The 68,560-nt window shown below is 36.0% G+C and overlaps 11 protein-coding genes across 18 annotated transcripts; 6 read left to right on the top strand and 5 right to left on the bottom strand.

The window, feature by feature from the left end:
- Positions 1-17,224: 17,224 nt before the first annotated feature.
- On the bottom strand, positions 17,225-24,330 carry LOC125191827 (8-hydroxyquercetin 8-O-methyltransferase-like). 2 transcript variants are annotated; one of them, XM_089069915.1, is made up of 4 exons: positions 24,318-24,330; positions 22,487-22,501; positions 17,608-18,389; positions 17,225-17,512 (listed from the first exon to the last, which is right to left on the bottom strand). In XM_089069915.1, the coding sequence occupies exons 1-4, from the start codon at positions 24,328-24,330 to the stop codon at positions 17,225-17,227; spliced, it is 1,098 nt and encodes a 365-aa protein (XP_088926041.1). The 2 variants fall into 2 exon arrangements, with proteins under 2 accessions (XP_088926041.1, XP_047945203.1); XM_048089246.2 differs by lacking the exons at positions 22,487-22,501; positions 24,318-24,330 and having other exon boundaries at positions 17,608-18,390.
- LOC125196598 (uncharacterized) lies at positions 22,535-26,036 on the top strand. The gene is made up of 7 exons (XM_048095184.2): positions 22,535-23,116; positions 23,199-23,324; positions 23,651-23,770; positions 24,339-24,446; positions 24,517-24,573; positions 25,222-25,404; positions 25,763-26,036. The coding sequence occupies exons 1-7, from the start codon at positions 22,604-22,606 to the stop codon at positions 25,862-25,864; spliced, it is 1,209 nt and encodes a 402-aa protein (XP_047951141.1). The 5' UTR covers positions 22,535-22,603; the 3' UTR covers positions 25,865-26,036.
- Positions 26,037-26,573: 537 nt separating this feature from the next.
- Positions 26,574-28,698, top strand: LOC125196978 (uncharacterized). Its single transcript, XM_048095657.2, has 3 exons — positions 26,574-27,091; positions 27,819-28,292; positions 28,447-28,698. The coding sequence occupies exons 1-3, from the start codon at positions 26,633-26,635 to the stop codon at positions 28,507-28,509; spliced, it is 996 nt and encodes a 331-aa protein (XP_047951614.1). The 5' UTR covers positions 26,574-26,632; the 3' UTR covers positions 28,510-28,698.
- Positions 28,699-30,576: 1,878 nt separating this feature from the next.
- Positions 30,577-33,690, top strand: LOC125196964 (3-isopropylmalate dehydratase large subunit, chloroplastic-like). 2 transcript variants are annotated; one of them, XM_089056139.1, is made up of 15 exons: positions 30,577-30,721; positions 30,894-30,995; positions 31,069-31,239; positions 31,319-31,471; positions 31,547-31,615; positions 31,697-31,813; positions 31,929-32,003; positions 32,071-32,148; positions 32,218-32,312; positions 32,410-32,459; positions 32,551-32,594; positions 32,745-32,876; positions 32,942-32,989; positions 33,064-33,222; positions 33,354-33,690. In XM_089056139.1, exons 1-15 carry the CDS (start codon positions 30,674-30,676, stop codon positions 33,492-33,494), a joined length of 1,482 nt encoding a protein of 493 aa, XP_088912265.1. In that variant the 5' UTR covers positions 30,577-30,673; the 3' UTR covers positions 33,495-33,690. The 2 variants fall into 2 exon arrangements, with proteins under 2 accessions (XP_088912265.1, XP_088912264.1); XM_089056138.1 differs by having other exon boundaries at positions 30,578-30,721; positions 32,410-32,484; positions 32,558-32,594.
- A 644-nt stretch (positions 33,691-34,334) lies between these two features.
- LOC125194117 (DNA damage-repair/toleration protein DRT102-like) lies at positions 34,335-35,483 on the top strand. Its single transcript, XM_048092160.2, has one exon. The coding sequence runs from the start codon at positions 34,398-34,400 to the stop codon at positions 35,334-35,336; it is 939 nt and encodes a 312-aa protein (XP_047948117.1). The 5' UTR covers positions 34,335-34,397; the 3' UTR covers positions 35,337-35,483.
- Positions 35,484-35,552: 69 nt separating this feature from the next.
- LOC125194116 (nuclear transport factor 2-like) lies at positions 35,553-39,770 on the bottom strand. Its single transcript, XM_048092159.2, has 9 exons — positions 39,459-39,770; positions 38,633-38,767; positions 37,692-37,998; positions 36,858-37,120; positions 36,583-36,763; positions 36,358-36,479; positions 36,219-36,284; positions 36,040-36,121; positions 35,553-35,926 (listed from the first exon to the last, which is right to left on the bottom strand). The coding sequence occupies exons 1-9, from the start codon at positions 39,495-39,497 to the stop codon at positions 35,745-35,747; spliced, it is 1,377 nt and encodes a 458-aa protein (XP_047948116.1). The 5' UTR covers positions 39,498-39,770; the 3' UTR covers positions 35,553-35,744.
- Positions 39,771-41,456: 1,686 nt separating this feature from the next.
- LOC125197340 (plasmodesmata-located protein 2) lies at positions 41,457-43,440 on the bottom strand. The gene is made up of 3 exons (XM_048096074.2): positions 42,307-43,440; positions 41,895-42,008; positions 41,457-41,784 (listed from the first exon to the last, which is right to left on the bottom strand). The coding sequence occupies exons 1-3, from the start codon at positions 43,070-43,072 to the stop codon at positions 41,777-41,779; spliced, it is 888 nt and encodes a 295-aa protein (XP_047952031.1). The 5' UTR covers positions 43,073-43,440; the 3' UTR covers positions 41,457-41,776.
- Positions 43,441-50,809: 7,369 nt separating this feature from the next.
- Positions 50,810-53,396, top strand: LOC125191822 (uncharacterized). Of its 2 annotated transcripts, none has more exons than XM_048089243.2 (5): positions 50,810-51,011; positions 51,721-52,176; positions 52,336-52,521; positions 52,788-52,964; positions 53,133-53,396. In XM_048089243.2, exons 1-5 carry the CDS (start codon positions 50,964-50,966, stop codon positions 53,232-53,234), a joined length of 969 nt encoding a protein of 322 aa, XP_047945200.1. In that variant the 5' UTR covers positions 50,810-50,963; the 3' UTR covers positions 53,235-53,396. The 2 variants fall into 2 exon arrangements, with proteins under 2 accessions (XP_047945200.1, XP_047945201.1); XM_048089244.2 differs by lacking the exon at positions 50,810-51,011 and adding an exon at positions 51,551-51,633.
- Positions 53,397-57,666: 4,270 nt separating this feature from the next.
- On the top strand, positions 57,667-62,542 carry LOC125194018 (cadherin EGF LAG seven-pass G-type receptor, putative (DUF3527)). 4 transcript variants are annotated; one of them, XR_016128961.1, is made up of 5 exons: positions 57,667-58,146; positions 59,225-60,989; positions 61,073-61,310; positions 61,747-62,204; positions 62,300-62,542. XR_016128961.1 is itself a non-coding variant. In XM_048092010.2 (3 exons), exons 2-3 carry the CDS (start codon positions 59,355-59,357, stop codon positions 61,226-61,228), a joined length of 1,791 nt encoding a protein of 596 aa, XP_047947967.1. In that variant the 5' UTR covers positions 57,668-58,146; positions 59,225-59,354; the 3' UTR covers positions 61,229-61,475. The 4 variants fall into 4 exon arrangements, 1 of the variants encoding a protein (XP_047947967.1); XR_016128960.1 differs by having other exon boundaries at positions 61,809-62,542; XR_016128959.1 differs by having other exon boundaries at positions 61,747-62,542.
- LOC125195366 (uncharacterized) lies at positions 61,567-62,325 on the bottom strand. The gene has a single exon (XM_048093524.2). It carries the CDS (start codon positions 62,323-62,325, stop codon positions 61,663-61,665), a length of 663 nt encoding a protein of 220 aa, XP_047949481.1. The 3' UTR covers positions 61,567-61,662.
- A 1,818-nt stretch (positions 62,543-64,360) lies between the features above and the next one.
- On the bottom strand, positions 64,361-65,736 carry LOC125194020 (transcription factor MYB10-like). 2 transcript variants are annotated; one of them, XM_089056079.1, is made up of 3 exons: positions 65,574-65,736; positions 65,314-65,473; positions 64,361-64,899 (listed from the first exon to the last, which is right to left on the bottom strand). In XM_089056079.1, the coding sequence occupies exons 1-3, from the start codon at positions 65,701-65,703 to the stop codon at positions 64,446-64,448; spliced, it is 744 nt and encodes a 247-aa protein (XP_088912205.1). In that variant the 5' UTR covers positions 65,704-65,736; the 3' UTR covers positions 64,361-64,445. The 2 variants fall into 2 exon arrangements, with proteins under 2 accessions (XP_088912205.1, XP_047947968.1); XM_048092011.2 differs by having other exon boundaries at positions 65,344-65,473; positions 65,574-65,734.
- Positions 65,737-68,560: the final 2,824 nt, after the last annotated feature.

Raw genomic sequence — 68,560 nt, 5'->3', positions numbered from 1 at the left:
TCAATAATAGTCTTGAAGAGATCTAGGGAAACCCAATCACAAACTCAATATTGTCTTGATCTAATCCTATGAATTAGGATAGAACAAGAACAAAACAAAACCCTAATTCTCCCACGTGCCAAGGCATGAAAACCGAGGCAAGGAGAGAGAGAGAGAGCCGGCGATGGCTACTAGGGTTTAGAGGAGGAGTGTTGTGAATAATAGTGTGCTAGGATTTCAACATCTCATCACTATTTATAATGGACTTGTTGGGCTAGGTTGGGGATCCATGGAATGACTTAAGTATTGGGCTCACCCATTAGATAAATTGCTAATTAAATCAAATGACCCATGATTTAATATATTATCAATGGAATATTATTTTGTTCCACTAAAGAATAATATTGCACTCCCACTTAAATCACCAAATTACAAATAACTTGGGTCCATTTTATTTTATAATATTTCCCGCGTTTAAGATTATCTTGATCCGTCAATTTAATTCTTTTGTCTGCTATGTGACTAGAATTAAATTAATTCTCCAAAGAGTTTTTCTAGTTTGAAACTTTATTTATTATTCGTGGAATAAATTCCAACTGCGCAGTTTTCTGAATAATAAATTGCTTTTTCAAACACCTCTTGGGGATCACCCCTTAGGGATTTAATCATACCACACTGGGCACGCGAATTCTATGAAATAATATTCCAATACATTCATGTTATTCAATTACTACCACCCAAGATATCATGAACTTGAGTTACGTACAAACTCTCACATATTGATAAGTCAAAGTGGCGTTTGATTGAATAAAAAATATTGATATTAATATCATAGACTAGAAAATACTAAACTTTCTGAAATATATTCTTTCAGTAGATAGCAATAAAGAATACATTTCGGATTAGATCCTTTCAGTGCTTTACCACACCGGTGTTACTAATCTCTTCTTAGGTAAGAGAGAATTATCACAAACACCGCAACCGTACCAATAGGTAGCCAAAGCCTATCTAGGTTGTGAATACAATTTTCTTCTTACTAGATCTGGCCAAGTCCCCTACTGGAAAACTCATGAGGAGATTCATCGAATTTCCCTACTTGACCTTCTTAGTAAAAAGCCTTAGACTTGTTTATTATATTTCAATAATAAACCATTATATTATATTATTTATTCTCATAATTAGGTAAACAAGTGGACGTGGCGTTTCTCGTATACATGCACAAGCTGACTGTACAAAGGCATGTACGCTCGAAGCATCTTTTAGTATACAAACCCCAACAATCTCCCACTTATACTCAAAGAATATTTTCGAGTATACCAGCCGCTTTATTGGCCTTGTGCTACACATTCACACACATTTTCTCCCACTTATACTCAAAGCAGGCTTTGGCCACTATGTACTCAAAACTATAATTCTTTAAAAGAATCTACCAACATAGTTTGCTAGAGTACATAAAACGAAAATATACTTGTAATTTATAACCTTAATTCTTGCTAAGGAGCACGATTATTTGATCAAAATATTTCTAGGCCCTTTGATCCAGTGGAATAATTTTATGTGCCTTTCTCAAGTGCACTTATACATATTCCTCTATCAAAATCCATTATTTTGATCCTTCTGAATTTCTACTAATTAAAGTAGAATACCTATAGCAATATATAAAGTTTTAATCATGTCGAATATGATTCCCAAAACTTTAAATATATAATACCAATCTTACTTGGTATTATCCTTGCTATATAACTTGTGATGTAAATTTATGTATGAACATAATTACCTCATCACAATGACTAATTGGAAATTAGTCCTTATGACAAAATAAAACCGAATGATTGCATTCTTTGTTTTATAGTCATAAATTCCAAGAGTTCATTTATTTAACCATTTGTTGTGATCTTTAGAAATACTTTCTTTGGAAATCCAAAAGCAATTCTAATTTTAATAGCTAACTTAGAAATGGCTTTTAATGTTATTAGAGTCTTAGAAAGTGTGCAATTCATCACTTCTTTCATTCTAGGGTGTGAACCCTTTTAACTCTATCAAACATTACCTTAATTCCATTATGAATATTCTATGAGACTAAATTTAGCTCCCACTTTTAAAAGTAGAAAAATACTAGTCTCAATATTCTTTAAGGCTATTAAAACAATTTCAACAGTGTCTGGAGTTAAATTCATCCTAGTTTAATAAAACAAGCTATGAAGCTATTATTAAACACTTAGAATTTAATCATTCATTAGGAAAAGCTCCCACTATCTTAATTATCACTTTCACAACAAAATAAATAAAACAATAACTAATCAAATAGTCAACTCTGGCTTGGAACATTAAAACAAATTTAATGTGCACACTATATTTACTACACAAGAATTTCTAGTATTTATAATAAATACTTATCTTGTCTCTAGTTGAATTTAATTTACTTATCTTGTAATCAATTATTGTGATTATTTTTCTTACACCTTTATTTGAACAAACGCGATCATTAGATCATTTTATTTTGTATTGAATCCATGTTGAACATTAATGTTCTACTGACTCATCAACAAAATAATGGTTCAAAAGACTTAAGGATTAAAGAAACTTAATAATCAATATTTCTAGAAGAAAACTTAATAATAATTGAATCAACAAATTTAATTACAAGTAAACATTTTGATATTAACCATGTTACATTTGATGTCATAAATAATTGGATAATCAAAACTTCATTTATCTAATAATGCAAGCATTATAAAATGACATCGATAATCCAAAAACACAATTGGTAGTCTAGGAATAAAATTCCACATCAATAATCCATATGATATCAAAACCAAACAATATCAAAAACTCTTAAAATTCAACAATGTAAACATAAAAGCAAAAATAAACTCTTCTGACTTGAACATGATCATCTCAAAAGTCCACCCCTTCTTTTCATCTTTGTTTGAGCAATCACAAGCTTGTTATAAAGCTCCAAAAACGAAAACTTTTTGTCGCTAAACAAAATTTTATTTCTGACTTCATTAAAGCTATCTGGAAGCCCATCAAGGATCATTATCTGTTGGGTTTCTGGGTCAACTTTCCCCCCCGACAAGTGAAGTTTATTGAAGTAGCCAAGCATGACTAGGGCATATACCCCCACGTCTTGGCCCTCTTCAAATACATCATGCCTTAAATGCTTCACAGCGATACCAGCTCTTACCTTAGAGGACTTTTCTTCAAACCACGTGGGCTTGTTGACCAACGGCCTATTGGGTTTGTCAAACCTCTCAAGGGCATTGCCAACACTGGCCAAAACGAAGCCCTTGAGATGACATTCCGCGGTATGCCACTGATCACGAAACTCCTTGTCCTCTCCTTGTAGATGGCATGTGGGCGGACGATCCTTGCTGAGGATCAATCTCAAGTCATTAATCAAACGATCAACATCAAGTTTACTTTTCCATTCCTTAAACAATTCAGAGTCATGCTTCCTCGAACTAAGTATGGCATAGTAAATATCCCAAGTATCAATCATCTTTCGTTCAAGCTGAGAATAAATACCAATAATATAAACATGTAAAATTTCAAAGAATTGCAAATAACCACAAAACAATTCATCAATTTTACATCCACAAAAATCAAGCACAAACGATCTTCTACTAGGAAGTCGTGTCATATTCATGCAAGAAATTCATTATTTTTACTGACCACAATGTCGACAGATAGTCCAGAGACCATAAGAATGGCATGGCTGACTAACAATGCTAAAGCGTATAACCATAAAATTAAGCACTAAGGATTCTTTACTTGTGCGTGAACTCCTCTAAAGAAAGGTCGAACCGGACAAGCACCTCCTCCTATAGCTCCCTCTAAGCATTATTAAAATACAATCCTTATAATTTCGCAGCAATATTGCTTCGGTAAAGACCAGTCGCGATATTACTGAAAAACTAATTTTACGATTTTAATAACCTTTATGTAGAGAAGTCAAAACTTACGAACTGGTAATGTTCCTCCCGTAAAGACAGGCCGGTCACTACTTCGCACTAAGACCAATTTTATGGAGGCCATATACAAACGTGTTGTAATTATCGCTTCATATTTTCTTGTTGGTGGTTTTAATAGTTTAATTATCACTTAAGCAGATAAGGCAGGTATCCACATTCAAAGAATAATTAAACATGTACTAGCTATGCATGTAAAGCAATAAGTACATAGGCGATGCATGAGTTAAACTAGATTTTAACAAATAAAATCATAACTCAAATTAAGTATCCATCTTTCATCAATAAAACATGTAAACACATTTACATAAGGTTCACATACACATAATGACGAAACTTGATCATTTAATTAAGCATCTAAAATAAATAGATAGACTATCTTCACTTAAACAAGATTATCTAGACATTAAGTCCAATCTTAAACAATCATACATTATTAGTTAAAATAACGTATCTTGATTATTAGAATTACCTTTTAATACTATTAGGATTTACTTAGATAGAATTAATCCATCCTTATCCTAAAATTAATGTCTAGGTGTATATTATAAAAGATTAGCTATGTCTCAATTTAAAATGCCCACTTGGATACATAAATCCGCATTTATCCAATTAAGACTAAATCCATTTAAAGCACACCAATTAAATTCGAGAATTAAAATTCTCATAGCTTTCATAAAATCACATGACAAGAAGAATCTTATTACATCTTTAATTCAAAATGATGTTTTCTAGATGAAATAAAATTCACCTTCATCAACATTAAAGACAAAATTCAACTTAAATAAATAATTAAGGATTTTAATAGCAAAATTAATGCTCTATGAATTTTCATACCTTTAAATCACATTTGATGTTATCTAGATGAAACAAATTCACCTTCATCAAAATTAAAGGTAAAATTCAAATTAGACTAGGAATTGAATTCCAATTAAAATCCAATTAATCATTTAACACTTTAATAATTTAGGATTTTAGTAGCATGTTAATGCCAAATGAATTTTTCACTTCTTTAATTAATCCGATGTTATCTAGATGAAATAAAATTCACCTACATCATATTAAAGACAAAATTCAAACCAGGAAATAAATTCCAATTAAAATCCATCCAATTACTATACATGTAATTTTCGAAAATTTTGAAGGTTTAAAACAATTGAAAAACTCATGTCTTTTCCTTAGGTATATATCTAGGAAATAATTCCATAACACACCAAATAAAATATAGACAATTTTCAATTAAACCTTAAAATAAAACATGAAAGCATATAGTGAGAATGTTCTTTAAAATTCCATTCTATTATGGAAAAGCCAAAATTTAGATCAATCAAAAATTGAATTCCCTTATGTTAATTATCATGATATTATCTAGATGGAAAGAATCCATCAAAATCAACTAATTAACAAATTAAATCAATTTATTTGACCTAATTATTCCAATTGTCAAATTTTTAAAGAAGGCAATTATTCTCTTTTAAATTAGAATCTTGAATTAATTGCAAAATCATTCTAATTTCCACAAGATATTTTAATTATTCTAGGTTTAGGATTTTAAACCAAAATTATAAATAACTTGTGCCTTAAGAAACAAAAACACGAAAACGAAAAAAGAGACGACGCGACGATGCAACCCAAAACCCTAATTAGGGTTTGGGCCATGACGGGCCTCGCAGCAGCCGCCGCTGCCGCACTCGGCCTCCGCCGCCTCCCGCGGCTGCTCCCACTGCAGTAACTGCCGCCGCCACTGCCCGCCGCCGCCCGTCTCTGCCGCTCCCACTGGAGCAGCCACCGACGTCCAGCGACGAAGAATCCGGCGTTGCAGACGCCGCTACCATTGCAGCGTCACTGCTGCCCGGAGAAGAAGCTGCTGTCCGACGACGACAACTCCTCCGCCGACGCCCGAAGGCGACGCAGCTGCTGCTGCTGCTGCCTGGAGTCACTGCCGCTGCCGGAGCTGCTGCGACTGCAGAGTTGCTGCCGTCCAGACTCTGGAACTGCTCGCTGCTGCTCCCATGCGGCTGTGCAGCCGCTGCCCGTCGACAACACAGCGGTTGTCCGGCGCTGCTGTCCGAAGACGAAGCAGTCGCTGCCGGAGCCGCTGCCCGCTGCCTACCGCTCGCGCTGCTGCCCGGATCCGCAACCGTGAGGGCTGCCCGTGCCACTTCTCCGACTAGCCGAGGGCGCCGCTGCCTCTCCTCACCGGATCTGGATTTCGGATCCCCGATGAAGACAGCCCGGAAAGCAAACACACTTAGGTTTAAAACCTTGTGTTCTTTTATTCGTTTTCAATTTTAATCAACTTGATTCATCGCGGTCGCTTCGCTTGACCGCGATCTTAAATCTTATTAAAACGTTTCTCAATTGTAACAATCTTTTATGTTCATATCAAATATGCATATTTAAACATCTAGCTTTTTAGCAATTTAAATTATTCTTGCATATTAAGAACATAAAACTATAGTCTATGAATACTTGCTTAGATCTAGAATATTCTTGTGAAAAACTCAAATAAAATTCGAGATTCATAATATTCTTTCATCGATCCAAGTATTCAATCATGGACCACTTTATTTCTTGATTCAAACACATATATTCACTTAAACACATACATATATGTAATCAACAAACATATAATCTAGTACATATTACTTAGAATATATAGATCTAATGATGTTCATCATAGATCTAGAATATTTTTGTGAAAAACTTGAATAAAATTCAAGATTCATAATATTCTTTAATCGACCCAAAACATCATATCATAGATCCAAAAATAAAATCAAGAAAAACATAGATCCAACACACATAGCATTATTTTCGAAAATCCTAAGTTTTAACACTACAATTTTTGAAAAATTTAATTAATCAAATACATAATCAGAGCCTAAAAACCTGGCTCTAATACCAGTTGTTGGGACTACCGCAGCGGAAGACACAGAAACCAAACAGGTCCTTGACCGGATCTATTTAGGTGATTATGCATTCGACACCAATTTCATGCAATAAACATAGATCTATAGGTATAACATCAAATAAGCACATAATCATGCATATTCGATGTAGATTCGATTGTTACCTCTTCTTGATCCATCATAGGATCGAAGTTGCTAGCTGCACCACCCGGAGATCCTTGGTTTATCGACCGTGAATCTTCCAACCTATTCCATAGTCCTTGATCATCCATCCATGTGGGCGGATCTTGAATAATCAATAATAGTCTTGAAGAGATCTAGGGAAACCCAATCACAAACTCAATATTGTCTTGATCTAATCCTATGAATTAGGATAGAACAAGAACAAAACAAAACCCTAATTCTCCCACGTGCCAAGGCACGAAAACCGAGGCAAGGAGAGAGAGAGAGAGCCGGCGACGGCTACTAGGGTTTAGAGGAGGAGTGTTGTGAATAATGGTGTGCTAGGGTTTCCACATCTCATCACTATTTATAATGGACTAGTTGGGCTAGGTTGGGGATCCATGGAATGACTTAAGTGTTGGGCTCACCCATTAGATAAATTGCTAATTAAATCAAATGACCCATGATTTAATATATTATCAATGGAATATTATTTTGTTCCACTAAAGAATAATATTGCACTCCCACTTAAATCACCAAATTACAAATAACTTGGGTCCATTTTATTTTATAATATTTCCGCGTTTAAGATTATCTTGATCCGTCAATTTAATTCTTTTGTCTACTATGTTACTAGAATTAAATTAATTCTCCAAAGAGTTTTTCTAGTTTGAAACTTTATTTATTATTCGTGGAATAAATTCCAACTGCGCAGTTTTCTGAATAATAAATTGCTTTTTCAAACACCTCTTGGGGATCACCCCTTAGGGATTTAATCATACCACACTGGGCACGCGAATTCTATGAAATAATATTCCAATACCTTCATGTTATTCAATTACTACCACCTAAGATATCATGAACTTGAGTTATGTACAAACTCTCACATATTGATAAGTCAAAGTGGCGTTTGATTGAATAAACAATATTGATATTAATATCATAGACTAGAAAATACTAAACTTTCTGAAATATATTCTTTCAGTAGATAGCAATAAATAATACATTTCGGATTAGATCCTTTCAGTGCTTTACCACACTGGTGTTACTAATCTCTTCTTAGGTAAGAGAGAATTATCACAAACACCGCAACCGTACCAATAGGTAGCCAAAGCCTATCTAGGTTGTGAATACATTTTTCTTCTTACTAGATCTGGCCAAGTCCTCTACTGGAAAACTCATGAGGAGATTCATCGAATTTCCCTACTTTACCTTCTTAGTAAAAAGCCTTAGACTTGTTTATTATATTTCAATAATAAACCATTATATTATATTATTTATTCTCATAATTAGGTAAACAAGTGGACGTGGCGTTTCTCGTATACATGCACAAGCTGACTGTACAAAGGCATGTACGCTCGAAGCATCTTTTAGTATACAAACCCCAACAAAGGGTAGTTTGGATATGACATCCACTTTAGCTTGATCCACCTGGATCCCCTTTTCTGACACCACGTGTCCTAAAACAATTCCTTCTGTAACCATAAAGTGGCATTTCTCAAAATTTAAAACCAGACTCTTTGCTTGGCACCTTTCTAGTACCACATCCAAATGTTGCAAGCACGAGTCGAAAGAGTCTCCATAGACAGTGAAGTCATCCATGAAGATCTCTATACAATCTTCAATCAAATCCGAGAATATGCTCATCATGCACCGTTGGAAAGTACCGGGGGCGTTGCATAGACCAAATGGCATACGCCTATACGCATAGGTTCCAAACGGGCATGTGAAGGTGGTCTTATCCTGGTCCTCCGGGTCCACGTAAATTTGAAAGTAACCACTGTACCCATCAAAAAAGCAGAAGTACTTCCTCTCAGCCAGTCGCTCCAGCATTTGATCGATGAATGGCAGGGGAAAATGGACCTTCCTGGTTGCAGTGTTCAGCTTTCGGTAATCTATACACATTCGCCACCCAGTAACTAGTCTGGTGGGCACTAGCTCATTCCTCTCATTCTTGACCACCTGGATCCCTGATTTCTTGGGGACCATATGGATTGGGCTGACCCATTCACTATCTGGTACCGAGTATATAATGCCCAGTGAGAGTAACTTCAAGATTTCCTTCAGTATCTCTTCCCGCATGTTTGGGTTCACCTTTCTTTGAGAGTCTCTATGTGCCTTGGCTCCATCCTCCAGCCTAATGTGGTGCATGCAGACGTCCGGGCTTATACCTACCAGGTCCGTAAGGCTCCATCCAATAGCCTTCTTGTTTTTGCCCAGCACAGTTAGTAGTCTTGTCTCTTGTTCTTCAGTCAACCCGTTGTTGATGATTACAGCGAATGAGTCTTCCTCCCCTGGGTAGGCATACTTAAGGTTTGCTGGCAACTTTTTCAACTCCACTTGCGGGGGTAGTGTGTCTGTAGGTAGAGGGTTCTTCTTTAAATCCTCCTCTTGTTCTTGTTCAGCATCTGATTTTTCCTCCATACTGGCCGGTACCACGGCCCCTACGGATCCTGCTAGTTCTGACTTCTGACAAAATTCCGTAATTGCTTCTTCGATCTCTTCGTCAGTCAACCCTCGGCTACTGATTAGATCACACCATGCTGCTGCTTCCACATCAGCCTGGGCATACACATCCAAGGCTTGGAGCTTTTCCTGCAATAATTCGGTCTCAAGAAATTCTTGGACTAAGGGGTCAATTACATCAACATAACATAGATTTTCAGAATCTATCGGTTTTTTCATGGCTTCATTGATGTCAAAGACAAATTTCTCACCATTAAAATCAATGCATATTGTCCCCTCGGCCATATCCACAATTGTCTTAGCCGTTCTTAAAAATGGTCTTCCTAACAATATCCCGCTAGACTCCCTAGCTTCTGGTTCACTCATTTTAATGACATAAAAATTAGCGGGATAAGTAAATTTTTGGATCCTGACCAACACATTTTCTAACACACCCTCAGGATTGATACATGACCTATCAGCCAGTTGGATCAACACCCTAGTATTTGATAATTTCACCCCCTTTAACCGATTATAAATGGATAACGGCATAACATTGATAGATGCTCCTAAATCACACATTGCATGCTCGATTTTCACATCTTCAATTGTTATGGGTAGGGTAAACATACCTGGGTTGGCTCTCTTGGGTGGTAGTTTCTCCTGTACAATGGCTGACGCTATTCCTTCCACCATGATTTTTCCATCCTCCTGGGCTTTTCCGGCTATAAACTCCTTTATAAACTTCTCCAGAGGGGGCAGTCTCACGGCCTGGAGGAATGGTATGGTGACATCCAGCTTCCCAAAGATCGACATGAAATCCACAGGGTTTTCCTTCTTCCTCTTCGTCACAAACCGATATGGAAACGGTTTTTCTCCCTTAGCCTCTCCAGTCAGTCCTTGTGGATTTTCCTTTGGTGCCTCCTGGGTTTGAGATTCCGATGTGGGCATTGTTCCTTCCGGTTGCTCATTTCCAGGTTTTGTTTCTCCCTCCTTTCCTTCCACGGTAGGCTCCTTGTTTAGAAAAAACGGATCCTCCATCTGAGGCAGAGGCCTTTTGAGTTCTTCCGCTGAGATGGTGTCGCCTAGCACCCTTTCTCTATTAGACTCCCCAACAGGGTTCTTGAGCTGAGGTCCATTGTAAGCTGTTCCGGACCGCAGTGTAATCTTGCTCACATTTGCCTTTTCAGGTACATGGACTGTAGATGGGAGTTTCCCTGAGTTCCCTTTCATTTCTCCCACCGAGTTAGCGAGCTGGGCCAACTGCCTGTTCATCATATCCATATTTGCCCTATGCTCCTTCTGGGCACTTTGCATTCCTTGCATAGTTTCATTACTGGACTGCAAGTCATTTTTAATACTTTGCTGCGAGGCAAGCATCTCTCCCATCATGTCCTCCATGGACCTCCTCGACCTGTTTGGGTAATGGAATTGGTTCGAGCTCTGGTGCTGGTTATACTGAGGTGGTGGGTTTGACTGAGAAATTTTGTTGGTTTTGGTTCTGTGGGTACTGGTTATACTGGGCAGGAGGGTTATACTGGTCGTGGTTGTGCTGGTACTGACTTTGGTTTTGGTGGTGGGTGTTATGTTGAGGCCCTGGGTTAAACTGGTTTTGGTTTTGGTTCTGGCTCTGGTTTTGGTTGTTTCGCTGATGGGGTGGCACATAGGTAGGGTTCGGGTTCTGGTTTTGAGAGTTTTGGTTCTGAGGATGCTGGTTTCTTCCTACCCAGTTAGACTGGTAGTCAGGGTTTGTTGGGCCACGGTTGGGATTTTGGTTTGGGTGGGGGTTGGGTTGATTTGGAGCCTGATTTTGGTTCTGATTCTGATTTCCATCTCCCCATCGGAAATTTTGGTGGTCCCTCCACGGTGCATCTCTTTGCTTCCCCGGAATCCAATTGCCGTTGGAATTGTAGTATCCTGCGGCATTTGCTTGCTCCACATCCAACGAGTTATCCGGCTGATCATATGGTAATGCTGGGGCCTCTTGGCCACCAGCCGGAGAAGGTGGTGGAGTGTTCTGCTTGATTGCAATCAGCAATTCCTTCTTTAATTCCTCCATCTTCAAATCCATCCGCTCCTCCTGGTCAGTAGCCGAAGCACTTGCTACCCTTTCTCTGTTGTACCCATCTCCCGCGTTGTCGTACGTCTTCTTCGCATTCAACAGCTTGCGTAACACCTTCTTGGCTTCACTTACTCTCAACTGGGTGAAATCGCCTCCAGATGATGAATTCGCCAGATCCTTGGTTTCCTTGTTCATCCCCTCATAGAAGGTGTGGTGCACCTCTATCTCCTTCATGCGATGGTTGGGGCATGACTCCAGAAGGCTCATGTACTTCTCTCAGTACTCGCTCAGGGTTTCATCATATTCTTGCCTTATGCACGATATTTTCCTCTTCAATGCGCTTGTCTTTGAAGACGGGAAGAACTCGGCTAGGAAAAATGACTTGAAATCGGCCCATGTATTGATAGAGTCGGCTGGCAGGCGCATGAACCAAGTGTTGGCCTCTCCCTTTAGGATAAAGGGTAGGGCCTTCAGTCTGTAATCATCCTCGCTCGCTCCTGCTGGCCGCCTCTGTGCCTTAAGAGACTTTGCAACGGCTTCCATCCACGACAAATCATGCTTTCGGAGTTTCCGTTCAATACGATTTTTTCCTTTAGGAAGGTCAAGCGTCATATGCACATCAACTTCGTCGATGTGCCTGCATTCTGTCCCTGGCCCTCCTATAGGTAACCCACAAGCAATGGGATTGAAGTAAGATTCAACCCAGAATCCCAGTTTTGGAGGTATGAAATTTAACTTAAAATTCAGAAGTGCCCCAAACCCCAGGTCAATTATATCCCTTTTTTGCTTTCCATTTAGATACTCCATGGTATTTCCAAATATTTCTGGCTTTAGTCTGAATAGCAGGGCATTCACACCCTTGTTTAATCTTATCAAAACTACAAAATATATATATATATATATATTTCAATACTACATTATCATAAATGATGGACTGCAATATAGAACAACAAATACTGCAAGATGATGATGCATTATTCTAAATGATGTACTGCAATGTATAACAAGCAATACAGCAATATATAAGATTAAATAAAGCAATTTAGCATGCAAAACAGCAAGATGATGCATTATCCTAAATGGTGCACTGTAATCTATATCAAACAAGACTGCATTATTTTAAATGTTGCACTGCAATGTATAAGAAGTAACACAACAATATGACATAAATTATCTTATTTGTTGGTCCCTCATTTTAACTAGTAGAATGATAAGTATCTAATCATGTCATGATTTAGGTATGAATTATCAATAATTGCTATAACTAATATCACTTGAAACAGAATTCAAAATTCGCAAAAGTTCATTTAATCAGTAATGCTTAGATTTTGAACACTGTTATCTATTTTGTTACTTGCACTAACTCATATATAGACTAATTTTGTCAGACAAAGATCTGTCATATAATCCAAATCAATAGTGTAAATATGCAAAACTGCAAGATCATGATGCATTATTCTAAATGGACCACTTCAATATATAACAAATAAGACTGCATTGTTATAAATGACCCACTGCAATATATAACAAGTAATACTGCAAGATTTTTCACAATACCTTCACCTCCCGGTCCTCCTATTTCTTCATTCGTGTTTATTCTTGTGCTTGTTTCAGCTTCCACTTCTTCCTCATTCATATTTTCATGATTACTTCTAGTTTCAGCTTCACTTGTATCCCCTCTAGATTCTTCCTCTTCTACCTGTGATCTTGTTCTTTTTCTTGCCATTTAAATTTGTCTTTACACTGCATTAAACCAATAACATCCAAATCATCCACAAAATGAATCATGCAGTAACATATCCCCTTTTATACATTAATACAAGCAAATCTCACTAACTAAGCAAATCACCAAATCAGCAATTCACTTCGAGTACAACAATACTTAATCCAATAGACAAAAAATCGCAATAGTTTGTCACAACGTGTCAAAAAACCTTCATACATTGAGCAAATAGCTATAGAATTTTGAAAATCACCAAAAACAGACTAAAACCTCAGATCGAAACATTAAACAAGACATCAATTGAATGAATAATACACATACATAAATCTGCATTCACAACAAAGTAACATCCTGGAAACCTATTTCGTTCAACCCTAAACGGAATCTAATTAACATACCTTGTGAACTGTTTTCACCGATTACTTGTTGTAGGCGTTCGGAATTCCAGAAATCAGCCCTAAATCACGCGATTCACGGTGTAGTTGTGGCTGGAAATTGAAGTTACACGGTGTAGAGGCGGAGGCGGCGGGATTTATAGGTGGGGGCGACGGGATTTAGAGTTGGAGGCGGCGGGATCTAGAGGTGGAGGATCGGCGAGATTTTGGAGAATCGAAGATTTTGGAGAGTCAGGGAGAGAGAGACAAGAGTCGGGGAGAGAGAGAGGCGAATTTGGAGAATGACGGTATTTTTGGGGGTAACCCTAATTTGAATCGGTTTGAAATGACTAAGATGCCCCCGACAGCAATTCGGTATACACTAGACAGCAATCTCAATTCTGTTCATGAAATTAAATCTTGAGCGTTGGATTTCCGGATCTAAGGGTGGATATTGGTGGTATGATGTTATTTTAACGAAGTCCAGGAAAAGAGGAGGTATAAGCTGGACGAAGTCCAGGGAAAATGAGAGAAAATTTAGGAAAGGAGGATAGAAAGATAAATTCTCATAACCCAAAGCATCAGTAGCAAGAACTAACTATGAGCGATCGGTCCTAACATCCCTGGTGAGGAATGAGTGATCGAGCGAATCTAACAATTAGCAAGCTAGGCCATCTGGAAAAGCTGACAAACCGACTAGGTAGATAAAGGGAAGGGGAGGAATTGGAGTGTGTAGACTATTTGATCGACCTTAAGCTTGTGGGGATGACTGCTTAAAAATTTGAACTAGTTCATGCCTATGTGTTTTATTTTCCTTAAGTGTTATTGTCTTTTCTTTTCTTTCGCATGTTAGTGTCTAGGTCTAGGAGTTCTCTTTGGTCAGGGAATAACCATGCATTGAAATTTGCCTTATTTCTCTTTTCTTGTCTTTATACTTGAGGACAAGTATGTTTTAAGTGTGAGTAGTTTGATAAGGCTAATTCCATGCATTGTTTATGGGGTAAAATTCTGTGATTTCATGGGTCTAACAAGGTTTTATAAGCCAGGTGTGTAGAGAAACCGCTAGCCCCAGGAAGAAAATAAAGATGACCGGGGAGATGAAGCTAGCGGGAAAATTAAGCAGAAAAGAAGGAAGAGACAATAGACTGAGGAGCATCACGTCAGAGGGCAAAATGGAGATTGCAAGAATAGTCTAGAAGCTATGTCCGCTATAAATAAGGGCATGCGCTTGACATGAGGATCATCACTTTTTCAGCTCTTATCTTAGTTTTCACTTCTCTACACACACTCACGGCGAAATTGGTGCGGGGGTTCACATTTCAGTTCGATAGTGTTCCAACACCGTCTCCACGGAGGCGAAGAAACAATCATCTTTTGCTTTTCTGTTTACTTCTCGTACTCATCGAGCCCTCGCTGTTCGAGGCTAGGTTCTGTTTTGTTATTATCGTTGGATACTTCGTACTTTGCAATGGATATCACTACTTTTGTTTCGTTTATCTTATCGTGGTGTTTTTGGTTTGATTTGCTGATTATTGTTGGTTGATCTGAGTTTGGAGTTGGTTTGTAAGAAATTTGTTGTTGATCGGTTGAATCTACGTAGACTTGTGAGGATCGGAGATGGAAATGATGTTTGGTTGTTGTGGATGGCTTGGATCCAGAGTGGATTAAGCGTCCCGTGGATGGATCTGCTTGTTTTCGCTTGATTTAGTTGTTTAAGTTCTGCATTCTTGCTTTGCTTCGTCTAGTAGTAGTAGATCTGTTTTAATTTTGTCTGTTCTTCATTTCTATCGGTTTTATTTCGTTCGCTTTGCTTCGATCTTCGTTTGCTCTGTTTTTAACTGGTTGTTTCGTGATAAATATTGGAGAAAATGATGTCGCTGTTAGTTAGTTCTTTAGTTAGTTATTTTGCAGCTTTTCAACCGTACTCTGCCTTTTCAGAAAATGGTCCCCACGTTTAGCTTTTCCCAAGTCTAAGTTAGTTTAGGAAGCTGTTCGCTCGGTCTAGTAATTGTCTCGCTCTATTTCGGTTAATATGCATGCTTTTATGTCTCTACCTAGATCTAGCTGTTAGAGTAGAATATTTCATTTACCAAGTCTAGGAATTAAAGCTCAACCCAAAAATTGCGTGGCAGCAGCCAAAAATAGTTCTCAAGTCTTTGAACATGTTTACTTGCGCATTCATCTCTGTGGATTCGATCCCTACTTCCCTGTACTAGTATTTTCTTAGCTAAAGCGGTTGAGGGTTTTTGAGGGGGGAGTTAAGGTAGTGATCGTGTGCCCAACGACAGGTAGCTCAAGGTTCTCTGAGTTCCTGGACCCGGTGTCTAGCGGATTTCCTGAACCGAGGGTTTTCTTTATTAATTTTTGAACACTCTTTCGCTGACCATTAAACTCTAAACACATAGCACCCACTCTTCAAGGACTAGTCTTCCACGTGTGTAATTTTTATTTTCTAGGATTTTAATTATGTATTTTTATTTTTTAGTATTTTAATTATGTAGTTTTTATTTTTTAGGATTTTAATGTAATTATTATTTTTTAATGTATTTTTTAAAATTGAATAATAGAATGGTGGGACCCTTGAGCTTGTCCTTAGCAAAGAGCACGGATGTGGGTGTTGTGCTCTTAGCTAAGGACAAGGAGTAAAAGTGGGTCTGGGCCCACTTCCGTGCTCTTAGCTAAGAGCACGGATGGGGATGCTCTAAGTGCTCGGAATATTACGAGCACCTGCGTATGTGCTTGGCATTTTTCGAGCACAATCGGGTGCTCGGATGTTCGAGCACTCTAAGGTGCTCGTATAAAAACTCCGACGAAGCGAAAACCGAGCACTCTCGGTGCTAGGAAAGTGCTCGGTATATCTAGATTTTCCGAGCATTTTGCCTTATATTTCCGAGCACTTGGTGCTCGGGAATGCCTGTTTTTCTTGTAGTGAATCCATTTTATTCCATTCGATTACAATTTACGATTTGTTTTGCTTCTTCAGCATTTTTTACGTAGCTACATCATGTTACTTCATTTCTTCACACTTTAAGTGACATATTTTGATAAGGGAAGAACCTTTATCAAGTGAAGAAGCTAAAGAAAGTCGCAGAGAAACTTTGCTCTGTCGACAATCGATAGGATTCTAAACGGAAAACTAAATAAAGATAAACGATAGATAATTATGACTTCATTGATTGAATAATGAGAATAACAATAGCCATATTTATAATAGGGATACTAACTTAATGAGCAAGACAAAAGATATGAAAAAGATATGCAATCCCTAAATATCTAACTAAATAATGCAACTAAATAATAATGCAATATGTGGAATAATAAACGTATCATATTTTCATTTTATACTTGTCCCACGTTAATTGACACATGATCTAAATCGAAAATAATATAATTTTCTATTTTATTATCTTTTCATGTCAATTAGAGAAAAAAGTCAAATCCCTTCAAAGTTTCCTTTGAATGGTTTGAGAGAAGGTATTGTCAACATAAATAGAATACTAAAATAATTATCTCAAATCGGTATAAGGAGAGAATTGAGACCACATTGATACTTTCCTTAACACCATTGGTTTTATTAATCCTATAGATTCCTATCATCACGGAAACACCTCAATTATAGATCTCACTCCTAAAGCAGGAGTTATTTTATAATTTTTGAAGCCAGCTGCAGCAAAGAGCTTTCCCAGTTCCTTCTCCGATCTTTCTTTTCCTGGACACATAGCCATCATAAGCAAATCCATGAACAGATGAGCTTGCTTCTCCTCATCCACAACCATGTCCACAATAATCACCTTTTTACCATTGAATTTACTCTCAGCTATTGCTTCTTTGCATTTTCTCAGTATTTTTACGCAATCTTCGTAGCCCCAGTCGTGCAATATCCACTGTGTCAATGATAGAGTTGCATTCTCATTAATGGAATTTGAACAGAACTTATCCCAAAAGACTAGTCTATTTTTTAAGGTCGAAAAGTTGATACCTTGAGGAAAACTGCATCCGCGGGAGGAATGAACTCAAACATGTCTCCACCAACAAACCTCACATTCTCAGATCCTTCCAAGCCAGAAACAACATGTGGCTGGTCAAGCACGACACATTTTAGCCCGGGAAACGCACCAGCCACGGCCTTGGCCACCTCCCCTGTGCCTCCTGCGACATCCACCATCGTCTTCAAACCCTCAAAAACATGCTTGCATTCTCTAACAAGTATGCTTCCCACAAAACGTGCATCAGAAGCCATGGCCTCATTAAACCCTTGATTCAATTTCTCATCTTCGACTGCAAACGTCCAAAGATCCATCCCGTTTTTGGTGAAAAATGGAGAGGGACATTCGTCTCGAAACCATTCACTCATATGATGGAACGGGACAATGTGGAGCGGGTCGGTGTGGATAAGTGCAAAAGGCACAAGGCTCAGTGGTTCATCTCTTATCAAGAGACGTGAAGCCCTAGTGAGAGAATAAGTTTCTTCTCTCTCCTCTTGCTCGGAGATGATGACCTTGTCGAAGAAGTTGGAGTGGACTAGAATTCGCATGAGGCGATAGAGGCCATTAGTTTTTGCGGTGTTGATGCAGAGGGCTTCGGCTAGTTGAGAAATTGTGATAGGTTTGCCATGTTTGTGGATGGCGTCGGGTATCTGTAGCTCAACTGCAGCTCTTAGAGCCATGGAGTTTATGTAGCTCAAAATGTGGTTCCAAACATGAGCTTGAGCATCAAGAAGATCTTGTGAAGAATCAACTGCATCGAGTGATGCCATTCTTGCTTGATTTCATACATTTTTTTTTCATTGGTGTTGTCCCTTTTTATACGCAAGTCCAAGATGATATTTGGTGAGTTTAAAGAGATTCTATATTGCTATAGCCTATAAATATTCATATCTTGTTTTAGTGAGTAAACAATTGTAATACTAGTACTAGCTAACAGTTAAACACTTAGGCTGGTTATTCCAGCTACCGAGCGATCTATCTATCTATATATATTGTTATACAAAACTTACCATATGTGAGTGAGTAAAGAGTTGGGTGGAAATGAATGCCAATCTAACATCTAAGTAGTAATATATATGAAACGACGGCGGTGCGCCGGCGCCGGCGGCTGGAAATTAATGCTGAGCTCATCATCTACTTTTTGTTTAAGTTGACAGCGGCGTGAAGAGGATCGACAAAGAGGAAAGTTACGATTTTTTTGCAATTTTGATCTAAAAATTTTGCTGTTTCATTTCAATCTCATTGTATAAATTTGATCTGTTATATTTTTGCATGAAGTCGAAGCTTAAATTTGTACATTCATCACAATCGAAATTATAAATTGGTGTAATACTTTTGAAGCACATTATATTTTTATAAATTGTTCCGACATATATATTTTCATCCACAAGTATTCATATTCCACAATAACTATCTTATCAATTTTAATAATTCAAATTTTAAGTTCAGTAATCTATAATGAAAATTTTGTCAATATTAGTCAAATCAATTAATTTAAAAGATGATATTTGCCCGTTTACAATTAATGGGCCTAACTTTTAGTAAGTTAATTGGGCCGACTAGTTAGAGACGTAATTCCTTGTTCTTACATCAATTTCAATTAGTAGCATTAAATACAAAAGAAATTAGGACTAAAAAATGCTCACATGATTCGAGACAGGAACAAAATTTCAGTAGAAATATCGTGCGGCAATAAAAATTACTGTACTACTTTAATGTAACTTGACTTCCAATCTGACACGTAGGTTATTTTAAAGAAAATAATTTATCAGTTAATAGACAAATAAAAAAGTTGTTCTCTGCATGCTTTGATTTGGTATGAGATAACACCGCCAACTACCAAAGGATTGAAAATATTTGCTGAACATTCTTTATTCCTTTATTTAAATTCGTTTTTAAGTAATTTGTTTCAACAAATTAAATAATGACTTTCCTTTTCCAAAAAAGAAAGTAATGATGACTTTCATTTTCAAGTCAACCATAAGTCATCTATCAATGGATCAATAGATAAGGTTGAATTAAATAGACATATGGCAACTAGTGGTCCATCTGGTATAATAGAATATATTAAAATAAAAATGTTTTGGAGACATAATGTCTAAGACATAATAGTCCCTATTATGTCAATTTCTATTATTTCTATATACTTTAAATATACATTTTGTACTTAGACGTTCTTACCCTTTATTCATTATGATTATATTTTTGGAAAATAAATTCAATCCATTATTACCATACTAATCTCTAGAGATTTGAATGCTGCATATTAAACATTTTAATTTCTTTCAAGATTTAATATCTTTATACGTTAAGATTATTAAATTCAATTGTTTTCTATATTGGATTTGTTTGTTAAGTATATCTCTTATTATAATTTTATGTTCTTTATTAGTATTTTATATCATTGTTTTTTATGATTAAGGTTCAACATATTTGTTTTATCATTAATTATCTCCTTTTATTAACAAGTCATTTGACAATTAAATTTATGATTTTTAACATTAACAAAATAATTGAACCTCGATCAAAAATAAAATTAGTTACGAGCCATTTTGATAGTTAAATTTATAATCATAAATTTTATATTTAATATTTTTATGAATTGCATATTTTTTATTTTAACTTTTTTACTTTCAATTTAAATTTATAATTATAAATTTTATATTTATTATTTAGTCAAAATATCACTAATTGGGCGTTGATCGTCAGTTTTTTTACGGAACCGTAAAAAAGGACCAATCCGACGACAATTTCGTTTGTTTAGGACATGATTTTCAAAAAGTGATTATTTTTTACTAAATTCATATTTCGGTCATATGTTTATGACCACTTTTTACCTTTACTCTAAAAGCAATATATAATAGATTTCTTTTTAAGTAACAATTTGGATTGCAAAAAATTAATAATTTTTATTTAAATTCGTTACTTGCATAATTCAATTTCTTTAAGTTCTTATTGTTTCGAATGTTATAGTTGAACCTTGATAACAAAATCATACTTTATGTTTCTAACTAATCTATTTAATACCTATATTATTTTCTTCTTTTTTTCTTATATAAAATATTAGAGTTTTAAGCTCCATTCAGTATATCATTAAATAAATTAAAAATGAATAACAATAACAACAACAACAACAACAATAATAATAATAGTAATAATAATAATTGATTTTATAGTTTTTATTTTAAGAATTTTGTAATTTTTATTATACTACTTCTTTCCTTTCCAAAATATTAATTTATTTAAATTTTTTATTTTTAGAACATTGCAATCGAAATTCGATCAAATAAATAATTACAAGGTATTTTCTCTTTTGCTTTATAAATAATTGAGTTATTAGCTCAATTCACTATATCATGAAATAAAATTAAGAAAATATGTATAATATATTAATACTAATTGGGTGTAGGTTTTTTTATATCATACTTACTATTCAATTTTGAAATTTTAATTTATTCAAATTTTAAATTTTTGGAAAATTATTGTCGAACCTTAGTCAAAATAAATATAATACTAATTAAATTTATTGTTTTAATTTTAAGTATTTTATAATATTAGTACTCTAGTTTGATTTTTGAGTATTTATTCTTATGTTATTTCTATGTAAAATATATAATATACTCTATTGAATCAATTTCACCGTTAGCTTTATCAGTCTTTATTATAGAAATTAGATCACCCCCTAATGATCATGCATTCATGCTAATTGATTAATGATCATGCATTCATGCTAATTGATTTTATCCAAAAATAGCGTTCGGTTATATTTGTCCACATATAAAATATAATTATGGCATAGAGACATAAGGGTATTATGTCATGGAGACATTATGTCTCTAAATCACTACTCATATTAAAAATGCAAAAACAAAATATAGCTGGCGAAGTTTCTCCTCAGTTTGTCTTTGTTTGTTATCGAAATCTCCCGATGGAATTTTATTTACTTATATATTCAATTTTTGAATGTAATTATATACAAACTCTAAATATTATATAAACTTCAAACTCTAAATATTGTACAAACTCCAAACTATGAGCTGAACCGTAAATGTCAACAGATTATAAAATACTAGCAACAGAAAATATCAACACAGTGTCAACGGTTGATAATGTGTTGATATTGTGTTGACATTGTGTTGATATCAAAATCCTGAAATTTTACACTGTGTTGACATTGTGTTGAAAAGTTTGAAGTTTGTAGAATATATGAGTTTGCATTTTATCACTGCCCTTTAATTTTTTATGCATACTATATGATAAACTTTTATCAATATATATAATTAAATAAAGCTAAAAGTTAGTCTTAAACAAAAAGCAAGGAAAAGCTAGCGATAGTAACTATAAGTCAATAATCCAAATTAGTGTTTAACTAAGTACAAACTAAGCCACAATACTTATAATTAATACTACTATGTTTTCAATAAAGCAACAAAACAATATTGTAATAAAAATTTTTACTACTTATTTGGTTAAAAGTGTCATGACAAAAAATAAAAAAACTAGAATCAACAATTGGATTATACACATTTGTTAAACAAACAAACAAACAAATGTTGTGTATGATGTCCATCAGTATTACAAACGGCTCATTAGTGTAACGGTGAACATGTCCGTACGAGAGTTCACTGATGGGAGACTATGCTTTCGACGCGTGTTATTCATCACTAATGAGTATTCAAATCCAAAACAAACTATGACAACATAATTGACATGCAACGCAAGAGGGAGGTGTAGGTGCAAATGGGAGAAGTCAAAGATGTCTGCCTAGGTTGGCCGTAGAGAGCGACAGATCGGAGGAACAAACCAATAACATGGGACCGTTGCTGTTCTATTCAATGAGAAAAAAGGGAGGTAGAGCCCATATAATAATACAGTTTGGTACATTTACTCCAATCTCATCAGTTAACTACTCTTTAACATACTCCTATATAACAACAATTAAGGAAGTAAGTGCGTAGCATTATAAGTGGGAGAGAAGAGATTGAAAAAATGAAAACAGTGAGTGCAGATCCAGCAGTGGAGGAAATGCGTGGGATCGCAAAATCCTACTACGACTCAGCAACACCGCAAGTGAAGGAGCAAGCAGAGCGCTTCTTCAACTCGATGGATCTCGACGGGGATGGGGAGATCAATCTGGTGGAGTTCTTGGCATTCATGAGACAACAAGGATACTACAAGCAGATGCAGAACAACTCATTCTTCAAGATGCTCGACACCTCCGGCCGCGGCACACTGGCCTTCATGGACGTCATCACGCTTTATTACATCATCAAAAGCGGCCGCCCTTTCTGCGACTCCTGCCATCGCTTCATTCACGGAACGTTCTTCTCCTGCCTCGAGTGTTTCAACCAACTCGGAGATTCCTTCAGTGTGTGCCCCCCTTGTCATAAGTCTAAGAGCTATGACCACAACCACCACGCACTATTCCTGGACAATTTTACCCTTCTGCAGGCCACCAAACCTCATTTACCAAATACTACTTCTAGTACTACTATTAATCAGGTGTTTTATTTATTTTTGAATGCAGATTTCTAGGATTAGATATTTTTAAATATGACCTCAATTCTAATTTGTGTGGGTGTAGGAGGCTGCTCATACTAAACCAACTCAACTGTTGTCATCAACTGCTGAAACTCAACAACCGTTATTATTGGGAAAAGATGATTCTGTTTCGACTTCCACTTCGGAGAAGAAGCACGTGAATAGTGAGGTATGTAGTCTAACAAAGCACGAGATTATACTACTGCGAATCTAGTCAACGGTCAACCTAAATTTTGTTTTTCTTCTACTTTCTTCAATATGAAATATTTTTCTTTTTGAGTTATTCCATTGAAATTAAAACGTTTCCTGAAATAGAAATATCAGCATCTTATTTTTTTTCTTCTTATTTACTTTATTCTCTTCATCAATTCATAAAACAATACTTCATAAAATTTGGTGTCAAAGAGCAAAAAGTTCATATTCAATGAGATGGAGGGAGTATATTTTTAGATATTGTAAAGAATGACATGATTTATATATTTTAAATTTTTGTAGGCTGCTAATACTGAACCAACTGGAATCTCAGCAACTGCTAAAACTCAACAACCACTATTACTGGGAAAAGGTGATTCTGCTTCGACTTCGACTTCTAAGAATGGCGACACGAAGAGCGAGGTATATATAGATGTAGTAAAATATTTTGAAATGGAGACAACTTGTCTGTCAAAATTATTACAACATTCGTCCCATAGAAATAAGCTATATTTTCTTGTTCGTCATTTCCATATAAATAGTCTACATCAATTTGTAGTAACCTTTTTCTCTTTCTCTTTAATTTACTTTATCATTTATGGTTATAGACCCACCACTACTATATAATTTCAACTAATTTTTCTCATTCTCTTACTTTACCAATTACACGTATCAACTCTAAAAAACCTATTTCTATGAGATGAAGGGAGTATATGAAATTTATTTTTGTTCAGCAGATGAAAAACGTAGATGATAGAAATTAAAAATTAATTAAAGGCTAGTATAGAATATAAAGAATCATAAAAGACTCTATTATATTATGCTCTTGTTAATCAACTTTAATATATATCCAGCTCTTTATATAGAGTTAATTCAGTTCTATTTTAACAAGGAAAAGAAAGTAAATAGTCCATTTTTAACTCAATTATTTGTTATTGATCTAATTGTATCCTTCAAATTTCAATGACACATATTCTCTTCATTCCAACAGAAATCGCTTAGTGTAACCCCGGTCAAAAGTGTAGCTAAGACTTCGACTCCTAGTGCACCAATCAAGAGCAGCCTTGATCAAAATGCAATAGTTCCAGCAACTAAGACGGTTAGCTTATCGTAAGCCAGTCTTTCCTTTGCCCTCAATAATAAATTTACAATTTGTGGGTGTTTGGCAGGTTGCTTCAACTTCAACTTCGAAGAATGATGCCATCACTATGTACATGACGAGTGAGGTATATGTAGTTCAATGAAGCACAAGATCTGGAAATGAAGAAAATTTATCTGTTGAAATTATTAACTTACTCATGTTAAACTCTTTAAAATTCTGTCTCGCATTGACTTTGACTTGGTGAAGATTCAATCTAATTTATACAAGTTCTAACTTATACAAGTGTGCATAACCCTCCTTCCATTATAAAACCTTTTCAATGGGGTGAGTAGCTCAATTCTAATATCTAATATGGTATTAGAGCGGCCCAAGTCAATAATGCATTTTATCTCTTTGTCAGGGACGGACGCAGAAATAAATATTAGTAGGTGCTATATTTTTAAAATATTATTTGAAAATATTTTTAGGCAATTTTTATATGATTAATAAGGACTTTAATATAATTATATGTATAGAATAGGAATAAATTATAAAAAATTTAAAAAAAATGAGTTCATTAAGGGCTGAAGCCCCACCCTCTCTCTATGTGGGTGTCCTTGCTCTTTGTCTCTTGTCTTGCCTACCCATGTGGTGAAAATCCAATGTGTCATTCCGGTACATGCGCAATGACATGTTAAATCTCTTAAAATTTTGTACCATATTGACTTGGTGAAGATCTCATCTAATCTATGCTCATTTCTTTACGAATGGTTTATGTTTCTTAATTTGACAGATCTATAGAGTAGCTCGTGAGCAGACGCGGTCGCCTCCGCCTTCACGGTCGCTGTCGCCTAGTCGTCCTCTAAATCAGTCTGCTAGTGTAAACGTAGCCAGAAGTGAATCTATGACTTCAACGCCCAATACCATTCGTGAGAGTCGCCCAAATCAGCTTGCAATCGTTCCAGCAACTCAACAGGTTAATTACCCTCCTTAATTTTCATTCTATTAGTAGTAGTATAAAGTAATTTTTGTTGTTAGTTTTTAAACTTATACTCCCTCCTTCCCCCAAAATTCGTCACCATTTGATCCGGCACGGGTTTTAAGAAATGTAATAGAAAGTGAGTTGAAAAAGTTAGTGGAATGTGGGTCCTACTTTAATATATTAGTTTTATAATAGAATGTGATAGGAATGAGTTAGTGGAATATGGGATTCACTATCAAAAATAGTAAAAGTGAAAGGTGACAAATTTTTAGGGATAGATGGAAATGAAAATAGATAATAAATTTTCAGGGACGGATGGAATAACTAAAATGAATGTTGGTTGTTGAAACAGGTACCGTGGATGAAGGTAGCGAGTGCCGCATTCAAAGTGTTGGATGCGATGGTCGTCGTTAGCAACGTCATCGGCGTCGTCTCTGCCTGTACAATCATGTGATCAAATCAAAGGCTTGATTATATTGTCATTTTACTATTTTCACGAGTTACAAATAAATTACTACAAAGAATTGGTTAGTATCAAAATAATTGTAACTTTGCGATTCCTAAAGAATTTAAGTATGTAATTAAGAGTATGTTTATGTTATTCATACTGAAATAGCTTTAATTAACTCGGTTGGCTTTCGAAACAAGGAATTTAATTTTCTTATCTTCGTTATTAATTTAAGAATTTTGACTCCTAAGATATGATCAAACATGGTTCAATGAAATGGAAGCGTGTGGAAAATGTATGGAGAGTGTCAACTTTGACTGCAGGCCATTTAAATTATTAACTCTCATTTTATTCTGTGTTGATTATATAAAATAATAGTAGTACTGTCTCTTAGACCTTGTCAACTTTGTTGCAGTCCGATTTTCTAGCAAAATGATATACATCTTTCTATTTTAATACGTTTGGTAGTCAAATGCCTAGGACTTGATCTAGTAAAATTCCATTGTACTAATAACTTATTTTCAAATTTATTGAGCTTATACGTACTTAGGATATAATTGAGAAAAATGTAAAATTAAGATATTATTGAATACGTACTTAGAAGTTGTCTTTTTTATAGCTATCTACAAGTAAGACGAGGACCACACTAAAGTCCTCGGTCTGATTACCTATTATACACGTCTCATTCTATTAATTCAATTACTTCATCCACTAATTACAAGTTAAAATTACAACCCTCTTTCAAACAAAGATACAAGTGTGTGCGAGACAGAGATGGCGGATGGGCTAAGAAGAGTTGCGAGAGCTTACTACGAGAGATCAAGCGAGGAGCAACGAGACGAGGCCAAAGATTTCTTCACACGATTAGATCTCAACGACGACGAAAGGATAAGTCTGGAAGAATTCAAAGCCTGCTTCCCTTCAGGCGAAGAATTCTTCAACAAACTCGATTCCAGTAATACCGGATTCCTAGATTTCTCCGATGTTCTTGTCGTCTTCTACCATCAAAAGAAAGCATTAATCAGTATCTCCCGCTGCGATGGCTGCCACCAGAAAATAATAGGTCCCTACTTTTCTTGTGTTCTTTGTTTGGATCACTTTCCTAGTACTTACGATCTCTGCTGCGACTGCCATCGTGGAGGCAAATTCGAGCACCGCCATCCATTGAGCTTCATGTTGCATGATCAAGCAGCTCTTGTCAGTTTCATTCAGACAAAAACTCAGCCGGCTAAGGTTAGATATATTATATAACTATAATATTTCGCCTTTTCACTTTTTTTCTTTTTGTAAATGGTTTTTGCAATTTCTCATGATGTGATTGGCATGTTTTTTTACATTAGGGTCAGCAAAATAACCAAAACCCCCGTATATTCGATCTGAATCAAATCGTAATTTAAAATTCGGTTTGATTTTTGTTAGTTTTCAATATGATTCGGTTTAAAATTTTGGCTAATTTTGGTTTTTCAGTTCGGTTCATATTTAGAAAAAAAAAATCAAATAGCTTTTTTGTATGTTAATAATAAATTATCTAAAAACAAACTCTATTTGTGTTGATTTGTATTAATTAATGTATAGTATAATATTTAATTATATAAATATTGTAATTGTTTGGATATACTAATTGGTTTATTAGTGTTAATTATAAAAAAGTAATGTCTGGATTTTTAGTTTATTTGGATATATTGTGCAATTTTGGTTTTTCGGGGTTGGTTTTTGTAGTTTGTATTTCGGTTTTTCGGATTTTTTAGATATATTTATGAAATTTTGATTTTTCGGATCAGTTTTTTAGTTCAGATTCCTTCTTTTGGGGTTCAGTTTTTTCAGATAATTTGGTTCAATTCGAATTTCATTTTCAAAAAAATTGAATTGTTCGGTTCAGTTCAGTTTGACCAAAAGAAAATGGACTGAAAAACTCAAGTTTTTGCTAAGCAAATTATTTGTAACTCATATACCAAAACAGAGTGTGATGGAGGAACTGCGCGCAATAGCAGTAGCACATTTCAAAGCAAGCTCGGAGAAAACCCAGTCGAAGGCAAAACAGTTCTTCACGGCAATGGACAGCGACGGAGATGGGAAAGTCGAGATGTCGGAGTTTTCATCGTTCATGTCCAAGAAAGGCTACAAGCTAACAGGCAATCCGGATTTCTTTAAGAAACTGGACATGGACGGCAATGGAAGCCTGGATTTCTGGGAGGTGATGACCCTCAATTACATCATCCAAAGCGGCCGTCCCTTCTGCGACTGCTGCGGCGACTTCATCCCCGCAACTTTCTTCTCGTGCGTCCACTGCTTCAAGGCTGGAAAAAAGACCTTCGATTTATGCTTACGTTGCTATCAGTCCAACGCCTTCCAACACGATGCCCACCCCGGCGGTCCCAAGTTCTTGGACAACTACACCTTGCTCCATAGTCAACACACTTCCTGTGATGGGCTGGTATGTATACAAGAGAACTGAAATCACTGTATACGTATAATGTCTACTGGCATATAATTAATTAATTTTAAAAAGAAAATCCATAAAATTTTATCTAGACTTCAAATTTGGTCCAACCTGATATGTTGCTAACTAGTATGAGTGTGTTTTTCAGGCACGAATGGATGTCGCGTTAAATACGTTAGATTTGGCGGTCAACATTTTCACCAACTTGTGACAAATCCTAGTCTAGAAATTTTTAGGCATGTGTATTCATGCATAATATTGTATGTACGTAATGTGGTGTATTTGATTTTCTACACGTACTATTACCTAGTGTTATGTATATCAGTATATGTGTCATGTGGTTTACAATTACACATACTAATGCAATGCAATTTATTTGAAATAAATTTGCAGTTGTAAATGTTTGATAGTAGTTTTTATAGTGATTTGTCTTCCATAAAGTTTGAATAATGATTAACAACTTTTTACTTTGAACAGACTAATAGATACATGTGGTTTTACTATCTTTTTACTTCACTTATATTAGGGCATCCGCAATAGGGCAGACGATGAGTTACCCATCGTCCGCGGACGATGCGCGGAGGATACCCATCGTCCGCCACTGTGGACGACGCGGACGATGGGTAACGGACGATGCGACGCGTTTCCGTTTTATTTTTTAATTTTATTAAATTTTCAAAACCTATATATTCCTTTTCACTTCATTTTTCACTCACTTCACTCTCATATTCACACTTCACGCTACATTTTCTACATTTCAAGCAAAATGGATTCCGGAGATTATCCGAATAGTCCGATGTTCGGTGGTGCACGATGGCGGGGTACAGAACCCGACGAATACCAGTCATTCGACACCAACGCCGAGTACGATTTCGAATTCAGCACCGACTCGTATGGGTTGTCCGACATGGAGCCTTCTCCCCACCGCTCCTCCTCCGCCACCGCCCCTCCGCCGCCGCCGCCGCTCCCTCCACCGCCGCTGCGTCTGGGTCCGCCATCAAGAAGAAGCGGACCAAGGCACGAGCCCAGAAGTTGCCTACAACGGAGGTGTGTGAAGAGTTCGCCCCGGGAAGGACGAACTACTCCGACCCCGAATCCATCGTCTTGACGAGATGTTGGATTGATGTTTCAGAGGATCCGGCGTACGCCAACAACCAGAAGGTGACTGCGTATTGGGAGCGCTTCGCCGAGAAATACAACGCGGCCAAGCCGGCGTACGCGTACAAGCGCCACAGGGAGCAGCTCCGCAAGCACTGGGATCAAATAAAGAAGCAGGTAAATTTGTTCGCGGGGGAGTACGAGAAGTGCGAGAGGGAGCAGGGCAGTAGCGAGAATCTCGCAGATGTGCGGGATAAAGCGATGCAGTCGTACATTTCATTGTACGGCGATTTCAAGCACTACCAGTCCTGGGCGCTGCTGAGGGACAAGCAGAAGTTCGTTGGCGATGTGATTCCCCAATCGACGGCTGCGAGGAGGAGGGCGTCGAAGCGCACCCTCGCTGATTATACAAGTAGCGATAGCGGCGCGTCTCCAATGGACCTCAACAGTCCGGTGTTCGAGGATGAGAGTTCCGGCACACCGATGTCCTCCCGGCGCCCCCCTGGCGTCAAGGCTGCCAAGGGCAAGGGCAAGGCCACATCCTCCTCCGCCGCGCCGCCTGACCAGGCCCCGTCCCCGACCCCGAGTTCGACGCCGTCCGCAACTTCGACTGCGGCCCATGCCTACGCGGATTTGGCGGCCTCCTCCGACTACATGACGTTGTTGGAGGCGCACACCGCCCTCATGCAGGCGACCAACCCGGCTCAAATCAAAGGCATCCAGCGGATGATATATGCCCTCAGCCGCAAGTTGGGACTACTCTAGACTAGCCTCCTTTTTTTTATTTAGTGCTTTTTTTTTATTTCTTAATTTGTAACTTTTTTTAATTAAGTAAATTTAGTATTTCCCTTTAATGTTGTTGTTTTTATATGTTTGTTTTTATTTACATTTGCAAACCTAAAAATATAAATACAAAATAGAAGTAAAATGCTTAGGGCATCGCTTAGGACGGGCTATAGTCCGCCCCACTACAGGTGGAATAGGAGGAGAATAAAAATGCTGACGTGGCGGTGCATAGGGCGTCCCACTGTGGATGCCGTTGTACATAAAACTGCTCCTGTTGTATGTGAATTAGTACAGGAACTATAACTCTCATTTTTTCCAAAATTAAGCTTGGTCAACTAATGGTGGCTTGTAGGACATCCACACTTTTTGAGGTGGATTCACCTATACAGAGACGTAGACAAATCAAATTTGTCTCAAGAGAAGTTATCAAAATGAATTAGGTTGTTTCCTGTTTTAATCATCAAAACACAGATCACCTTAAACTCTTAAGCATGGCTTGTTTTTCTGTCGACCCAACTTCATCTTTACTCCTCCAAAAGGTATTCATCTCAATCAACTCAAATTTTTTATATGTATTTTAGTATTTGTATGTGTGTTTTAGTATTCATCTATGATTACGAAATTATGTTTAATTCTCCAACTGGGCTCTAGGACCAACCATCACATGTCTTTAGACTCTAGTTTGTTTGTTTCTTAACTTTTTTTTGGTAGAAATATGTTGGCTTTTCAGTTCCCAAGACACATGCCTCCACAAGTATAGTTTCTGCGATCACACCTCAAAAATTCACGCGCGAGCCTTCCACAACTGGCACGGTAAGTAGTCAATCTGAAGGTTTTTGATACTATAAGCATTGGAGAATATTTTGGAATTTTTTCAATTTTTTAGGTGAAGAGTGGAATGACAATGACAGCAAAGATAGTGGCAAGAGCTTCAGAGAAAAGTCAGTTGAGGCCTGGTGACAATGTATGGGCCAATGTGGATGTTCTGATGACTCATGACGTATGTGGCCCGGGCGCCTTTGGAATTTTCAAGAGAGAGTTTGGAGAAAATGCAAAGGTCATTTTTGTAAAGCATGGATATGTGGATGATTGTTGGTAACATGCTGAGTTGTTTTGCTCCTTTTCTACATGTGCAGGTGTGGGATCGCGAAAAAGTTATAGTCATTCCGGATCATTACATATTCACAACGGATGAGCTAGCCAACCGTAATGTCAACACCTTGAGGGAATTTTGTACCGAACAAGATATCAAGTACTTCTATGATATTAAGGATGTTGCAGATTTCAAGGTTGGTAACTGGATGCTAAAATTCCAGTTTTTGTATAAAAAAGGACTGAATCTTGTTTTGCTTCTTAACATACAGGCGAATCCAGATTACAAAGGCGTGTGCCACGTCGCTCTTGCCCAAGAAGGCCACTGCAGACCTGGAGAGGTTAAATAGTGTTTTTCATACTATTTCAGTTTCCTTTTGTTGTTGAGAATTGTTATGATGTGTTGTTTGTTGTTCTTACAGATCTTGTTGGGCACAGACTCCCACACATGTACCGCTGGAGCATTTGGTCAATTCGCTACGGGAATTGGAATTACTGATGCAGGTTTTGTGCTCGGTACTGGAAAGCTTTTGCTTAAGGTAGTGAGTTTTTACTAAAGAATTAGTTATTGCTTGAATATAAGCCAACTAATATCATAAGCCTAACTTACAAATCATATGTGTATTTCTTTTTCGCTCATCGATTCGTTTGCAGGTGCCCCCGACTCTGAGATTCGTATCGGATGGTGAAATGCCTGATTGTGTGCTTGCGAAAGACTTGATTCTGCAAGTAAGTACGTTTATTATCATGTAGAGTTACAACCCACAATGCCTTGAGTTTGTCAACTTTTGTGTAGATTATTGGCGAAATATTTGTGGCTGGTTCAAGATATAAATCCATGGAATTTGTTGGGTCTACTGTTGAAAGCTTTACTGTAAGTTTATATCTCACGATTCGTAATTTAGTCACCAATGTGTGTTTGATTGACTGTGTTTCTCTATAGATGGAAGATAGAATGACATTGTGCAACTGGTCATTGAAGCTGGGGGAAAGAACGGCATCGTCCCTGCTGATGCTACAACCTTCAAGTATCTTCAGGTAGTGTGGCGTGCGTGACTTTGATATACACCATACTCTCAAAACACATTTCTTCAGTCATCACCACAAATACTAATATTTTGCACTTTATTCTTAGGACAAGACATCGGTGCCTTATGAACCAGTTTATAGTGATGGACAAGCAAGGTAGCACTTGCACATTTATATGCAGGTTTGTTTGAGATAAATGTATGCTAATAGCTCTCTCTCTTTTGAGTTTTGAATTGATTTCTCTCAGAATACAGCTTTGACATCTCAAAGTTGGAGCCCTTGGTGGCCAAGGTGAGCAATTAAATCTTTGACAAGTGTTAATGCATAGATACTTTATGACAGAGTTTACTCATTGTAAGAAAATATGATATAGTTTTAGAGCTATAGATGTGTAGAGAAAGTATGATATGTCTCTCTTATTTTGTGTATTTCCTTACTCAGCCTCACTCACCCGACAACCGGGCATCAGCAAGAGAGTGCAAAGACGTGAAAATCGACAGAGTATATATAGGATCTTGTACCGGTGGGAAGACAGAGGATTTCATGGCAGCTGCCAAAGTTTTTCTTGCTTCTGTAAGAATACTTTTCTTTTTCTATTTAGTTGGATATAGTATTATTTACAAACATGTTTGATATAGGAAAAAAAGGTCAAAGTCCCAACATTTCTTGTTCCTGCAACACAGAAGGTAATGTTTCAAGCAATTTTGAATAAACTAAATCTAAGCTTTCATCTATGCATCTTAAAACTGTAGTTTTTCAGGTGTGGATGAATATATATAGCCTTCCACTCCCAGAATCCGGTGGAAAAACTTGCTCACAGATATTCGAAGAAGCTGGTTGTGATACTCCGGCAAGCCCCACCTGTGGTGCTTGCATGGGAGGACCTAGAGACACCTATGCACGCATCAACGAGCCTCTGGCAAGTTGCACTATTTTCCTTTCTAATGAATAGACATTGTTATGAATGTCGTGTGATCCGTAGTTGTGACAGTTTATCAGAGAATACAACATTGTCTGAGTTACCTATTGATGATGGTACTTTGTATTCAGGTATGTGTTTCAACGACGAATAGGAATTTCCCGGGCCGAATGGGGCATAAAGAAGGCCAGGTTTACCTAGCTTCCCCTTATACAGCTGCTGCATCTGCACTAACTGGATTTGTCACTGATCCTAGAGAATTTTTGCAGTAAATTGTTTTGTTAATATCTAGAGTTGAAGCGTGTCACTTTATGATATTGCTAGTTGAGGCAAATTAAATAGCTTTAATATGTTTGGTATTTGTAATAAATTATTATAAACCAACCCCATATGCTTGTTGCATGTGTGTGAATGATATTGTGATAGTCATCTTTTGATTCCATATAAATAGCATAACATATTTACAGATATCCATGTTTGTGAATAGATATAATTTCTAAAGAGCTTATATGCGTGCTATTACAAATTTTCTAAAATTACAACAGTATATCTGTGCAATTAAGAGTATATAAATATACGTAATTGCAAATTATTTACATTGTTTTATTGTTTACATGAGATGTGATCGATTGCTGACTATTCCCATATTTTAAACTATAACTAACTAGAGATCATGTGGTCTATAATTTATCACGTGTAATTTTATTTTATTTTTTTAATTAAGAAAATAAGAAAAACTACCAAATTTAGAATTTTGAATTAAAATGTCAATATAGTGTTTTAAACATATCAATATGATGTCTTGAATATGTAAATACAATTTGGAATTGACATTTCATATATATTATATTGAGATATTATAAGCTAAATTGACATTAAACTGTTTCTAAAAAATACGAAAGTTGAAGAATTATTTTCAAATTTGGATATCGGAGCATATGTAACGATTATAATCTTTATAAAATTATTTTTAATTCGATACTTTATGAGCAACAATAATTTAACATAACCTGCTTGGCAATCATATGATCATATCTAGTATAAATGTTCTTGGTCCACACATTTTTTTAAATAAAAATATTACTCTTTCTAGTTTTTCTATAAAAAAAATCGTAGATATATTACACTCACAAGAGCAAAGAGCTCAGTTACTGTTACTGCTCCATCCTTCAGCCATGGCAGAGATCAATTCAACGGCCAACAACCGCCCCTTGAAAATCATAGCCGGAGCAGATGATTTCGGCAGCAGCCTCAAGGACGCGCTGGTCGCTCAGCTCCGCTCCCTCAACATCGAAGTCGAAGACCTCGGCACCACCAAATACTACTCCATCGGCGAGGAAATCGGCCGACGCGTCAGTGAAGCCGCCAAATCCAACTCCGCCACCGAAACCCGCGGCCTGCTCGCCTGCGGCACCGGCGTCGGCGTCGCCATATTCGCCAATAAATTCCCCGGAGTCTACGCCGCCACCTGCCTCACCGTCGCCGAAGCCCTGAACGCCCGATCCATCAACAACTGCAACGTCCTCGCCGTCTCCGGCATGTCCACCGCGCCGGAAGTCGCCGCCGATATCCTAACCGCTTTCCTCAACACACCGTTCAAATCTCCCTGCCCAGCCTCCGGATCCGAGCCGTGGCCAGCCGAGATCCAGACGTTCTTCGATGGATCCGTCGCGGAGATGTCCAAAATCAGCGGTGGAAACGCTCCGGCCGTCGATCCGCCGTGCTTCGTGTGCTCTCTGGCGAGATCGCGGCAGGAGAAGGATTTTACGCCTGTTGATGTGATGCCCGGTGGATCGATGATAATTCTGAGGGAGACGCCGACATCGGCGATCGTTAGGTTTAAGGGCGGCAGCGTGGAGCCGGCGCATCACCATACGTTCGGGCATGATTTGGTGGTGATGAAGGGGAAGAAGTGCGTGTGGAATCTGACGAAGAAGGAGAAGTATGATTTGGTGGATGGGGATTTTCTGTTCACGCCGGCGGGAGATGTGCACAGGGTCAAGTATTTCGAGGATACTGAGTTCTTCATCAAGTGGGATGGGCATTGGGACTTGCTCCTGGATGAAGATCTCGCTGCTGCAAATGCCGCCATTGCTGCTGAAATTAAGGACTGATGATGAAGATTTGTTGTTTGTGCTTCCTTGTAAATTCTTTCACCTTCTGTGAGATTTTCTCATTTGGATTTGGGTTCAAATTTGTGTTTTTTGCAATTTCATGTTTTTGCTATGTAAATAAATAAGCAGAGTTTGTCAAATTTGTCATTTCTTGGAATCCTTTTCAAATTTTCGTCGTGGCTAATTAGTATAAACAAGAAAAACAGAAATCCTAAATAGCACAAATAATAATTATAATAATAATAATAAATGGATAGCCTCAAATCAGTATATATAGAACGAACATGTTCCAGAATATCTAATTAATTTGCTTTCTTAAATTATGTAAATTAAGAAGAATAAGGTGGAAAACTATGACAGTAAGCGAAATACTCCAAAATTACTTGCCCTCAGATGCAAAATGGCAACTCATTCCGAATAGTGCTGCCCGTTCGACGATCCTTGTTGGCGAGGAGCTTGCCTATAGAAACCGTTCCCCCTCGGTCTGCTGTAAGGACGCTCAAACCCGTCTTCATTGCCCACCCTGCTGCTGAAACCACGCCCTCTCGTTCCCTGTATCTGGTAGCTAACCCTGCCTCTACCCCGTGTTCCTGTTCAAAACAATTCATCCATGATCAAGAACATCAGACATGATAGCTTGCTGCTATGAACTTGAGTTGTTTCAAAGGATAATTTGATAAGCGTTTGATGGTATTATACATACTTCCGCCTCGAATGGGATTGTTTCTGTTAGGTCTCCGTCCTTCAATGTAGAGTTCGTATCCACCAATATTAACCATGGATGCCTGAAAATATGGAAGTGCACCGGTTAATAACATTTAAAAGAGTCGTTCCAAACGATGCATAAAACTGAGGGAGATAAATAACAGCAAATATTCGGACCTTGACAGCATTCTGCACCCCGGAGATGTCTTCAAATTCAACAAAAGCATAGCATACATCTATATCCTGCAAAGATGAAATAGAATTTAGATATCAACTTGAAAAGTATGAAGGAGAAACTGGTAAGGCAGAAACAGACCTTTCGGGTTCTAATGGCAACACCATCTGGCCTCAGCTTTCCGAACTTTTTGAATTCCTCCCCAATTTCAGAAGCAGACATTGTAGTAGGCACATTTCTTACGTACACCGACTTGACTTCCACTGTAGAAGAAATAGGAAGATAGAACGTGAATATATACTTACTGCCACCATCAAAGGCTTGCTTTCACGAACTGTGAAACGTGAATTTGAATTTTAGAATCACCTTCATCTTCCATAGCTATTGTGTCTTCGAAGGTTTCAGTTCCAGACCTTTCCATTTGGTTTGATGATGCAGCTGGTGGCTGGCTAGGGACTTCAGGCCCGTGTTGCCAATCTGGCGTAGTAGGCTTGTTAAACGAAGGTTGAGAAGTCACTGCTGGAACAGGCTGCCCCTTAACCTGTAACTACAGAAATCACAAGAAAAAAAATAATAGAGGTATAATGAGTTCACACTTATTTGAGCAAATGGAATTGTGAGACTTAGATGTGATAACATACTATAGAAGCATATGTATGCTTTTGTGGCTCCATTGCAGGCTCTTCGACAGGCGGCGAGAAATGGTCAGGTACAGAGTTCATTGTTCCCTGAAGTGAACCATTCGAATGAACTGCAAAGTTCTCCTCAAGGATCTTCTCTGTTTCAGGGACTTGCTGTATATGTTCCTCTTGATAGTTATTGCCATTGATAGGGCCGTTCTCTTCAAGCTTTGCAGGCACTGTGAACTCCCTAGGCTGGATATTCCCACCCATCACATACGACACTGCAAAAGTATGCAACTATTTAACATCAGGTAAATTATTGGCTGTATCAGAAGGACGAAATAGTTAAAGAAATAGTTAATCATATTGTGTCACCGACTTTCAGCATTTTCTTGAAAATATCCCCAACGAATGCATTCACTACAAAAACTCTTAACTTCGAAAATAGTTTAAATGTTCTCCTGCTTGACTTAATCCGGCAATGGAATGATGAGTAAGCTCACTGAATTCTTAGGTGGATACCGTGGGTTTTTATTCCACCTCACCCACTAATTGGTAGCGTTTTGCAGAAAAAGAAACCCACCCTTGTCACTCTAATTTAAGTGTTTTTCCTGGGAAAGCCATTTAGTGGGTGACGTGCAAAAAAAAGATCCACCTCAATCAGAAACAATCCACCCTAGAATGGGCAAATTGACTCATTGTTCCATTGCCAAATTATGTCAAGTAAGGGCATAAATCAAAGTTCAGGGTTTTTTAAGTGAACATTAATTGAGTACATTTTCAAGAAAATGCAAAAGGTTGGGGACACAAATGTGATTGCCCCTTAAAAATGACAGATTTCAATAAACGGACCTTGTTCTCGAACTATAGTTGGAGAATGGATCTTTTGATCGAGATTGCCCTGAGGTAAATAGGCAATTGGATGGTGCAGAGCTAGCTCGTCGTCAACATAGTGGAAGATATCATTCAAAACAAAATATCCTTTCTCTTGAGGTGCTAGGAAAAAGGTTTCCACAAACTTTTTCCTCACATTGTAACCCTTTAAATGAACTGAACCCGAAACCATCACTAGAACACCACCATTCCAAGATTCTAAAGAATGTGCAGTCTTGACTTCTATAGCCGTATAGCTCAATGACATGACAAGTTGATGAATTTGCTGCAACAATTTAAGAGAAGGGAGGGCTTAACATGTATCAGTTTCTAACAACAAATTAAATCTGCAAGTATATTACATTTTACACTGGTCATTCTATAGAAGTGTTATATATCATGTGACATGTTGGGTTCGATCATTAGAATAGTGTGTTTAGCAGAGATGTTCATCCAGTAACCACAAACAAATAGAGATAGGGACAGAGTTCCAATCTATTTACACAATTTAAAAGATTGAACTAATACTTACCATAAGATATCAAAAAAATTGTAATAGTAGTAGTAGTAATATTTAGAATCCATCATGAAATATCAGAAATACTATAAGTAATGTAGATTATGTTGTCATCTTATGCTTGGAATGCCGTTAACCAGGCCAAGCCTGCAGAATACAATCTCATGTCTAATGGATTTTAACAGCACAATGTTGATTTAGAAAGAGCTATATGGTAAATCCACTTATGATGATAGATAAGAAGCGAGACTGTATCTTAACATTATTAGAGCAGAATCATACAAAAAAGGATTACATGCATCATAATATTGAGTTATTGATAAATGCAAATTGCAAAGAATAAATTAACTACTCCAATCTGTGGTATGCTGTATGCACATGATAAAAGATTCACAAAAGTTACCAGCATAGCACTAGCAGTTTCTCGTGTGTTCCCTTCAATTCGAAGCATGGTGCTGGAATCACTGTAAAACTGATGCACAAAATCCGGTTGATTCTGTAGCATCTGATAGTACTGTCCAACAAAGTATGTACCCACCTAGAAAAAAAAAATCAATAATATCCATCAATGATTCGATCACATATATATGATCTATAAAACCTTTTCCTATATTATTCAGGGGACATTTCTTCTACAGTCCCACCTCCCAATAGATGGAACACGGTTGAAAAAACAGACTTGAAGAATCAAAAACATACTACAATACAACAGTAGCATAGTTATGCATCTGCATTACAATTGAGTTACAATTGAGAAATAATCACATTAGCCTGTGTCTCTATCCCTTTATTAGAATCTTTTTTTGTTCTGTGTTGAGACCAGGAACTTTACTAGCATACTGCATGATACTAAAACCTCCACATTCCCATCAAAAAAAGAGAGACCTAATGCAAAAGTAATCTTCATTTGGGCAACAGGGCCTTAAATGCATAATAACCGATTACAAATCCGCAAAATACATAAACACAACCAAATTATGGCCCAAAATAGTCTACACAGAAAACAATATACCAACTTCTCAATTCTCAAACATAAACCAAAGCTAGATACTTCAAAGACAGAGCCACATTTGTACATACATTTAAAAACATCTATTCACTAAAATTCACACGGTACAATCTGGTATTGCACCGCATGCTCCTCCAGTTGTACAGCGCCAAAAACAGACAGGAAACATATGGAGTAACCAATAAGCCTAAGGGTTTAGAGAGAGAGAGAGAGATAAGACCTGTGCAGCAGTGACGGGCAGGGGATAAGCCGTGGCCATCGCGAGATAAAAAACCCAGATTCAAACGAGAAACCCCAGATCTAGAAACCCCAATCACCAAGATCTATAATTGATAAAAAAATCAAACCCAATCAATCCCAACCAAGGCACATCCAGTTTCGGGAATTCACATTAGCCCCCTTCGTCAATTCGACCATGAAACACACTCACACGCAGACAGTTGCTCTCAGTTGTGGTGCTGCTACTGATGAGTGTGATCTCTGTGTGTGTGGATTTGACTCTTGCGCTGCTGGTATATGCAGTGTTACCAAAAAAAAAGACTACAACTTTTTTGTATTGTTTTTATTTATTCGCATCTTTTTCACCATCCATTATTTCTTTTTCGTAGTAATTTTTACATTTATACTACTAATAAATGCACTTTTATTTTTATCCAAACAGGGGCGTTTTACAAATCATTAAAAATCTTGAAATTCTGAAGCTATTTAAATGGTAAATAAGCATTTGTCTAAAAGGGGATAATAGTAGATATATTTAGTAAAAGATCATATAAAAATAGTACCCATTAATTGTGCTTCAGCATATTTTTCCAGTGTTCTAAAAATACATAAACATTCCACATCTCATTTCGAAGAACAAGCCTTGAAATTATGGAAATGTTTTGAGAACAAAGGTGCATGAACCATTATTCTCAAATGAGTCACACCAATAGTAAATAAGTATTCCAAGCGTACATTTAGACTGAAAAGAATGAAATAAAAGAAGGTTATGACTATTGCTCATAGACATTAGTGATTAATTAACATGTCTTTTTACTACTTTCTGCATTAGCTAGCACACAGGTTGGTTTTCCGATGGAATCCTCGCGGTATGTTGCCCTTTCTCTTTTGTCGTCCGTTGGAGTTGGTCTTTCTTTTACGCGTGCAGGCTTCTTGGACTCAGTTAGGTGCGTGTGAAGTCGCACATTCTGCGTCTCCCGATCTTGTGTTGATCTTACACCTGTGGTCTATCTAGCATGAATTGTGGCTCTTTAGAGGTGAGAGTAGTTCTCTCGTAGATTGTGTATTGCTCATAGTGATGACTCCATTTCTGTCTGAGAGAAATGAATCCAAAGTTGATATTTCAACAGCAAGGCAATGAAAACTAGTGATCAAAGTGAAAACTAGCAAAACTCAGCATTGAAACTACTTGAATAGGAAATATAGGATCAATTGAAACTGTCATGGAGTTTCATTCTTTAGTTTTGTTTAGAAGAGCACAAATATGAACAGTCGAATGCGAGAACGATTTATCAGCAGTCAGAGGCTTCAAAGCAGGCTACATGAGAGGAGACCAGCAATGCATTCAAACAGATTTGTGAACAAGAAGAGCATCTAGAACCATGAGTTTTGCAGATCAGGAAATTACTCACTTCTTGCTTGAGTAAAGATAGAATTTTGTTTTCAGGGTCTCAAATCTTGGAGATGTAAACATGCAAGTATATAGTTAAACACAATGCAAGAATTTTCTTGGCTTTGTTTCTATGATTGTCTTTGCCAATATGATGTGCTAATTTATGGAATACAACACTCTTGGTACCATCTGTTATCATCTTCTTAAGTTGGGAAGATTATATCTTTCCTGTTGGGATCCAAATGCAAAGTCAGTTTCTAAGTATTTGGATTCAAAATCTTGTTGGTTTGCATTGGGAGTTGAGAGAGGTGCTCTGTCTGATGCCATTTGACTAGGAATAAAGCTGCTCAGAAAGACTGAATTTTTCACAAGCTGGAAACAGATTCACAATTTTGGCCCTTCTATGACTATGGGTTGGATCTTTGTCAACATTTGACCTAGACAAACACACAACACAATACACATAGAGGAGTGTGCTTTTTCTTAAAAGCATAAAATCATTGAAGAATTATTGAAGAAAAGAGACAAGAAAATCACATGGTGAATGGAATAATAGGCCAAAATCTGTTTGGTACTACTCAATAGCAAGTTGATGGTGCCATTCCCTTCCACAACCAAAACATTATCATATCATATCTCCCTCCATTGCTGACCATAAGTAAGTTCTTCAACAAAAGTTATAATAATATCCCCAACTTTTACCAGCCACAAAATGAAATCAACAAATCTACACAAGCTAAAAAACCGACTTAGACTAATGAAATCTACAATGTAGATACAACAACAGTTAAGTTTGATTTCAAACTTAACACACATTCCTTAGCAGAAGGAAAAAACCAGCAGTGGTTTTCTAGTTTGTGTAGTATCAAAGACAAAACTGCTCCCCGTTCGAAATACTTGTCGGTGTTTAAAGAGTCCTTAGGCCCTTAGTAATCTGCAGAGTGAAACATCAATGCATTAACATAGGGGGAAAAAGAGCATATGATCATCTCAAACAAGATTCAATAATCAAGAAAACATGTTGCAGCTATTTGAATGCTTTACCATCTTTTTTCTTCAATAAACCTCTTGCAAAGAGCAAGCAAATGACCAAAAACCCCACTCCTGCTGCCCCTCCTACTATGATAGCCACTGTCTTTCCTGTATTAGGCTCTCCCCCTAAAATAAACAATGAAAATCCAACTTGCATTAATGAAATCTAAGCTCAACAAACATCTACTTCATACTGGCAAATCATTAAAGCCCACATGTGAACACCTCCATTATTAATACTCATAAGCACATATCTCATGAAATAATTTACTAATAAATTAGTTTAAAGAAAGGAAACAAGCTCACAAATCAATGATGGAAAAGCCTTAAATTAGTATCAACAACATTTATACCCACCCCTACTCAGCATTAAATAAACAAAATCAAGAAAACATTGAAGAAAATCAAAAAACAAGACTAGTACCTGAAGATGAAGATGAAGATGGAGATGAGTAGGAAGCAGAAGATGATTTCTTGGGGATCCCATTAGGGTAAAAGCTATAGCTAATGAAACACTTGTGAAGATAGATTTGACCAGAGATGGAGCTCCCACACTCAACCTGAGATTTCTGGACAGCATTTTTCACACACTCCACACAGTCAGAAGCCCCCACATCACCTTCACATTGCCCCAACACATAAACATCCTGATAACTGGTGGTGAAAAACCCACCATTTCCACCACTCATCCCATTCTCAAGTGAATTTAAAGCAGTATCCCTCTTCTCCTCAAATCCAGCCCCACCAACATTAGTCCCACTACAGCTTTTAAACAGCATTTCCATCCCAGAAATCTGGGCAAAACCTGCAACCTCATAGAGCATGTAGCAGCCATAAAGCTGCATTCTTGCTGCAATAGGCTTGCCACAGAGCTTGTCTATGAGTATGGGCAGCCTGCTCACACAGCTGTAGCAGTCAACATTTGATAAATCGCCCCTGCATTGGAAAAGGCCAGAGATTGAAGACTGCCCACTGCCAGTGGATGTCTTGTAGAACTTGGACTTTGAGGATTGTGAGAGAAGGGTGCCATACAAGGAGGAGAGTGCTTGACCATACACTCCTGTTGGATCTGATAGAGACTGCTTCGCACAGCCCTTGTACACTATGTTGGTGAAATCAGGTGCAGATTTGGAGGGAGGGATGAGGCTAAGAGAGGCTAAAATGAGGAGGAGAAGTGGGATGAGACTCATTGGCTGAATCTTGATGTTTCAAATCATGCTCTTTTTTTCTTTTCCTTTTCTCTTTTTTAGGCTCCTTCACCTTGAAATGTTTGGCTTGTTTGTGCTGGAGGTTTAAAGATTGGATTTTGGGAAGGTTGGGAATGTGGGTTTTCAATGAAGAATGAGGAAAGGTTGATGGGCTGGATTCTTGGTAACAAATCTTGTAGGTTAGGTTTTTTCTAGTGTAGAAATAGGGTTCACTTTATATTTATCAGAAGACTTCTGCTTCACTGATATATATCTGGCTCTTTAAAGGGAGATGAATTGAAGTAAAGAATCTTGGTTTTGGGGGAGTGCTAGTTTAAGGAGTATTTAATTTTGTTTTTGAATAGTTGTAACTGAGTTTGAATTTGAATATAAAATGTGTAATTCAATCTTATCTTTTGTCGATTGGCATACAAAAGGAGCGTGTGGGACTTAATGCAGTTTGGGTGTATATGTCATGACAACCTTAGCAAGAACAGTGCATTTATTTATTGACAAAAACCAAAGCCAAAAAAGAAGAGGAGGGAAGAAGGAAAGAAATACTGATATGAAATATATATTGTGAATTAATACAAAAATTATCTTGAAGTCTAGAAAGTTAGCTGTATATACAATGAATTGTATAGAATAAAACGAATATCTCACTTAGAGATGATGCAAACAGTGGCCACTTTGCAGTGATTTTTCTTCTATTTTTTAGTACTATAATATTTTATTTTAATTTTAATTTATATGTATTTTTTTAGTAGTCTACACTATTTTGTGTCTCTACGGTAATCGGTAATCTATTGAGATTTGTATTCATGTCACTTATTTGTATCTCTGCGTTCCTCTTTTAAGAAACAAGTTGTCATTATAAAATATAAATGGTTAATTATTTTTCTTAGACAAACACAAAATATCCGTTAAGGTATAAATTGTGTTGATTATGTATTACTACTTAATTGAATCAATCATGAATTAATTAGAGTGATTTAGTGCATTGTCTCATGTGATCAATGCGAACACGTGCAAGATTAACGCTTCTTATAGAATTGAGTCGATGGCATTGTTCTATTTTTTCGTGTCAATTATTTGCATCTGTGTAACAAATCTATGGAGACAATTGAATAAATATACTACTACTAAATATACTAATCTATGGAGTACTTAGTAGAAATGAGTAATTTATTTAGTCTATATGATGTCTACTGAATCAAATGTTAGTGTCGCAATAGATTAATTATGTTCCATTTCGATTACTCCGTGTACTTCTCTTTGGGCCAGCCCAAACATAGGAGTACTACTGTATGAATTCTATGGGAAAGTAATCAATATGCATTGTTTTATGGAAAATTTGGGTGTGAATATGAAGCTTGGGTCAGTGGAGTTGGACGAGGCTCTAAGAGGGATGATGAATTTGTTGTTATGGCCGATTGAGGATAAATTCATGGTTGTATGTGCCCAAATTGGAATCGGCATTTTCTGACCACTTTTCTGCAAACACTACACCTGAAAAAGCCTAAGATCTAATCAAAAAACCTACTTGAATTGTTGAGCCGCACCGTTGAACCGCCGGTTTGGACCTGTTGGAATATTAAAATATAAACTTGATTTTGTAATGGAAATATCTAAATATTATGTAGAATTGGCTAGAATAGGCGTGAGAAATATATAGATATTTTTAGTAGAAATCTCTAGAATGTAGTAAAATAATAAGATTTTTATGGAGAAAAATCTAGATATAAAATATTCAAGAATCGAGTAGAATAATTATCGAGTATAAAATGACATAGTTGTATCATTTTCTATAAGCTGAACAAGTTGAGAAGTTTAGAAGTTTGAGAAATAGAGTATTCATTTGTTTTCCCACGTTACAACATCTTCTAAAACATATCTCATATATTCCACCCATCATCCTTTCAAATATTTCCTCCAAATTAAATTACTTCTCCAACATATATCTTATGAGTGATGATTTAGAGACATAATGTCTCGAAGCCATAATACCCCTATGTCACTTTGTCATAAGCCAAATTACAATATGGAATAATATACCCTTATTTTGAATTAAATAATAATTGAATAAATAAATATATATCAATTAATCATAAAAGAAAATGACAATTAATATCAAATTACTATCTTTTATCTAAATATACATCAATCAAATTATTATCAAAAGTTAACTCATATCAAATCTTTATTTTGATCCTATAAGAACTCAAGCAATTAAATTGATTTATTAATTTTATAAATATAAATTCTAGATTCAATAATATTTTGTAATAATAAAATTAAGAATGAGTATTAAATCTATTAAGTACCTATAAGTATAGAATTTAAAAAATTTAATTGTATAATGTATTATTTAAATAAAGTTTAAATTCATTATATTAGATTTTTTTTTTTTAAAAATGATGATTGAAGTTAGAAAGAATATTTAAAAAATTTATCTTCATTGGAGTATTTAAAATTTTGAAATTTATATACATTTCCCAAACAAAATAGTGGAGTATAAAATTAAAGCCAATATAATGATGCAGCGGATTAGACAGAGAGATTGGAGATGTGGTGAGATGATTAGAGTATATATTTGCTTAAATCAAGCCATCCATATAAATACACACAACGGTTTGCGTTAAAATGACAACCCTTCTTAAAGTGACACCGTGACACCACTTATACAGCAATATTATAAACGCTACACAGCAATATTACAAACACTACACAGCAATCTATAGATTGCTGTATAGTGTGTCGGATATTGCTGGACAAGAAAAATTGTTGTATAAAGACCATCAAATTGTTGGCCGTCTTTTTTGGGGGTCTTCTTTTTGCCACGTGGCAGCTTATTATTCGTCCACGTGTACAAATGATTGGCTAGAAATGGTGGTATGGTGTTATTTTAAGGGGTGGTGGCATGACAAACACGGATTTTGCATGTTTTTAAGAGCTAGATTTAACTCGTTTTAAATGTCAATCATGAAAATTATGTTCTTAAATTGCATATGTTATACATTTGGTATTTTTGATGTGTTTGTTGATAAATGATAGAAAAAGATAGAAAAAAGTGAAAAAAAAGGCCAAAGTGCAGCAGACTCTATTCGAGCCTATTCTACCAGCGATTTTGAAGTCCAATCAGTTCTTAATGCATACCATCTCTTCGTCTTCGAAAGAGCTTCGCGTGGATATCTCGCACGTCTCAATCAGAGTTCTGTGGAGAAAGTTATGGCTATTCTACGAACATTGCACAGTGCAGTCAAAGCTGGCGGAAATTTACGGAAGAAAAGAAATTAGTATATTGTGAAGCCCAATCTCTCCTATTTCTTGAAGATCACGAAATTATCAAAAAAGAAACCTTTTTTCCAACCTATAAATACCTCTAACCTAATTCATAATCTCTATCTCAGAGCATCCAATCCTTCCCCCTCTACACATTCATCCATCCCATATTCCACACATAACCATTCATCTTCCATTGGAGCGGAGCTCTGCAGATCCAGGCAAGAGAAGACTGGAGATCGAAGATTCAACCTTGGGTTTTATCTATTTCTTTCATGTCTTGTACTTTATTTGTAGTTTTTACTTGTCTATGAGTAGAACAACTTTTATGGATTTTTTGGTGAAGAATTAAATTGATTTTCCTTGTTAGCTCTTGTAGTTATTTGATTTATCCTTGTGTCTTCTATATTCAATTGGTTAGCTACCTCTTGAATACATGTTAGAGTTGATTAGAGTACTCGTGAGACGAAATGGTTGACTTGGACAAGGGATAATTCACACTTTAATTCAATAAAACTCGGGAGAGTTGAGGTTTCATGTGAGGTCATTGGTCTTACAATCTTTTAGGAGTTAGGTCTAAGAATTAAAAGGAGACTTCAATTATTACACCTAATCTACAGATTTCTCACCTCGGGAGGGGGTTTAATCTAGTTAAGTGACCGACTTAATAACTCTAGAGACCGTAATTCAAGGAAGTCAATTGTGTTTTGAATCCTAAAATTCTACATTCATTAGCCCGTTTCGTATTATTTGATTTTATGCTTTCTTTTATTTGTTCATTTACTTTCAGTCTAGCTTTAACAAACCAAACCAAAACTTTGTGTCTCTAAATAGTATATGATGTTTAGTATATGGTAGTCAGTTGCAATCTTATTCCCTGTGATCGATATCCCGGTACTGACCTTTAACTATACTATATCTACCTTGTATGCAGGTATTTTTAGTGCTAATAAATAGTGCATCATGGCACCCTAACATGCCCCTACACACAACTTTCCTAAGCAAGTAATTCTTAAATATAAATAAATGTTTTTATATGCACAAGGTAATATGGTATATGTACAAAATATTTATTTAAATAAAAATATAAAACAATCTAAAATGACTATTTTAACCTCCATTGTCATTATGTCTCTAAAACATTTCTCATATCTTATATATCCCAACAGAATCGGTGAACCGCTGGTTCAGGTTTCTCAAATTCTTGAACCTGAACCAAACCGTCCCCCAGTTTGAACCGTCACTTCCGGTTCCGGGTTACAAACTGGCAGTTAACTGCCGGTTCGGTTCGGTTAGTGCATGCCTAGCTATGATCAAACTCTAGGGCGATGTAAATTCGATTCTTAAAATTTTATGCTTCGATTTTTCTCTTTGGTACATTTTATAACAGTGTAAGTATCACGGAGACTATTATGACATTACCCTAATGTGAGATTTAGTCTTTGATTTGAGTGTAGAGTTGTTTGTGTATACTATGTTTAGTAGATTCTCCTCCAATCTTAACAACTTCCTCCATTCCCAATTTGTCAAGGATATAGGGGAAAATTTATTCTTCCATTTCCCTCAATCAATTCTCTGATAAATTTGTGATTCTTCAGACAATAAAAGACACTATTTGATTTGATGAATATAAGGATCTAAGATTTTTGTGCTACACTTACTTTGGAAATATAGAAGAAACATATTCCTTAAAAGACATGATTTGCCTTAAGGTGCTGTTCCAACCTATATTTTCTCACACGTAAAGCTGCTAATTTTTAGGCTAAAATTTTAATCAAGATTTCATCAATATGGCCCAACATTTGACATGTGAATATATTTTTTTTTCTAACAGTAGTATTAGATCAATCAAAATTAGTACATATCAGATTGAAAAGGTGGTTTGGAAAACTTTGACATAGTATATAATCAAAACAAATTCTGTTCCAACCTATATTTTCTCACACGTAAAGCTGCTAAATTTTTAGGCTAATATCCTTAATTTTAATCAAGATTTCATCAATGGCCCAACATTCGACATGTGAATATATTTTTTTTCTAACGGTTGTATTAGATCAATCAAAATTAGTACATATCAGATTAAAAAGGTGGTTTGGAAAACTTTGACATAGTATATAATCAAAAAAAATTCAAATATTGGTGTGTTGTTATACTTTCGGTTTTTGAAAGTGCAAGTCATGAAATGAATATAAATAGTTATATTTAAATTAAGGGGTAACTGCTTTTAAAGTCACCAACTTTCTATGAATTCCGGTTTTTCCCACGAATTTTAAAAAGTTCGTGTAATATCACGAACTTTATTGTCGGTTGCCATTTTCCCATGTCAAGTTTTCCGTTCTGATTCAAACTGTTCGTTTCCTATTAAGACAATGTCCAAATTCTTTTTTCTTACTGTCGTTATCTTCGTCTTTGAAATGGTACAAGGTCGCACAAAGGTCGCAGCCTTCATCAAATGGTCATAACTTCTTCATCCGAGTTCCGATTGAGGCGTACAAGGTACCCACGCGAAGCTATTTCAAAGACGAAGATAACGATAGTAAGAAAAAAGAATTTGGACATTGTCTTAATAGGAAACGAATAGTTTGAATCAGAACAGAAAATCTGACATGGGAAAATGGCAACCAACAATAAAGTTCGTGATATTACACGAACTTTTTAAAGTTCGTGGAAAAAACCGGAATTCATAGAAAGTTGGTGACTTTAAAAGCAGTTACCCCTTAAATTAATACTGTAGTATTTTTTATATTGTTGTTTGGTGTAATTCCGTACAGTGGTTTATATATATTGAGTGGGGGATGTGATCAAATGAAAATTCTAAATATTGTACAAACTCAAAACTACGATTTGGACTATTGAAAAATGTCAACAGGTCAAAAAAAACATCAACAGGAAAATGTCAACAGAATTTCAACGGTAGTCAATGATTGATGTTGTGTTGATACTGTGTTGACATTAAAATCTTGAAACTTTACACTATGTTTATATTGTAGTATTTAAACTGTGTTGAAGTTGTGTTGAGGAGTTTTGAGTTTGTATAATATATAAGTTTGTATTTTATCACAACCTTATTGAGGGGTTGGTGTGATTCTAATTTAAATAACGTTTTGAATCTCAATTTGGTCTTGAATATTGCTTTAATTATTGAATTTTGGAATTTATAGTATAATATCAAAACAATACAATAATAGTACAAGAGAAAGGGCCTTTTGACAGTAAAGGAGGTCTCTAATTACGTAGGGTACCAAAAATAAATAATACTAGTAAATCAAAAGGAAAAGTGAGGTTACAAGATTCTTATCATATGTCTCAAAGTCACACAAACGTGCTATGAAATGCTCTTTTAGCAAAGAATTTGGTGCTTTACTCACATCTTTTTAATGCTTTTTTTATTTTATTTTTTTATATCAATTTTATCTATCTATTCACACAGAATTTGATGGATTTGAATTACATCAATCGTGATTGATTCCTTATCACACTTCTTGTTGATGTTTACCAAAATTAAATCCATAGTTCACTTTTTAATTCAATCATCACTTGCAAAATAGCACTGAGCCATAACTTCGGGAGAGAATGTGCCTCCTCACAAAGAGGTCAGGCCTCAGGGCTTTGTACGTGATAGTTAAATTGTTTTACAATGAAGAGATAAAATCTAATGAACTCCTCCACAAGTTATAGAGAGTGTATCAGATCAGATCAAACATACACCAATTTTAAAATATTAGTATGAATCAAAATTTTGGATACAAACTTATCCTCCTAAAGACTATATTGATTATTGGAAAAATTCTTGTGGATGAAGTGGTCTCAAGCGACACGACTTTAACATTATGGGAGCTAATCAAACATCCAATTCGCCACTTTTAATACAGAATATTATGATCATCCTAGAAATAATATATATTCTCTTCGACAAGGAAATATGTTTGGAATCCAAGGTCCTAGGTTATTAAAATCTTACTAATAAATCCTTTGACCATGAAGCCACGTGACCAGTGTTATCTAATCATGTGAGATATATGGATTAATCTATTTAATTGAAAATTATATTCCTTAAGCTATTAGAGTTAGAATTTGGCTCAAAGAATTAAAAAATTTCCGTAGTTATTTGTACATTTTCAAGAATTTATTTTAGAAATATGAACTAGCTAGTCTTGTCTTGTGACATCTTTTGTGGGACGAATAGGGTATATATAATTTAAGAATATCGATATCAAATTATACTCCTTATATAGTAATTCATTGTTATAATAAACTAACATCTAGTAAGTCATTTTGTATTTTTACATCTATATATATGGAATAAATATGCCACGTCGGAGCATATTCCCCCAAAATAAAATGGTTTAAATTATGAAATATGTGGCCCACCAACATTTTCGGATTCACCTTCTACATTAGGAAATCTATATAAACTAACTCTTATTTCTGGATGTTGTAATCTACCATCAGCATACCCATGCTTAATTCTGTCTGTTTAATTCATCTCAATCCATCCATATCTAGGTTTCTTCACTCTTAATTATCCATCCTCTTGAAAAAATATACATATATGTTGGTATGCTAATTAGTGTACTAATCTTCCCATCAATGAAGGCTGGGACAGAAAACAATGATGCAAAACATGGTTCCTCCTCAACAACAACACCATCCTCCTATTGTAATTCCCTCAATTCCAAAACCCTTTTCTTTCTTTCCTTTTTTCTATTCATTTATTCAATCACAATTTTATGTTAGGACTGCATATGAATACAATCGTGGATATGTCAACAAAAATAATACTAATAATAAAAAATTATAGTATATGATGTGTGGCCACTCCATTTTCTCCCAAGACCATACACAATTGATGGAATATTTAGCCTTTTGAGCTTATACAATAAGTTACCTAATATTGATTCTTTTATTGAGCTAGGCTGAATAAGGATAGAAGCACTTCACATGGTAGGATAGCATTAGCATAGCATGTCATTATATATGGTTCTAAGTTCCCAAAGTTTGTCCAAAAATGGACATCAGTCTTATCTCTGCAAATTCAAAAATACCAAAATATTTCCTTGTTTAGGAATAGTGGTATTCACATTTCATTTCCACACCCCACATGGAGCACATATGCACCCACCTTTTTTCTATTTTCTGCAAAAATATCTATATCAGATCACCCACAAGTTCCATCTTGTGTGCCTTCATTTGATGCCATTTAGGTACATAAATCTCTACAAATTTTCTCATAAATTCATCTCACAAAAAAACCACACATTCTTCTACCAATTATTATGAGTGTATGATTGCTAGCTCAACCAAAATTTGTTCATTTTGAATTTTGTTAGTGTTTAATTGTTAATAAGTTATAGTCTTTATTTTTGCAGGATGAAATTACAAGCCCACAGATTTTCGAATCGGAATATTTCCTTCAAAACTCAGAGGTTGGTTCGAGTTCAAATTGGTGGTATAATAATGGTGAAGGAGGCAACAAGGCGGCCATGGCGGTGGAAGACGACATCTCCGCCTCCATCGATTTCAGCCTCTCTCCCTCCTTCACCGCCACTCACGATCAGTTACTAGGCGAGGCCGCGGCGGCGGAGGGATCGCTCTATCCGCCGCATTTGTACAACCCCGAGCAGCAGCCGGGGGACTACCTCCAGCCCCCCTGCGCGCTCGTGGATCCCGTGATCGGCCCGTACCTGTCCTCGGGCCACATGACGCCCTTGGACAGGTCGTGGCTGTTTCTCTCTGGGGTTCTCGGGTCCGATTTCTCGCACCACGAGATGGAATCCCAGGGCGCTGCCGCCGCGGCTTTCCATTGCTCCGCCGCTGATCTTCAGGTCAGTTCGATGGATTAGATAAAATTGAGTCCATATTTTAATTTTACGAGTTTCATGTTTTAGTAGTTAAATTGGTCAACTTTTGACCAATTCAATCTCGGGCCAAGTTAATAGCGAACAATTGAAATTTTTACAAATTTAATTTATTTGCATGTGAAGGCACTGAGTAGTAGTGAGAGTCAACATATGGTCAACGGAAGTCCAAGTAGGACTTTGGCGTCTGAGATTTCAAGCTTGGAAGATCCAACGTTTAAAGTGGGGAAAATATCGGCTGAGGAAAGGAAGAGGAAGATCCATCGATATCTCAACAAAAGAAATCAAAGGAATTTTAGCAAGAAAATCAAGGTTTTTTTTTAATTCTCTGATCCCTTGCATGTCTAACACGTAGAAAAAGCATAGAATATGGAAGAATTACATCAAGATTGAAAATGAAAAGGGAAAGGAACAGATCCTATTTTTTCATAAAAGAGAAATTGAGTCAAACAGGAACAGATGCAGATAAGAGATGGATGTTTGTGGATTTAGATTAAGACATCGTATTTCATTATCAAACATAATCTGCAAAATCAATTAGAATTTGTGATGTTTATTATTGCACGTGTAAAATGCAGTATGCATGCCGGAAAACGCTGGCAGACAGCCGGCCGAGGGTGAGGGGAAGATTTGCCAAAAACGATGAACTCGGGGAGGCGGATCTTGCAAGAAATTCCGGTAACAACCAAGATGACGACGTAGATGAAGATGTTAACCAGATGTTCCAAAACTCCATGCCTGATTACCACCACAAGGTATGGCCATGCATTCCAACTCATTTCGTCCCACTCAAAGTGACATAATTCTGACAATGAAAACGTCTGTCTCTCTCCTTTATTATCTGTTTACTTAATATAAATAGTAAACAACACATTCTTGAATTTTCTTCGATCGATATTGAAATAGTTGTATGTTAATTTCAGGCTGCGAAAGAAGAAGAGTGTATCGACCCATCGGAGTTATTTGCACAAATGAGTGAAGTGAATTCATTCAAATGCAACTACCCAATCCAATCTTGGATCTAATTAACCACAAGTATATCACTAATTTTCTACCACCTTAACATCATGTAGTATATATTTGTAACTTTTAGTTTACCTTTGTACGTATTTGTGCTGTTTCTGTTTGTCATATACACATAACACATGCTCTAGTTCTTGAATGATCATACACATATTTATCCTTTATTAAGTTGTGTCTTAGTATTTGATCTTTTGAAGCAGTCGAAATGTGTTTGGTTGAGTTCATAGCCAACTATTTTAAGCTTCGAATTACAACACAACGGTACTAAATCTATTGGTAAAGATTTCATCAAACCTATTTCCATACAACTGAAAGCATTATAACAATAATATATTTGATGCATTTTAAAACTAATACAATACATAATCCATTTTTTAAAATTATTTTTCAATTTTGAATTAAAGTTGATAGGAGTATATAGTAACTAGGAGTATATAGTAAGTATAAAGGTATAATGCAATCATATAGGAGATGCATTGAAAATATATAGAAGATGCAGGTTTAAAAAATTGTGAAGAATCGTCTTGAAATTACCTATATAAATTTCATATATATGATCAATCACTAGCTGATCAACAAAACAGTTCGAGTAGATTAATTGTTGCAAACTTGCAATCTTAAGATTAATGCTGCCTCAAAATGGCAAATGCAAATGACAAAAGTAAGAACAGTTAACAAAACAATCACCCAAAAAGAATCAATTTGCAAAACAAAACAAAAGAAAAATGTCAAAATTTGGTATGACAGTATCCAATTGAGCCTAAAAGTCAGGAGCTTTCATATAATATGCAGAGTACATGAATGGGTTGAACACAATTAGCCAGAGTCAACGACAGAGTTCTAATGATATTCTAATTATATGTCAGTAATCAAATTAAATTATAACCCTAGGTTATACTATAATTTTGTAACTTTTCATAATCAAAAGGCCATTCACAACACTGCTGAATTTCCGGAAATCGGAATTGTACAGGACGTTGATGGGGCACAGCGGCCGCGAGATGGACCACCGATGCAACCCGCGAATTCGATCGGCTGTGTCATAGGCCACGTTTGAGGTCGCAACTGAATTTTTAAAATTAAAAAAATATATATATTTTTATTCATCTTCTCCTTTTATAAATACCACACAAATCATTCATAAATTCACTAATCTTGATTAATGAATTTCTCTTTATCCACATAAACTCTCAAAACAAAATAGATCCTTATGAAGGAAATGACAATTAATTCCAATTAAGAAGGAAGATACTAGTACTAATTATTCAGTTAATATTGGAGGCTGAAGCCCATTGGGAAAAGAGCTGCGAAGAAGGTCGCTTCTTGGGCCTCGTCTAGTAAGGACCAACGTGCCTATAGAACATGAAAATGTTGCATCGAATGTCTTGTGCATGCTTATTTTACCGACGAGTCACCACATGTGTTTAGCCTTCGGTTTCGTATGTGTAGATTGTTGTTCTTACGCATTTCTAACATGATGGTAGGACACGATGAGTATTTCCAGCAATGCTCCGATTGTATGCGAGTTTTTTCATTTATTGTGGACGGATCGAGTAAAACACAGTGGGAATGAATGTTATTTTTATACTCCTATTTTTAATAGATGGCATCTTTCTTTCTAAGAAATGTATTTTCCATTTTACCTCTATAATTTTGTCTCTGTTGTTAATGGTGGTTCGTATTTTCCAATTGGGTAGTTGGTGTAACGGATTCCGCAAAATTAAATTATGCTTCTGTCCTAGTCGTTGTCCTCGTAAAATTAAATAATTCTATTTCTACTTAAAAAGTTGAAATAAAAAACTGTTAGGTACATGAACCACATATAATGGAAAAATTGGCAACCAAGTGAAAATTTGGAGTTTTCAGTAGTACTATACTTTGAAATCGCATTCAAGTTTCAAATTAAGTGTTTAAAATTAAATACTATAACCACCAACTTAACAAATTTTTATTCTAATTTTCATAAACTTGTGGGTTGTTATCATGCAGAAACCATTTCCCATTCGTAGTCAACATATAATATTTAAACTATGTAGTCTAATATATGTTATCTTAATTTTTGTTACAATATTTAATAATGCTAGCGTATAGATAGTTAATTGCGCCGAATTTTGGATTTGTACCTTCCAGTCTTCGGACCTATTAGACCTATTAAATCATGGAATGTTAAAAAAATGTTTTAAATAAAATATTAAGATTGAGAAACATATATGCCCTACATAAGGTTTTTTGATAGATGCCCTACTATAGTGTTACTTGTCATTTTATGGTGAGGATCATTTTTGGTCCAATTGCAAAAATATTATCCAATTATAAATATGTAAAATGATAACATTTATTTGACTTCGTCAAATCAACAATTTTTATTAACTAGTATTTCTCATGTAAAATGTATGATTGAATGAATTTGTATAACTAATTGTGAAATTAATTAGTTTTGATTTTATACTTCTTTTTGAACGTGGAAATTTGTGAGGGCTTTAAATTTTAAAATAAATAATAAAAATGGGTTATACTAGTATTTAATAAGTGTTTGAGGTTAGTTAGTAACTAACGAAAAATATTGTTAGTGAATTGTACTTATATAATACTCCAATATATTGACTGTTTGAGCTTCAACGGCCATTATAGTGATAAATTATTATTTATCTAAAAGAAAGATAAGTTGTATAGTGTATATTAATGTCGCATTCAAATTATTTTCTCCCTAATGAATCCAAAAGTGGGTACGAGTATATTTCAAGACAACTGTTGTAGATTGTAAGTTATTCTTAAATGGGAGGTATAATGAATTAGTACTAAAGAAAAAACCATAAGAAACTTTATAAAAACATAGTACTAATATTTTGTATGTATTCAACAAATACAATATTTGGCGGATTCGATACACTTTTTTGTTGTTCAAAACTTAAAAGGCTACTTATAATGAATATTTCCTTGCTTAAATATATAAAAAAAATAGCACCACTTTATGTGAAAAGGCCTGCCCTTCCGGAATGAGTATACTCTATTAAATATAGATAAGAGTTATAGGCTAAATATAATTTAGAGAGATGCAAAGTGATTTGAGCATTAAATAAGACCGCTAATAAATTATACTAGTACTTATTTAAAATTTATAAATATTTGAAAATTGAATACTAGCAAAGTTTTATTTTTTATTTATATACATAAATGACGTATTTGGTGATGTTTAAAACAGCTTTGTTTGAAAAAAATAAAATGAAAAAATATTTCATTGAAACAACGTTATTTTGTAATTGAATAATTTAATTTCAAATCTTGTATTAAGACTGACCATAATTTTACAGTCCAAAAATTTATAATTTAAATAACTATTGAAGTACAACTAAGTCGCAGTTTGGAACATTTGGATCCCAAATTAAACTGTACGAGTACTACTAAATTTGATTACCGTATTATAATTGAACTTAATTATTGTGGTCTGTGGACATATAACAAATATCTACTGTAATTACTAAAAAAATCGCGACCACTTAAATTAATCGCCATTACTATATTAAAGTCTCCACATGGCTGCTCTCGACAAAAGAAGAAGATTAAAAGAAAAGACTAGACATCAGGTTCACTGTCTGCTAACAAGATTTTGTTGATTTTTGTAGTATAATTTAACAATAAATATTTGTTTGATAAGCTAGATCTCACATATTCAATCTAGAACACATATTTTATGTATATTCATTAGTTATGATTATATTTATACAATTACAAATATCACTCTAAAGTTAAAATACTATACTATACAAATCATATTACTAAAGTTTGATAGTATTTTAGCAATTATCAATCCCATTTTCCATTTTATTGTCATACTAGCTCCGTCCCTGAAAATTTGTCCAATTTTTCCTATTTCCATCCGTTCTTCAAAATTTGTCTCATTTCACTTTTACCATTTTCGGTAGTGGATCTCATATTTCACTAATTTATTCCTACTCACCTTTTATTATAAAACTATTATATAAAAAATAGGACCCACAATACCCTCACTTTTTCAACTCACTTTTCATTACATTTCTTAAAACCCGTGTCGGATCAAAATGGGACAATTTTTAGAAACGGAGGTAGTATTAATAATGATATAACAACCGATTTTAAAATAGCACCGGATAAAACAACAATGTAATAATCACAAGTACAAACACGTTTAGTCCACGTATTTTAAACACGACTGCAACATCAACCTAAACCTATAATTGTAAAAATCACCTGATTTATTTAGCAATTTGCATAAATTAAAACATATTGTATGAACAAATTTGGAATACATACATGAGTGCAATAAATATCACCTCCAAAATCCCATCAGTTGAAAGTTTTCACGCCTCAACTGAAACACAACACCTCAAAAGAATTAATGTGGCGATGGCCCTTGCATCTTCATCCAGCACAATTCCATTAAAATTAATTAATAAATGCCATATTTTTTCACATGTAAGAGAAACCAGAAAAGGGTCCACCGTTTCTTTCTTTTTGGGCTCTCGTTTGTTTTTTCGTGGCCGTGTCGGTTTCCGTGTTTGCGTATCCACTCACCTAGTGGGCGTATGACTTCTCCCCTCTTCGTGCGTACCAGCTCACTCACACTCACACCCTTCTCCTTCTCTCTCCTCTCTCTCTCTCGCCATTTCCGTTTCCGAAGCATTAAAAATTAGAGGATTGGTTGGGCTGGGCCATGAAATTTCAAGAATTTTAGATACGTGTAGATCCCACCATAGACAATTTTTTTCTCTTTTTTTGGTCAATTACTTGAGCCGTTTGACAATTACTTATACAGTTGAAGCTTCTGTGTGGTTTGATTTCAAAGCACACGTCTAGACATTTGTGTATTTGTGGGTAGGAAAAGCTTTTTTTGGAGTGGCGGAGCTTCTTATTCTTCTTCTTCATTGTCGAATTTTGGTAAAGTTTCTTCCTTTACTGTTGTTTATATTTTATGCTTTCTGGAATATCCACTTTGTGCTTTGGATTGGTAGTTTTTTACTTTCTGGGTATTGCTTGGAAGTGATAACTTGTTTATTGCAAGACTTTGCTCTTCTTGAAAAGGGATTCGGCTGAGTTTGGTCCAAGTTTGGAGTGATTTTACTTTAAAAGATTCAATTCAATTCTTTACGTGAAGATAATGGTTTATATTTGGATGTATGTAATTTGTCGAGTTGCTTTGTTATAAAGTTTTGGAGTATTTATGGATTTATGTGGTTTTAGGATGGTTGCTCTGATTTGATCTTTGATGTTCTTTATGGTTATTAGTCATATTCATGATCTTATTTAATTGAACAAAATAGACCTGATTGGCATTTTGTTGGATTGGATTGGTTGGTGTAGTTCTACTATAACAGGTCTATCTTTTTCATATTTTACTTCAAATATTCAGTTTTTTTATTGTCAAGAGCCTCAGTGAGTTAGGATTCAGTGAAGCCTCTGTTTTGACTGATGTGGGTATATTTTCTTCTGTGATTTTGTTACTCAGAGATCAGCTAGTGTTTTTACTGGTTGATTAAAGGAAGTATTTATTCTAGTTGTGTAGAACAAGAATTAGTTTGAATACTGTTAGTATAATTAATGTGGTGATGAATCCCCTCCTTGTGAAGATCTTATCTGTGATCTCTCCTTTTGGTAATTTCTGTTATTTCTTCAACACCTTTGATTAAATGATTTTTTTTCATTATGCAAGTCGAAAGTTCTGCAATTTGAGTTTGTTTACTATATCTAGATGAAGGTTGAAATGCCCTTTTTTTCTTGATTCTTTCCTTACTGAGGTAGATGATCATGTGCCTGATGTTTCATATGAGAATTTTTTAGCTGGGCGTTGTAACTTTACTGACTTTAACTAATCGAAAGGATAAATGCTGTTTGCCCTTTAAAATTTTGTGGGTTATGTTTATCCAATTTGTTTGTGGTTTGCTTCTTGATTATCCCTCCTCTTCTGGATACCTTTTGGATCAGATTGTACTAACTGTTTTTATATGTTATTCTCCAGATTGCTCGGAGTAAGTATTGCATAACATAAGGCTAAGTTTCCACCATAGTTAATGAGCGTAGCAGAAGTTGAAAGTGTTAACTTGCTCGTATTCTTCCATTAATGTATTGTGTTTCCTTGGAGCTGGAGTATGGAAAGCCCAAGTACAAACTTGGGGAAAGATGGTAGTGAGGAGGACAATGCAGTACTGTGTGCTACTGGATGTGTAGAATCCAGTCAAGAAACTCTCGTTCCCAAAAGAAACTTAGTGCCCAGCAAGACCCTGATACTAAGCAAAAGGAGGTCAAGAGCTAGTGCAACTTGCAGGGAGGTGTTCCTTCAGAACATCCACGCCTCACGGAATAGTCTTCCTAAGCATATTATCACATTTGATGAAAAGTATGCTATTCGTTGCCTTCAGTCAATACGTAATTTTGCAGTAAGGGCAGCAGCTAGGAATTTTAGCTCAAAAGTTGATATTTTGACGGATCATACTAGTAGTTTAGCATATATCAGGGATAGAAGTTCAAGTAATATGAAAATTGAATATCCATTGGTTGGTGGCACTGAGGTCATCGTGGACTCAACTGGTGACTGGACCATTGGCACTGTCTCCGGTAGCCAGACCATGATCAACATCTTGAAGAGCCCTTTGCTCCAACAATTTGGCTCCTTAGATGCCACGTTTATGAAAACAAATTTTCTTGGCGCGAGCGAGCAATTCTACTCGGATTTTGCGGGCTCTGTAAAAGCAACCGGTACCATATCCCCTAACTTGGAAAAGGAGGTAAAAGTTCTTGATCATAGATATGCATCTGCACCTCTGCACAGAAGGGATGCTTCTATATCGAGCACAAGCTCGAGCTCTGATCAGTCATCATCTTCGGGTATCTCATTCCAAGGAATGCTACAGTGTACATGGAAGGATGGACTCCCTCACCATGTTTTCACTGTGGATGATAAGAGGGAGGTCTATTCCGCTGATTTGTCAAAGGTTGAGTGTTCAGATGACAAAGGTTTGGACTACTTATACACATTCCATGCGCGGAGAAATGGCAAGAAAGAGCGTGAACTTGAGTCACAAAATATTGCTCAGATGCGAGTGTCTTCTTCAGTCGGATTTTCTTCCAATAGCATGGAAGTTAGGGAGACACAGTTCGTTCTATCTATCAACAATGACAACCGCTCAGGGGAGATGCAGACCTCAAATCAAGCCCACAAGAAGAACAAGAGATTGACGAAGAAAATGGTGGATGTTTTCAGGCCAAGTCATGCGTATAAGCAGAGATCCTCTTCTAAAGTAGGCATATCAGGTGCCATTCTTGAAGACACTCCATTGGAACCATCTGAAGGTGATAATTTTCCCGACGTAGTTGAGAGGTGTGCAGAATATAAATACGCACCAAATCTTGAGTTGGCCGCCATTGTTGTGAAGGATACTTACCACCACCATGTCGAGGCTGAGGTCGAGGCTGGAGGTTGGGGATTGAAGTTTCTTAAAAAATCCGGAAACAAAAAATCTCCAGATGCCACAACACCTACCAAACACTCCAGAAACAGAGGCGAATGCTCAACCAGCACAGACATTTTGATACCCGCAGGTATTCATGGTGGACCAAGAACGAGAGTGGGTGGCCCTTCGAGCATTATTGAGAGGTGGAAATCTGGTGGCCACTGCGACTGTGGAGGCTGGGATGTTGGCTGCCCACTAACAATTTTCAACACTGGGCCGGGAAGCACAGATTATTCGTCCCAGGAATGCAAGTCATTTGATCTCTTTATGCAGGTTCGCATACATATACCCTTCTCACTATCTGAATAATCTTCTTGTTATCTTCATCCATTACTTAGCCGTATGCAAATATACAGGGTTCAAATCAAAGTCTACCAAGCATGAAAATGGTGAACATTCACAAGGGCTTGTATTATATCAATTTCCAGTCGACTCTGTCAACTTTGCAGTCTTTTGCTATTGCTGCTGCTTTGATTCATTCGCGAAGTCCTGTTCTTCGATCCAGTGTATAGGGCTTGAGGCGAGGTGCCGAGGAATTAGTGTGTATAAATACTGCTACCATTAGCAAGCAAAAGGTTACACCATACATACATGGTATGATAGTTATTTCCATTTGTGTTGTAGAATTAGTTACTATTTGGAAGGTTAGTTATTACAGTTGTAACCGATTATCTTTCCGCTATCAGCCTCTGGGTTTTTAATCCCCATTAGTCTGCATATGAATATCATGATTTATGAATATAGCTTTTGAAATGCTCAGTTCATGATGTTTGGTATCCGGTCATGTTAAAGATGAAAATATAACAATATATGAAGAATTGTTCATGCTAAAGATTAAAAAGTAACCAAATTGTCAATGACAGAAATCAGATAGATTTGCAAAAAGCTGCTAAAGAAAGTCATGAATCAAAGATTGTTTCTGGAGACCAATCACTTTAGAGTTGCCTCATGTGAACACCACCTTTGTTTGATTATATGTGGCCTTGTGCATCAACAATTCTGCTTTGGTTGATAAGATTTTCTGCTGCAGCAAACAAACTTCTCTTTCGTACGCTTCCAAATCCTTCTCTAATCGCCTGATCAATGCATCAGATCTAGCCTCATAAGGCTGGCAATCTTTGAAACTGTTCTTTGTCTGAGCTATATACTCCACCCTATCAAGAATCCATCCCACGCTCAGCTTATGGCTCTCCAAAAGGCGGAGTTCAGAGATCATGCCTTGAAGCTCTGCAGGCGTGAGATCAACGAACTTGGCCTGCTCTAGCCTTTGGTAGATCTGGCAGATTCGTTCCAGGCAGGCGGAGACAAAGTCCGTCGAATTGACATCTGCACCACTAGTGATGTTGCCATATTTGTCGAAGATGGCTCTGAGCAGAGGGGCGAATTCTGTCTTCACCCTGTACCCGTGTATGTAATCATAGACATGATTGGAAGATGATGATCCCATCTGTTGAGGTCCTTGGATATCTGAGATGAGTTCCACGCTAGGTTCGTCCATTTCCTTCTCTTTGCCATGATGGTGCAGCTCTGGCTTGTCGTCATCTTCATCATCATCGATAGTTATGATTAATTTTGGTGTCAAGGTGGAAGATTGGCCCTGAGTCTTCATTGTACGGCTTCCAAAAGGTTTGGTGGGGTAACGAGGCGAAGTGAGGACTGCTCCTCTTGAAGAAAATGCAGGAGAAAATGGATAGTCCTGAGTTGTGGAGGAGATTGTATATTACTAAACCAGTAGTAACAGAACATAATTGCCAAGATGTAATCTTTGAGAAAATGTATAAACTAAGACCTGAGATTGATGATGATAATTTTGGAAGTTTCCTTCTGCAGCTTCTCCATATTCACATTCTCTACTTCTCTTTCTTCCTCTTCCTCTTCCTCGCCCTCGCCCTCGCCCTCGATCTCCTCCTGCCATTGCTACTCCAATTTGTGGAGAGACTGGGTGATTTTGATTTCTCTCTGTTTGTAATTGCAGCAAGAAAACAACTTTATATGTGAGCATCAATTCCTACGTGAAAATATTACTCACACAGCAACACACAGAGCATGAAGGAATGAGGTACAACTAAATGATCATGAAAAAGGTACAAAATGAAATCTGGATTTTTCTAGAAATGCTTGAGATTTACCATGTGAACTGTTAATTTGCTTCACACATGCTTAATTTTGAAACCTATTTCAAATTAATTGCTTGGAAATGGACAGAATAATAATATTTCGTACATAAAAACGCGAGAACAATTGCATTGATTGAACATACAAAGTAACTGCATAATCAGTTCAAATTAACAAGCAAAACGCCTCATGCCAGCCCGGCTGCTTCCTTATTCTCATGGATCATCTCACAGCAGATCTAAACTCACGGTGAGCTTCTTCTCCTGCTCCAACCTGCTCCTCATCAAGAGCAATCACTCCAGCTTTAATTCTTGCTTCATCACCAATAATTCATTTCCCTCTGTAAAGAGCAAACTTGTTTTTTCATAAGCTTCCAACTCCTCCATCAACTCAATAAGTCCATCCCACATTCAGTTTATGTCTCTTGAAAAGGTGGAGCTCAGAAGGAAGATGGACAGAAGACCGGATTATTTGACATCGTTACCACTAGTTATGTCGCCGTATTTCTTGAAGATAGCTCTCAGCTGAGGGGCAGATTGTGCTAATCAACATAATATTCATAATTATGATTATAAGAAGATTCCACTTCCTCATAATCAGTACGAGGTTGTTTGTGATGAATGCTGCAATGAGTTTCTTCTGCGGCTTCTTCTCCATATTCACATTCTGCTCTTCTCTTTTCTTTCTGCCATTGACATGATTTTTACAGTATTTTCTGTCTCTGAAATTTGTAGTTCTTTGGTGATTGCAGTTTCCAGTTAGAAAACAATTACACTACACCATATTAATATGCATGCTTTCACCTTCTTGAAGATTTTGTCCCACACCATAACATATAAAGCATGTGATCGTACAAATCCGATTGGGATGTATTTTAACATTTTATGTTGTTCAAAATCATTATTAAATGATATTTTCACTATTATCTATGCACTTTCCGTGAAATTGTTTATATTTTAATTTTACTTATCTTATACGGTTGATTTTACAATTTATAATAACATAAAAATGAAAATAATAGGTTCAAATTAAATTCTATCACTGATATAGTATTGGTTCTTTAGCTTAAATCTCGTCGGAAAATTTTGTCATCTAAAAATGAGAAAAATCAAAAGTTCATGTATTTATGAACAAAGATTATATATAGCTCATGTGCAAAACAAAATTCGTGTGAAATTTCGTGTATTTTGGCGCAATCACCCCAATTAGTCTCCATTCTTCTTTGATTTGCATTTAAACTTGAAACCATGAATCTCTTCAAGAAAACAATATATCAAAACATCATTCTTAACATCAATTTAAGGTTATGGATGGATTTGTGAGAAATTCACTACTTAATTAGCTTATTCATTTCACAGTTAGAGGTGAAATTAGTATGTATCTTATATTCCATCTATTCATGAAATTAGCACTACCTAATTGAGTTTGCTGATGAAATATAGTGGTATATAGTACTCCACATAATTAATATCAGTCTGAAGTTTGATTCTGGAGTTTCTTACTAATAAAACAATAATTTCACAAAGATATATAGCACAAAAATAATCTTGACATAGTAATTGGTAGCTTAATTAGTAAGTACATACAATAACAATATCAATATAGCATGCATCACTAGAGAACTATGTGAAAAGGGTAAATTGCAGCTTCTTCCTCCATCGATGGCGTGTAGGTGTGATTATCACTGTAACAAGTATCGACCACAAATGGCTGGTTCCAAAAACTCTCCAGACATCCATCATTGAAATTCATTCCCATTCGGCTTTCGCACTTTTCTCCTATAACCACCTCCTCCTCAGCTTCTTCTGCTCCAGCAGACTGTGAAGACGAAGCACAGTCTTCCGAGTCACACGTCACAGCCATCGGATTCGGCGAATTCAACCTCTCCGATGATTCCAGAATCAGCATACCAGATGTCTGAAGATCCTCAGAAGATTCTAGATTCTTGCATGGGGTGATTTGAGATGGAGATGGAGCCTTTTTGGTGTGTTTCTTGAAATGTGTGTGGCAGTAATTTTTTATCTCGTTGTCAGTTCTTCCCGGAATCTTTGCCGCCATCGCGGACCACCTGCATTAGAAAATCATGTGTTTCATCTTAAATAAAACATGATCAAATGTAATGAAGGTTCGTTACAAACTAAACAGAAGAACTCTTCGTAAAACCAAAGACGGTGAAACCCTAGAATTAACGGTGAGATGCATAACCATTATAACAAAATGCAATTACTTAGATTGAAAAGTTTCAAAAAATGACCAAATTTTAGGGCGCAAAGAAAAACATCCTTAAGGCACAATTGCCCACTGCATCCTTAATCTTTTGCTCTCATGAATGCTTTTCATTTGCGCCCCTTAATTTTAGTAGGTCACAAAAATGAGGGTGTTTTTTAGTGGATGATGTATTTAGTCAATTCGTGACTGAACTGGTCGAATCGGGCCGGTCAGATCCAAGTTTTAAAACACCGCCCCACACCAATTGTCTTACACAACCGATCTGGGACATTGAAATGCGTACTTGTTGCCGAGCTGACGGTGAAGTTTAGCTATAAGGATTTCTTCTTCCTGGGTGAAACGACCTCGTTTAAGACCTGGTTTAAGGTAGTTGACCCATCGCAATCTGCAACTCTTGCCACATCTAGCTAGACCTGTAATAAATCTATATGATCAGAAATCATGAATCTTACACGACACAACACTACTAGGAGTAGTAAATAATGGATTCAATGGAGTGGTATAATTTGTTACCAGCAAACTTAGGCAGCAATCTCCAGTTCCAGTGGCCATATCTGAGAACATAAGATCTTAGCTTGCTGTCTTCTTCTTCACTCCACGCTCCTTTCTTCACTCCATTTTTGTCAACGCTCGATTTCCTCATTTTCTTCCCTTCATTGGAGTATCTCTGATTCAAGATGTGCAATGATATATATACACATACAATCTCAATCTCACTCTCGTAATGATCACATATTCACACACGTATATATAAAAAGTCAAAAGACAGTGATATAAAGACACCTAGAGAAACACACAGAGATATTTATGAATAGTGATAAAAGTGTGTGAACTTATTAGGAGCAAAGAGACAGGAAAATTAATGATTTAGCGTATACTACTATATTATGTTGCATTGTGGTTCATGTGCCTAAAAACTACAATGAAGCTTCTCTTTTCAAAATCATTGAAACTGTCAACACGTAGTAATATATAATTTAGGGTTTAGGTCGGTAGTATATGTAGTTTAATCATTTGTTTTAAACACAAATTCGGATGCATGTGTGCATTTATTAATTGGGAGAATGTTTGTTTCAAAATTGATACTACTATTTTTTGGCCTTATCGTGATATACTACCGTAAATTCATTGAAAATTTCATAAGTTGAATTATGACTACACCTTAAACTAATTAAAGTACTCCATGTTTTTAATTCATAGTAGTAAAGTCATTTTTTTTCACGGAGATTAAGAAAAATGTGTGTAATGTATTTAAATAAGAGAGAAATGTGTGTAATGTATTTAAATAAGAGAGAGAAAAGTAAAAATGAAAAAAATGTGTTACTTTTTACTAAAAATTGAAATGATTCTAAAATTATAAAATGTTCAAAATGGAAAAATAACTATATTTATAGGGAACAAAGGGAGTATTATAATTCTACAATAGAAGCCCTCTTAATTTGAAATATGGTGTTTACAATAATTTATCGTAGTGCGTAGATATTGTGCTTAATTTAAAACTCTTAATTTGAAATATGGTGTTTACAATAATTTATCGTAGTGCGTAGATATTGTGCTTAATTTAAATATTACTCGTTTGTCACTTATCAAGCTAATTAAGTAGTACTCCCTATATATTATTCACCCATTTATCAAGCGTTTGCAATAATTGACTTCAAGTATCCAATGCAATTTTAAAAAAATATATATGATCCATTCCATCATTTTCATTCACTACTAATCAAACACTATTAGTTTAAAGTTTTACTAAAATTTGCAACTATCTACGTCCCAACCTAAATGACACATTTTCTTTTTACAATGTTCCAACCCAAATGAAACCACTAGATAAAATTCCAGGTCCCAATCTAAATGACACATTTTCTTTTTATAATGTCCCAACCCAAATGAAACCACTAGATAAAATTCCATACTGCAAAAGAAATGCGCTACTTTAGGATGAGACGAAGTGAGAAAATCAAAGTTATAGTAGTTTTTTTCAACCGAAGAAAGTGAAATCAAAACCCAATAATGGAGTATTCGTTAATTACCCTATATAGTAAGTCAATGGTTAACACATATAGTTAACAATGCTGAAACATGTTGCACACATTAAATTAAAGAGTGAGATACACAAGTCATCAATATGATTCAATTATATGATGTTTCTATGGCTGTTATTAATTAATTGACTATTGAACAAAATCTGCATGTTTCTATGGCTGTTATTAATTAATTGACTATTGAACAATATCTGCATCAGAGAATTGATTCAGAAGTGTACAATAAACAAGGGGTGAAGACTCAATTTTCAATTTGATTTGGCCAATTACAATTTTATTCGTTCTAGTTTGAAAAGGTTTCCTCCCTCTTCATCATTTATAAGCGATCAAATAAAATAGCTTCTGCACTCTTTTCTTGATTTATTCTTCAATTAACAAATTCATGTGTTGAGATTTAGAATGATGATAAATGGCTCATAAATAACTCTGGGGAATTATAGTTGGGGCCTTATGTGGTTATTAATCTTTGAAAGCACAATTATAATATATGCTTACAAATTGCAGTAATTAATCCAATTATGAGAAGTAAAAGTTAGTAATTGTCAAAATTATATGATGAAAAGGACAAATTTAAGTACCACGCCTATTTTGGATAGTTATTTATTAATCCATGAACTAATTAGCTACTCAAAATATAAAAAAATATGAACTAATTAGCTTAATTATAAGAAAACAGAAAATCACATCAAAATCCAAAGTCAGAATGTCAAATTATTCTCTTTATTTTCCAACATGTATGCAGTAATTCCTAGCTTCCATGTGATGCATAACTCAATTTTAATTTGTTTGTGTATTTTACAAATTTTAATAAGCCATCAAATTTTCAAGTCAAGCATGGGACCAAAATGTTTAGCCCCACACGAAACACGTTCCACGTACCATGTGCGAAAATAAACATTGTTTGGTAAATAGCTAATTAAACTCTTTTTTCACAATAGTAACGTTAGAGTGCAAAAATTTGTCCCTTTAGAGATTATATATTCAGGATTGTATTTTTGTTTTATATTTTATTATAATGATAGTTGCATTTGCATAAGGGCATCCACAGCGGTTCACAAAACCGTCTCTATCTCGTCTCGGAGAGACGAGACGGATAAGAGACGCCGCTGTGGGATGCATCCCGTCCCCATCCCGTCTCTATCTCGTCCCACGTCTCTTAATGATCCACGCAAAATACCAAAAAACCTAAGATGTTATGTTAATTAAGTAGTTTTTTAAGTATCGTTAAATTAATAACTTTTATCCTTCACTGAAGTGAAAAGGATGAATATTGATTTTTTTTATATATTAAAAAGATGGGGAAAAAATTGGAGAATTTAAAGGGATAAAATTTTCTTATTCCTAGTATTCCAATAACCATAGATAATGGTCCCTAAGAGTGAGCTTCAATGTTAAGAAATTGGGATTGGGATATAGAAATCTTTATATTCTATTGTACTACTACTATATAAATCTTTA

Source organism: Salvia hispanica, chromosome 4, assembly GCF_029641045.1.
Source record: "Salvia hispanica isolate PSC_SH4W2 chromosome 4, Shi_PSC_v1, whole genome shotgun sequence".
Taxonomy (NCBI): Eukaryota; Viridiplantae; Streptophyta; class Magnoliopsida; order Lamiales; family Lamiaceae; genus Salvia; species Salvia hispanica.
Note: the sequence above shows the minus strand (reverse complement) of the source record. Positions and strands in the feature narration are given on the sequence as shown.

What these genes read in the sequence shown, in the direction of transcription:
- LOC125196598 (XM_048095184.2), top strand. Translation starts at nt 22,604, where the DNA reads ATGAAAACAGTGAGTGCAGATCCAGCAGTGGAGGAAATGCGTGGGATC. An exon ending in AGAAGCACGTGAATAGTGAG is followed by an intron (nt 23,325 to 23,650) that starts GTATGTAGTCTA and finishes AAATTTTTGTAG; the next exon opens with GCTGCTAATACTGAACCAAC. An exon ending in ATGGCGACACGAAGAGCGAG is followed by an intron (nt 23,771 to 24,338) that starts GTATATATAGAT and finishes TCATTCCAACAG; the next exon opens with AAATCGCTTAGTGTAACCCC.
- LOC125196964 (XM_089056138.1), top strand. Translation starts at nt 30,674, where the DNA reads ATGGCTTGTTTTTCTGTCGACCCAACTTCATCTTTACTCCTCCAAAAG. An exon ending in AGCCTTCCACAACTGGCACG is followed by an intron (nt 30,996 to 31,068) that starts GTAAGTAGTCAA and finishes TCAATTTTTTAG; the next exon opens with GTGAAGAGTGGAATGACAAT. An exon ending in CAACCTTCAAGTATCTTCAG is followed by an intron (nt 32,313 to 32,409) that starts GTAGTGTGGCGT and finishes CTTTATTCTTAG; the next exon opens with GACAAGACATCGGTGCCTTA.
- LOC125191822 (XM_048089243.2), top strand. Translation starts at nt 50,964, where the DNA reads ATGATGCAAAACATGGTTCCTCCTCAACAACAACACCATCCTCCTATT. An exon ending in AACAACACCATCCTCCTATT is followed by an intron (nt 51,012 to 51,720) that starts GTAATTCCCTCA and finishes TTATTTTTGCAG; the next exon opens with GATGAAATTACAAGCCCACA. An exon ending in TGCCTGATTACCACCACAAG is followed by an intron (nt 52,965 to 53,132) that starts GTATGGCCATGC and finishes TGTTAATTTCAG; the next exon opens with GCTGCGAAAGAAGAAGAGTG.
- LOC125194117 (XM_048092160.2), top strand. Translation starts at nt 34,398, where the DNA reads ATGGCAGAGATCAATTCAACGGCCAACAACCGCCCCTTGAAAATCATA.
- LOC125196978 (XM_048095657.2), top strand. Translation starts at nt 26,633, where the DNA reads ATGGCGGATGGGCTAAGAAGAGTTGCGAGAGCTTACTACGAGAGATCA. An exon ending in CAAAAACTCAGCCGGCTAAG is followed by an intron (nt 27,092 to 27,818) that starts GTTAGATATATT and finishes ATACCAAAACAG; the next exon opens with AGTGTGATGGAGGAACTGCG. An exon ending in ACACTTCCTGTGATGGGCTG is followed by an intron (nt 28,293 to 28,446) that starts GTATGTATACAA and finishes TGTGTTTTTCAG; the next exon opens with GCACGAATGGATGTCGCGTT.
- LOC125197340 (XM_048096074.2), bottom strand. Translation starts at nt 43,072, where the DNA reads ATGAGTCTCATCCCACTTCTCCTCCTCATTTTAGCCTCTCTTAGCCTC. An exon ending in ATCTTCATCTTCATCTTCAG is followed by an intron (nt 42,009 to 42,306) that starts GTACTAGTCTTG and finishes TGTTTATTTTAG; the next exon opens with GGGGAGAGCCTAATACAGGA.
- LOC125191827 (XM_089069915.1), bottom strand. An exon ending in CGGATGCAGTTTTCCTCAAG is followed by an intron (nt 17,513 to 17,607) that starts GTATCAACTTTT and finishes TCATTGACACAG; the next exon opens with TGGATATTGCACGACTGGGG.
- LOC125195366 (XM_048093524.2), bottom strand. Translation starts at nt 62,325, where the DNA reads ATGAAGACTCAGGGCCAATCTTCCACCTTGACACCAAAATTAATCATA.
- LOC125194018 (XM_048092010.2), top strand. Translation starts at nt 59,355, where the DNA reads ATGGAAAGCCCAAGTACAAACTTGGGGAAAGATGGTAGTGAGGAGGAC. An exon ending in CATTTGATCTCTTTATGCAG is followed by an intron (nt 60,990 to 61,072) that starts GTTCGCATACAT and finishes GCAAATATACAG; the next exon opens with GGTTCAAATCAAAGTCTACC.
- LOC125194020 (XM_089056079.1), bottom strand. Translation starts at nt 65,703, where the DNA reads ATGAGGAAATCGAGCGTTGACAAAAATGGAGTGAAGAAAGGAGCGTGG. An exon ending in ATTGCTGCCTAAGTTTGCTG is followed by an intron (nt 65,474 to 65,573) that starts GTAACAAATTAT and finishes GATTTATTACAG; the next exon opens with GTCTAGCTAGATGTGGCAAG. An exon ending in CAATGTCCCAGATCGGTTGT is followed by an intron (nt 64,900 to 65,313) that starts GTAAGACAATTG and finishes TTTCTAATGCAG; the next exon opens with GTGGTCCGCGATGGCGGCAA.
- LOC125194116 (XM_048092159.2), bottom strand. Translation starts at nt 39,497, where the DNA reads ATGGCCACGGCTTATCCCCTGCCCGTCACTGCTGCACAG. An exon ending in TTGCCATTAGAACCCGAAAG is followed by an intron (nt 36,285 to 36,357) that starts GTCTGTTTCTGC and finishes TCATCTTTGCAG; the next exon opens with GATATAGATGTATGCTATGC. An exon ending in GGGTGCAGAATGCTGTCAAG is followed by an intron (nt 36,122 to 36,218) that starts GTCCGAATATTT and finishes CCATATTTTCAG; the next exon opens with GCATCCATGGTTAATATTGG.